The sequence below is a fragment of the Bufo bufo genome, chromosome 2, assembly GCF_905171765.1.
Source record: "Bufo bufo chromosome 2, aBufBuf1.1, whole genome shotgun sequence".
NCBI lineage: Eukaryota > Metazoa > Chordata > Amphibia > Anura > Bufonidae > Bufo > Bufo bufo.
Window position 1 is genome coordinate 119,529,283 of NC_053390.1, and position 68,871 is coordinate 119,598,153.

The window sequence follows — 68,871 nt, forward strand, 5'->3', positions numbered from 1 at the left end:
GTTATTAATCGAAATTGACCGAAATTTTTGCTAAAAATATGACATTTTTCACTTTCTGTTGTAAAATTTTTCAAACAAAACTACATTTCTATATCAATTTTTCTCTAAATTTATTGTTCTACATGTCTTTGATAAAAAAGAATGCAATAAGTGTATATTTATTGGTTTGCGCAAATATTATAGCGTTTACAAACTATGGTACAAAAAGTGAATTTCCGCATTTTGAAGCAGCTCTGACTTTCTGAGCACCTGTCATGTTTCCTGAGGTTCTACAATGCCCAGACAGTAGAAACACCCCACAAATGACCCCATTTCGGAAAGTAGACACCCTAAGGTATTCGCTGATGGGCATAGTGAGTTCATGGAAGTTTTTATTTTTTGTCACAAGTTAGCGGAAAATGATTTCTTTTCTTTTTTTTTTTTTTACAGTCTCAGATTCCACTAACTTGTGACAAAAAATAAATTTTTACATGAACTCACCATACCCCTCACGGAATACCTTGTGGTGTCTTCTTTCCAAAATGGGGTCACTTGTGGGGTATTTATACTGCCCTGGCATTTTTGGGGACCTAAAGCGTGAGAAGTAGTTTGGAATCCAAATGTGTAAAAAATGCCCTGTGAAATCGTAAAGATACTCTTTGGAATTTGGGCCCCTTTGCGCACCTAGGCTGCAAAAAAGTGTCACACATGTGGTATCGACGTACTCAGGAGAAGTAGGGCAATGTGTTTTGAGGTGTCTTTTTACATATACCCATGCTGGGTGAGATAAATATCTCTGTAAAAGACAACTTTTCCCATTTTTTTTATACAAAGTTGTCATTTTACAGAGATATTTTTCTCACCCAGCATGGGTATATGTAAAAAGACACCCCAAAACACATTGCCCTACTTCTCCTGAGTATGGCGATACCACATGTGTGACACTTTTTTGCAGCCTAGGTGCGCAAAAGGGGCCCAAATTCCAATGAGAATCTTTACGATTTCACAGGGCATTTTTTACGCATTTGGATTCCAAACTACTTCTCACGCTTTAGGTCCCCTAAAATGCCAGGGCAGTATAAATACCACAAGTGATCCCATTTTGGAAAGAAGACACCCCAAGGTATTCCATGAGGGGAATGGCGAGTTCCTAGAATATTTCTTTTTTGGCACAAGTTAGCGGAAAATGTTTTTTTTTTTTTTTTCTTACAAAGTCTCATATTCCACTAACTTGTGACAAAAAATAAAATTTTACATGAACTCACCATGCCCCTCACGAAATACCTTGGGGTGTCTTCTTTCCAAAATGGGGTCACATGTGGGGTATTTATACTGCCCTGGCATTTTAGGGGGCCTAAAGCGTGAGAAGTCGTCTGGAATATAAATGTCTAAAAATGTTTACGCATTTGGATTCCGTGAGGGGTATGGTGAGTTCATGTGAGATTTTATTTTTTGTCACAAGTTAGTGGAATATGAGACTTTGTAAGAAAAAAAATAAAAATAATTTCCGCTAACTTGTGCCAAAAAAAATAAATATCTTCTATGAACTCGCCATGCCCCTCAAAAGTGATCTTTATAGCGCCGCAGCGATTTTGCGATGTTTTTGCAGTGATCAGAAAAAAAAATTCTGTCACTGCGGTAGGGCGGACTGAACGCAAGTGTGCGCACAAGATCAGGCCTGATTGGGCAAACACTGCGTTTTTTGTAGAGCCTATAGACCATGTCCTATTCTTGTCCGCAATTGCGGACAAGAAAAGGCATTTTCTATATAGTTCTGGCAATGTGCGGATCCGTAAAATGCGGAAAGCACATTGCCGGTGTCAGTGTTTTGCGGATCCGCAGTGTCCGTGTTTTGCGGATGCGCAAAACACATACGGTCGTCTGAATGGAGCCTTACAGGGGGGTGATCAATGACAGGGGGGTGATCAGGGAGCCTATATGGGGTGATCACCCCCCTGTAAGGCTCCATTCAGACGTCCGTATGTGTTTTGCGGATCCAGATCCGCAAAACACATACGGACGTCTGAATGGAGCCTTACAGGGGGGTGATCAGGGAGTCTATATGGGGTGATCAGGGGTTAATAAGTGACGGGGGGGGGTGTAGTGTAGTGGTGTTTGGTGCTACTTACAGAGCTGCCCGTGTCCTCTGGTGGTCGATCCAAGAAAAAGGGACCACCAGAGGACCAGGTATATTCGACGCTGTTAACAAAACAGCGTCTAATATACCTTTTTGGGGTTAAAAAAAATCGCATCTACAGCCTGCCAGCGAATGATCGCCGCTGGCAGGCTGTAGATCCACTCATTTACCTCCCGATCCTGTGAACGCGCGCTCCTGTGTGCGCGCGTTTACAGGAAATCTCGCGTCTCGCGAGATGACCGCCGCCAGAACGGCGATCCGGAGGCAGTTAAGGGGTTAAATATGGGGTAAGTCAGTCTAATAATAACTGATTCTGGAATATCATGTTATTAGTAACTACATATATGAAAATTGAAATTAGGGTCTAAATGTGACAGTTATCCTTTAAAGAGTTTTTTGATATTGTTAGCCTGTAAATCACCCGCAGAGTGGAGGTTTGCTCTGGTTTCGGGGGTGGGGAACAGGGAATATAGAAACTGTTTTGTTTAGTTTGGTTTTCCTATTGCTGGATATTGTAGATACTATCTTGTCTTCCTTTGTGTGAAGGCCATGTGGTTTTGTCGGCCATTTTATTTTCCTTTGTGTGTGTCAGGCCATGTGGTTTTGTCGGACATCTTTAATTTCCTTTGTGTGGTGTAAAGACCATGTGCTTTGGCAGACATCTTGGCGAGTTTGGTGCTGCAGGTTTTAACAAGGATTTCATTTAGTTTTAGTGTCTATGGAAAGCGATTTGGTTGTTTTTGCCTCAAATGTCAGTTTTGTCCAGAATAGTAACTTTGTCTTTCTGTAACCTTTGTATTTACAGTTTGATTTTGTGTTGGTAAGTTTTGTGCTGGATATCAGTTGAGCGTTTGGTTATGTTATAGCTCAGTGACCAGTCTGATACAGGAATCATTGTGTGAGCATTAGGGGCAGTTTAGCAGTGAAATTGTCCTATAGTTGATGATTCTGCTTAATGTTTGTATATCTGTGGCTGTTACACTGAATTGTAGAATTGTTTGGCATAATTAATACGGGTACTACAGTGTAGAAAGGAGGTGCTTGTAGTTCTGTGCCAAAAGTTTTGGGACAACTCCTAGAGATCGATAGCAGTGTATTTTTGTAGCAACCATTGTGGTGTTTGTATTGCTGTGCAATGGAAAGTATTTTTAAAGTAGTAGCAAAGTTGAAGGACACGGCGGCAATTCTTCAGGCTGTGCAGGGATCTACTGATCCATGGCTGCAGGCTCAGAATTGTGTAGCAAACCTGATCGGTACCAAAAAAATGGCACAAAAGGAAAGGCAAGTATTCTCTGATTTTTGCTGCTGGGTGGATAGCAGATAAATATCAGGAGTCTTGAGTTTGGAAGGAGAAGTGGAAAATTTTAAAGTGGAAATTGATAAATTGAGAACTCTTGTCCGGCAGGCAGATGAAGCTAGCGCTAATTATGAATGTACTGTGAGGTGTAATACTGAGCTGCGCAAAGAGAATGAATGATTATCTGAAAGCCTGACGCACGCACAGAATTGTCTGCTCTCTGCAGGAGGACAGGAGATGAACATTCTCAGTGCTTAGTGCAGCCAGAGTCATTAAAGCAACCGTTAGAGAGTAATGTGTCTAGGGTTAGAGGCAATGTATGGGCTGTAAGTATGGAGAAGTCGGAGGACTGTGGGTCACATAGTGGATCCGACTCAGGGATGGAGCTGGACAATGTGTCTGACCCTGGAGTTGGAAGTGTTAACACAATGCCAGAAGATTTCTCAAATGAGTCAGTGGTAAGTGGACTCAATACAGATAGTAGTGTGGGATCTAGTCATGCTGGGATGACTAATGTTGTGCACCAAGTCAGATCACCATGTGCCCAGAGAAGATATTGTGCAGGGAGACAAGCTATTCGTTGTTTTGCATGCAGGAAATCTGGGCACATTGCACGATATTGTGACGTTGCTAATGGTAACAGACACAGGTATGTTAAGTACCCCAGAACCACACCTAGAAGTAAAGTGGTTTATTCAGAAAGGTGGGGTAATGGTCCCTGGTTCTTTGCAAAGGTTCTTTGCAAAGGCAGAGAACCCAGGGACAGCCAAGGTCATTGATCAATGAAGCAGATTTTAATTCCCAATATGAACGGTTAATATTTGAAAATGTGAAGGTCAGGAAAAAGATCGGTTCCTGGAATTCAGTAAAGTTTCTAATTTGTGTGTGCCAGAGAAGGGTAAATTAAGGTCTTTATAAACAATTTTAACTCTAAGACCCAATTTAAATAGATTTTTCCCTTCCCCTAAAAAAACTGTTTGGGGACCTTGTAATGTTAAATCCTGTTTCTTTGGTGAAATGAATCTGAAGCTGGTTTGCGGCTGGGCAAATTAACATTTCAATGACTGGGTGGGTAGAAATTCTCCTGCTCACGGTTTCAGGTGAACCCTCCAAGACATTGATTTGTTAATTCAGTCCTATACAGTTGTATGTTTTCTAAAGGGTTTTTATTTTTTTGTTTTTTGTATGTGAGGTTTGGTTTTAAGTTAACATTTACTGAATCTCAATGTAAATAGCAAGACTTCCTGTAACTGAAGTTTTCTAAGTTTTCTTTTACTAACCCATTTTTAATTTTTTAGGTTTTTATTGATGTAATCCAGTTTTTTTTCAGTTTTTCCTTTTTACTAACCCATTTTTATTTTTGGTCTATTATTCAGTTTTTCCTTTTTCATATTTTGGAGCTTTTATCTTTCTTTTTCTCTCCCTCTCTCTTCTCTGTAGATTTGGTTGGGAGTACTGGGGGTCTCATGATATTGTGTGGGAACTACTGTCTGAATTCAAGCGTTGCCGCTGAGCGAGAGGTTTTTGATCAGTCACTGCAAAAAGGGCTTCGTGTGCTGTTCACCTTGACTATATAGAATCATATAGGCAAAGGAAAGTGAGTTGATGATCTTTTTGTAAGAAGACAAGGTGGTATATAATCACCCGGGCATACTAATAGCTGTGTGAGTAACCCCTTTCCCCACAGGAGTACTGTGTGTTTGTTTCCTGTGTGCCCCTCGTCCCCACAGAAGGTACTGTGTGTTCTCTGTGCACCCCCTTTTCCACTCCATGTCAATTTGAAGCCCTATCCTGTGGTCAGGTCACTATTCAGAGCAAAAACCGAGGCTGGTATATCTCATTAGGAGACTCAGAGGGCCGCTGTGTGTCGGCGAGAGCCCTTTTCCTCACGCTGCTACTCCTTTTTCCTGAGGTCTAACTAGGGTGAATGGAGTCCGTGTGTCGGTGGCAGAAATCCTAGAGCAACTCAGAGGCGAACAAAGGGGAGTAGCAGCCGTCCAGGCGTGTGTCATGGGACAGTCCAGGCGTGTGTCGCGGGACACTGTAGGTGAACGCACCTACTTTTAGAAGGCTCGAGCATTGGTGTAGGGAAATCTAGGGAACAGAAGGGTACCACTTTTGAGTATAGGACAGCCAAGCAGTACATGAAATCCATCTATGGAGGAGGAGTTGTTAAGCCCCTCAAAGATTGGCACCAATGAACTGTAGGTACAGAGTGGACCATCCCCAAAGAAGGGACCTTTGAGGTCTGGATTGGGAAAAAGTTTGTCCGTGAATTCCCCACTAGACTCCAAAGCCATGGTTCCCCCCAGAAAGCATAACTGTGGCTGCACGAATCCATCGATCTCCAGCAACAGGGCATTCAAAAGTCCCAGACACTGCGAACTAACACTGTCATGTTCTCCCGTCCAACTAAAACTACGGAGTCCAATAGAAACGCTTTTCTCTTTCTCTCTCTCTCATCCCTCCCTCATCTCTCCATCTAACCTTGAGACGATGCACCATGTTGAAACCAGCTTCTCTTCGTCCTGGCTTTAAGGACGATGAGAAGGGGGAAAGTGGTGCAGAAAACAATCTTCAAACTTTTTACTAACCATTCTAACCTCTCAACTGTCAATCAATTTTCTAACCTAGTCGGGAATTACGTTGAAAACCATCACGACTGCCTTTTATTTGACGGTACTAGGGTCAGATTTTTGGAAAGGTGGTAAAAATCACGGCCGATCCATGGCCTGAATGTTCCGCTGTAACCCTTGTATTCCATCAGGTATGCCCCCAGGCAGCCCCACGGGTTATCACCCGATGTCCACCACCGGGTTCAGGAGTTTCTCCCAGACCCAGACTCTATAACCAGCGTTCATTCTAGTCAACCAGGTGATTGGGTCATGCTAAAGAAACATCCGATGACGGGACTAGAGCAGAGATATCTTGGACCATTCCAGGTGCTGCTGCTGACGCCAATCTCTCTGAAGTTCGAGGGACGAGACAACTGGATCCACACCAGTCATTGCAAGAAGCTTCTCAACTAAGTCAAAGAATGAAGAGTATCACTTTTGTTTATTTGTTTAGTTTTATTTTTAGGGAGGGAAACGCACCTCAAACTAGCCAGGGCCACAAGGAGACATTTGTTGATAGCACATAACGATACATTCCTAGAGGGTAATATCAGCTATAGGTTTAATATTAGCTCTGGCTCCTGCTCCTCACTTGTTAATCCTGTATGGGTGTCCAGGCAACTAGGCGACCAGTAGATGTGGTATGGTTATGCCTGGCTAGCAGACACCATTGACAAGGGTCAGGCCCATACTGACAGCTCCGCCTCTGCCTTGCTCCTATGACTAGTAAGGGTCGGAATCCTTTTTAAAGCTTTAGGAGGTCTTGGGGGGTCACTGGTTTTCCATTGGATCGGGGCGAAAGGAAATAGGACATGTACTTATGTTTTTTTGTTTCCATTCCTTCTATACGCCGGAGTGAGATGTTCCTGATGTCTAATCAACAGAGTTACCGAAGCCCGAACAGACAAGACGCCCTGGAGACCAAACTATGGACCAGATGCAGAGGATTCCAAACCAGCCGGCGACCAACGCGAAACGCCACCTCCTGAGACACCTCCCGAAGCTACGTGGCTTGGAGACGTGTTCTCAGTGTGTAGGGGGGCGTTTGCCGGTTTGTGAGCACTAAGTGCAATGCACTGGGCTTCTTCCCTTCAAATGTCTATACACATTAAAGAAGTGAAGTCTGCATAACGAGAGATACATATTATACCTCTGCTGCGGCTTCGCTATCCCTTTCTGGATACATATCTGCTTTTAAGACATGCATATCCGCCTTGTCGGTATACTCGTACCGTATACTGACAATAGCCGTAGCAATGTCTCGCAGATAATCTCAAACCTATAAGAGCCAGTAGAATGATCTTCACTAGATACTGGTCACTTTGAGCAGTATTGAATGAGGTCCATGCTGACAGTGATGGGCGGCCACCTGGCTGATCAGACAATGGACATGACTCATCCTTCCTTATACAGGGATGGGGTGTGTGCATTGCACTGTTCGGCCATGTTGATGCCTTCCCCTGTCCTTTGACATGTACCTGAACTTTCTCATCTTCCTGTGTCATCACTTCCTGTATCCCTAATACATAAAGTAAGTGGTCGGGTGACCGACCAGCCCCTTTTCTATTGTTACTGTGACTAAATAAAAGGTGAGCAGACTGTGGAGGAGAGGGAGTGCTCAGCAAGAATTCAAGATGGTAACACCTTTGACTGCGGTTGAGGGATTAACCTCTCCTTACACAAAGTTTGATGCGAGCGGATTTCAACTACAAATATTTCTCACTGGACATGAAGACCTTTAAGTCCCGGTCAGCACACTCTGGGCTATTGCGGACCGCTCTCCCCCTTCTGTGATCGTCCCCTTTATGGAGATTTGAGTCAGATGCCGGGCTGAACTCCAATACAGGCTAATTGGAGAACTCCGTGTCTCAGTCAGCGATACTTGTCAACAGGGTCTTCACAACTTATAGGCACAACACAGTACATCAAGACTTTAAAAAACATATGGGGTTCTTACTTTCATGCCCTCGAGGACGTCCCAGACTGCTGCCGCACCCCTCTCTCAGACGAACTTCAAGAGGCTACACCAGGGGACACTTTATAGGCAAGATGACTCAGCTTTCCTACCTCGTATTACGGGTCTCGATCCCGGTGTCCATTAGTGCGCCTCTCCTCGTCTAGTCTCCGGAGGTACGGGAACAGAGGGTCCAATCCTCAAGCCCCACGATGGGCGCTAAAATTGTTCTGGTTAAGCTGCCAGTTCGGTTGATGTACTGCTCCAAATTAATTAATGTTAAAGTATACGTATACTGAGAGATCAATACTGAGACAACACACAGCTGGGGGTCATAACAGGATCTCTGGTTTATTGCAGTATCGCAGACAGTATATGGGACGGAAAGGAGTGGGGGGTGTAAGGTGGCGTGTATCTTTTCTATTGGCTATAAACTCTGTATTTTCTGTCAGATTGATGACAAGAGGAAGTTCCCCCCTCCCCCCCTTGCTGGTGGGTGAAGCCATTACTACTGCTTTCTTTGAAACTGCTTGCTTGAGCTGAACGGAAACCACAAAGAAGCACATAATAAAAACACAAAGTAAGATTCTAGTTTATAGGCGTTGGCTGAATGCCTGGCCGCCATCTTAGCTAAGCATAGTTCTCAACAAGCAAGTATCCCTTTTGTCTTAATGGTCCATAACATAAGTAGCAGCGCATGCATTAATGTATTTCATTACTGGGTTCATATATAGCAGGATAAATCCTGTTCGCTCACCACTAGAGCAGATGTATATTCTTCTGTTCGATAGTCTTTACGCATTGGAGTCTTTGGGGGAGGTTCAAGAATAGAGGATGGAGATTCAACCTTTGTGGAGAACAATGTGGTGGCTATTTCTGGAAGCGGAACCATCATGTGAGTATGAAGCAATAGCGATCAGATACGAACTATCATAAATTACTATGATAGTCAGTTCAGCTCATGGGAGCCACAGTCAGCCCGGGAGATGCAGCTGAAACCCGGACTGAATTTCCCAGGCCATTCATGGTCGTGTGAATCCTCCTTTACGTCATAATCTAGATACACTCACGTTAGAAAATGTGAGCCACTATACCCAATGTCTAAAGGGAGATTTGTTACTATGGCTAACTCAGTCATAGATGTAGTATATAGTTGTAATTTATCTGTTCATATGGAGAACTGTGACGGCACATGTCATGATTCATGGAGACAAATTATAAACTCAAAAACTCAAGTAGTGACAACCTCTTTAATTAGCTATAATAATTAAGTGTTCTTGCATGGCAAGACCACTTACAGTATATTCTTATTATAGCCAAATTTACCACCCTAACTCCTCCCACAGTTTTTACACTACATAGACAGTAATATACCGATGGTTCACGAAATATCAGCGTTTTTGTTGTGAAATTGGTCCTATAGGAATGAAGGGCGGAATGTTCAAAGCTAGAGTGTGAGCTGAAAAATCCGGACATTTCTAAACTGCCACCACTCCCTTATTTTCAAGCCCACCTACACAAATCTTATCAAAACGTTCAGCTATCCCTGCCGCCCATTGAAACTCCAGTCTAGCCACCTCAAATTTAAAGAGCAATTTCTAAATTGCGACTGTGCCTTCATTTTTAATATTTCAGAGACATACTATGCATCAAAATGTAGGTCTTGGTCTTGTGATTCTCACAATATAAAGCTCTTTGCTGTAGGATTTATAACTGTCCAACTACAACCGTTTGAAGATGGCAACCGCCAGTGAAGTGAGCAGTTTGTTTTTAACTGCTATTCTCTGCCCTTGCTGTAGAGTGAGTTGCCATAGGAACCCAGGTGTGTGAGCAGCCAGCAGTGACAAAAGCTAGAGTGTGAGCTGAAAAATCAGGACATGATTTCTAAACTGCCACCACTCCCTCATTTTCAAGCCCCCCTACACAAATCGTCTGCCAATGTTTTTATAAATGTTTTAATGTAACTGTGAAGCACTTTGGGCAACATTGCAATTAAATGTGCTATATAAAATAAATAAAAGCTGAAATGCATTTCTCACTATCAAGCTTGCCATGTGCACTTTTTAAATTTGATCTTAATGTTTACTATCTTTACTCACTCCAGTTACTCTGCCCACTCCATAAAGTTACTCTGCCCAGTCCAACCTTTCCACAGTTACTCCAGCCACACAACAGTTACTCAAGACACTCCACCCAGTTACTCCGCCCACTCCAGTTGTAGACTACTGGTGGAGGCAAGAACGCTTCACACAATTTCCCCAGAAATTGTAGCTTTTCTAGTTTTATAACTGTTTTGGCAAGAAGTATGAAAAACCACACATGTTCCTATGCAAGAGATTAGAAAACCATTTATTAACAATGAGTCACAGTACAAGTACAATATTGCATCTATAAAATTTCTCCAATAACCCTTAAAAGGGAGTTACCAATCTTTAGATGTTGATAACCTGATAGGACATCAATATCTAAAAAGGGCAGGGAAACGCCTTTAAAATAAAATAAAAAAAAGTGCTAAATGATCCACTATTGTAAGTTAACAAGAAGAAAAAAAAAAAAAAAAAAAAAAAAAAAAAATATCAACTTTGTCTACTTATAGGCTCGCTATACTTTTTACAAACTGAAACATTACATAAAAAAAATATATACAGTTAAATTCACAGGAAACATTGTAAAATCTTAAGAATAATGACACGTAAATATAAAAATATGCAGCAAAGTGTTTTATTTTTTGTAGTTTACATATATTGATTTAAAACTACTTGAAAAACACAAACACTTCTCCCCCCAAAAAAACTACAAGGCTACTTTTTGGGTTATGGGAGATTAGAAAAAGTCTGCTTATTTTTCTCCAGAAACGGTGTCCCTCTTCGCATTCGACCTTTGGTTTTGCAGTTCAGTCTTTCTCACTTGAAATCGTACTGAGCTGTAACACCAGGTGTTTTTTGGGAAAGAAGCAGGTCTGTTTTTCTAATCTCACAAACCATTTAAAGAAACACTCCAGAAATTTTTTGGGACCTAGAATGCTAATTCACCAACAAGATTCTAGTAGTGTGACTTGTTTCATGCCAAATCAGTTACAGCCATACATGCTAAGTACTTTCAATATGGTCGGCTGTGTCATGTGATCCCAGTTGACCACCACACCAGAACTGCTTTCCTGTCAGTCTCCCCTTTGTGAAAAACCTTCTGTGAATTACTGGATGGCATCCGTCCTGGCAGCTCTCAGACCCCTCTCGTCGTCCCCATCAAGTTCTGTTCACTTTGTCCCTATGCCTCCCCATACAGAATGCTGCTGAACCCATCATTCCTGCTGTATCCAAAGGAGCAGGGGTGCAGTGATCGAGTAGGAAAGTCCCTACAATGATGAGCTGCAAAGTTATACAACTCACTCAACTCATACCGCCCATCTATACCATCTGTGTCTGCACAATCTCCAGTGTAGGTCTATGAAATGCAAGTTAACACTGCTCTTCCTGCCTCCTGCTTGTATGGGGGCAGCAGATGAGACTCATGCAGCCATGCAAGCCACGGCAGTATTCGACTAAATAATTACAAACTTATTGTTTTTTTATCTTTTACTGTCCATTGCTAATAGTCATGAGAATCAAGCTGCACCACAGCCATGCCTCAGCAGTGCCGTGCCACCATACCTCATGTGCTCGTAAAGAAATACATATCACAAGCAGGAGGCTAGGGGAAACAGCCTAAGGCCTCTTTCACACTACAGTATGTCCATTTCAGTGTTTTGCGTTCCGTTTTTAACGGATCCGTTGTTCCGTTTTTTGGTTCCGTTGTGTTTCCGTTTCGTTGTTCCGTTTTTCCGTATGGCATATACAGTATACAGTAATTACATTGGAAAAATTGGGCTGGCCATAACATTTTCAATAGATGGTTCAGAAAAAACGGAACGGAAACGGAAGACATACGGATGCATTTCCGTATGTAATCCGTTTTTTTTGCGGACCCATTGACTTGAATGGAGCCACGGACCGTGATTTGCGGACAAACATAGGACATGTTCTATCTTTCCACGGAACGGAAAAACGGAATGCATACGGAACACATTCCGTTTTTTTGCGGACCCATTGAAATGAATGGTTCCGTATACGGACCACAAAAAACGGACCGCAAAACGGAAAAAAAAAAACGGTAGTGTGAAAGAGGCCTAAAGCTGCATCACACAGGAATGCACTAAGACTCTGCAGTGCAAGGGAACAGAGGTTCTATGTAACTTAGCTATTACTTACTGCGCAAAGATAGCACTCAGAAGAGCAGCGTAGTGTGAGGGAACAAATGGCATAGCAGGAAACGTAACCTGCATTAAATCTAAGTCAGAGGTGGCATAGTATTTTTTATAGCCTACAATGCACTTTATACACAACCCCCCCCCCCCCCAAAAAAAAAATAAAGATAAAAAAATAAAAATAAACGCTGAAGTGTTTCTTTAAGATAACAAGAACAGCAATGTGTGTATTTACCAAGTAAGCAGCCATAGTCTTGCCAATGAATGAACAGGTTTAATACTCCAGTGGTTTATTTCACAATATAAAAGAAAATATAAAATCAGTTTTGCCTTTTCTCTTTAAAGGGCATCTGTCAGCAGATTTGTACCTATGAACCTGGCTGACCTGTTACATGTGCGCTTGGCAGCTGAAGGCTCATTTGTATATATTAAATCAGCATTTTTCTCAGCAATGTGGGCACATATGAACATGGGACCAACACAGAGACCTTCAGCTGCCAAGTGCACATGTCACAGGTCAGCCAGTGTCATAGGTACAAACCTGCTGACAGATGCCCTCTAATGGGAGCCAACCAACTGGATAACTGATGTGCTCTTACACACAAGGTGGCTGAACATACAATCTGGAGTGGAGCACAAAAGCTTGTTCACATGCCTTTATCTCCTCTTAGAATTTTTATTACATTTTAAGAGAATATACAACATAATAAGATATGAATATTCATTCATTGAAATTTTGTACAAACAAAAAGCAAGGCAAAAAGCAAAACACGTGGCTGTATTTGAGGAGTCCATAACATTTTTTAGGTTAAAAAAAAAAAAAATACATAGTGTCGCAACATATCCTACGATTAAACATTCACAATGCCAACAATGGTCTTTAGGGATATTAAAATAAAGATAAGGCTGGATAGCACAGTAACTTGCACACACTTTTACAAAACTGGTAGAATGAGTTTTATTTAAGTCATACGCTACTCATGTCTAAAACTGGCTTACCGGGGTGTAAAGATGGCCATCAGATCAGGCCAGAAACTAGACTGTTCAGAAGCACTCTGTGTCCTGCTATGATGACCAGAGTCTATTATGGCCAAAAGATCCTCCAACATGCAGAAGATCTTCTTGCCATTACGGATGCCTACTTTTCTTACAGTAAAAAGAAAAAGTGTTAAGCAGCATTTGGGGGGGAAGGGGGTCTAGTGCCCATGGACAAGACAGATCTTAAAAGAAAAAAAAAGTCAATTGTCGTTTACGTCGGGAAGACTTCTTGTGTTTGGTCACAGTTACTGGGTTAGTAGAATTAGATATAAAAAGGACTTGGATTAGAAATAGAAACTAGTAGATCTATAAACTCCTTATAAATATAAGCTTATGTACATTTTAAAACCTTTGAAAAAAAAAAAAAAAAAAAAATCAGTGTGGGAGTGGGAATGCATATCCATCCTTTTGGAGAAATAAGAAAACATGACTACAGGAACAAAATTGTGGCCAGTGACCTCAATTTGTGGAACAGAGAAGAAAGTGGAACAGAGAAGAAAAAAAAATGTCTTCCCAAATCTTGAAAATCAGTTGCTTTTATCTGCCCCGGTCATAGTCGCTGACCATACCCTTGATGTGGTTCAGCTTGGCTTTGAGTTGCTTGCAATGTTTCCTCTTGTTCTTGTAATCAGAAGACTGCATTAAGAGAACAGATTTTTAAAATCACAGTACAGCAAGAATACTACAATACCAGGCATTTAATCCCATATACAAATCATTAGAACCCAAGCTTGCCTTACAATCGTTCAGCAGGGTTGCCTCAAATGACATTGGTGACATATGCCAACGATGTGCAACTGGCAGAGGTCATAACATCGACTGGCAGGGGTCATATAGGTCAAGTGGCAGACAGTCCTGCCACTTTGTTTCCTGTCGGCTATTTTTCGGCTTGTGTCTAATCATTGACTGTCATGGCCATGCAGGAAAAATACAAAGTGACAGTATCTTCCCAGGTCTTCAGTATTGTGATCACAAAGGTTAAACATCCCAAATCACAATCACTATTCCACCAGTGTCTTGTGAAATATCCTAATGTAGCAAAACTTATTTTGAAACGTATGACTTGTTCTTAATGGGTTTTTTTTCAATGTTTGTGTTGCGATTTCACAATCAAATTAGAAACTGCTCCAACTGTATACTAACATAAGAGCTGCACCTTTAAACCTACTTTTTTTTTTTTTTCTATTAATCCAAAATTATTAGAGTTGTCCAGGACATTTAAAAATATGGCAGAATGTAAGCAATGTGTTGTAATAATTAAGTATTATGCACCTGGAAACGACACCACCATTTTGTTATTTTATAACACCCCTGCTTTCTGCCACATTTTTAAATGTCTTGTACCACCTTTCCCTTTACAAAAAGCCCCAAGACTTAGGCTACTTTCACACTTGCGTTCGGGGTTCCGCTTGTGAGCTCCATTTGAAGGCTCTCACAAGCGTCCCCGAACGGATCCGTACTGCCCCAAAGCATTCTGAGTGGATGCGGATCCGCTCAGAATGCATCAGTCTGGCTCCGCTTGGCCTCAATTCCGCTCAGCAGGCGAACACCCGAACGCAGCTTGCAGCATTCGGGTGTCCGCCTGGCCGTGTGGAGCCAAACAGATCCGTCCAGACTTACAATGTAAGTCAATGGGGACGGATCCGTTTGAAGTTGACACAATATGGTGCAATTTCAAACGGATCCGTCCCCCATTGACTTTCAATGCAAAGTCAGGACGGATCCGTCTGACTAACTTTTAGACTTAGATTTTTTTACTGAAATATAATGCAGACGGATCCGTTCTGAACAGATACCATCGTTTGCATTATAGGAGCGGATCCGTCTGTGCAGACACCAGACGGATCCGCTCCGAACGCAAACGTGAAAGTAGCCTTATACATAAAAGGTTTGTTAACTTTTTGCAAAAGCCTGAATTCCCAGCCTGACTTGATTCATGATAAAACCATAAAACTGCAAAAGAATGAAACCTAGAAAAGAAAAAATTAGCAGGAATACACTTTTTAATGAACATGTCTGCATAAACCCCAATGCACAAAGCCATATTAAAACCTTTGTACAGGGGCATAATATGGCTCCCTGTTTAGGTACACAATGCTAACTGTACCTCTGTATGCCTAAGATTTCATATGGAGGTCTTTTCTGCCTTCCCCTCACGAAAATAAATAAATAAAATATAAAAATTGTGCAAGCTCCAGAGGGTTCTCCCAGAGGGTTTGGGGGGGGGGGGGGGGCGGCGGGGACTGTACCCTCAGAGCGCGAAACTTTCGCGCACATATCTTCGGCCCACTGAGCTCCGCCCCCAACCTACTTAACCCCTTCCTTGCCTCAGTGCTTCTGTGGCTGGGGGAAAAATAATTACCTATCACTCTTAAAAGGGTCGATAGGGTTGGGGCTGAATGTAATTCCCAAAGCTATTATCGCTAGCTGCTTACGACTAGGATACTGTACATCCTATAGCATTACCCCCCTTGCATAGGCAAGAGTACTTGCACCATCACTGGATACTGTACAGCCTGTAGCATTACACCCTTCCATAGGCTGAGTAATTGCACTACCACTGGATACTGTACAGCCTGTAGCAATGTAGCATTATCCTCCTTCCTTAGGCGGAGTACTTCCACTTCTACAGCATTCTGTACAGCTTGTGGCATTACCCTCCTTTCTTAGGCGAGTATTTGCACTACCACTGGATCCTATTCATTCTGTATCATTGCTCTTTTTTCATAGGCAGGGTATTTGCACATGGGACCCTATACATCCGGTACCAAGGCCTCTTTCCATAGACTGAGTATTTAGTTCACCTCTGGATACTGTACAGCCTGTCACATTACTCTCCTTTTATAAGCGAAGTACTAGCAATACCACTGGATACTGTACATCCCGTACCATTTCCCTACTTCCATAGGCGGAGTATTGGCACTACCACTGAATCATATATTCCCGGTAGCATTGCCCTCCTTCTTTAGTGGGTGTATTTACACTTCCACTGGGTACTGTAAATTCTGTGACCCATTCCCTGCAGTAATTGTGCTACCACTGGGTCCTATACAGACTGTAGCATTACTCTCCTTCCTAAGGGTCCATTCATACGTCCGTATCAGTTCCGCAAATTGTGGAATAGGTGCGGGCCCATTCATTCTCTATGGGGCAGGAATGGATGCGGAAAGCACACAGTGTGCTATCTGCATTTCCGAAAAAAAAAAAAAAAAAAAACAAACAAAAAAAAACGAACATGTCGTATTCTTGTCCGCAATTGCAGACAAGAATAGGCAGTTCTATCGGGGTGCCGGCCGGGTGTATTGCCAATCCGCAATTTGAGGAGCCGCAATACACTACTGACGTGTTAATTGTCCCTTAGGCGGAGTAATTGCACTAATCCTGTCCGGTTGGATTTCCACCTTCATTAGGTGGACTAGTTGCACCACAATTGCATACTGTAGATCCTGTTGCATTACCCTCCTACTGACGGAGTAGTTGCACAACCAGTAGTGCCATCCACTACCAGTGGACCCTGTACATCTGTCGGGTTTCCCTTTTTTTTGTAAGCGGAGTAACTATATACACACACACACACACACACACACACACACACTAAAATAAAATATAAGAAAATAAATAAGATATTTATGCAACATTCTCTCTCGAGTGCCGTGGTCTTGCTATCAACATTGCTATTATATATACACACACACACACACATACCACTGAGCACCGTCCATACTAAATGAGGAGTGCCGTTCAACTCTTACCTTCAATCCCTCTTTCCATAGGCGGAGTATTCCCACTACCTCTCGAATCTTCCACCCTATCGCATTATCCCCTTATCGCATTCCATCCCGTTCCAAGGGTGGTCTCCTCGCTAGACACAGACAATTGCCTTATCCCCCGTCATAGGCGGTATTTTGGCACTACCATGGGATACTGTGACTACTTGCACACTATCATTTTCCTCAGGTAGTCGTTGTACGGATTGGAGGTTGGGCGGCTATGTGGAAATCTGTCTTTCCAGGGGGGGTTAACCCACAACATGCCTCTCGTCGTGCCTTGAGTCCCCATGCGGAGCATTCTAATTTTGTTGCTTTTCCTTGGCACGCTCTGCGTCCAAACTCCTTTAGTAGGAGGAACATCTGCACGGGTTGCCAGTTTTCTTCCTTCCCTGGTGGAGTATTGCGCTACCAACAGTTCATGTTCGCTACTGCGGTTTGACCTCATTTTCAGGTAGAGTCTCCCCTCTGGAGAGGCCATAGGTGATGGTATGGCCTCCCCTATGAGGCAGTCTTTGCGCTGGCCGTAGATTTTTGGGCTACTCCTGTTCCGTGGGTACTACTGTGTGACCCCTTTCCCAAGGGGAGTTTTTGCGTTCTTCCTTCAAATGCCAACAGTCACTGTTTCTGGCTTACAGGAGGCATTGTCAGTGGGCACGGCACCGGGGGTTCCTGCCGCATCCCCTTCCTCCATGTGGGGTATCGACCCTGGCATTTCGTGCGGTTTTCTGCAACACATTTACCAGGCATGGTATGTATAGTGTTCCTGAGGCGGTGGCTGATCGGTTCACTTATTCCTTATGGCGCTGGTCAAATGCCCATACCAAGCCATGCTACTGGTGATGGGTTTGCTCACTTCTGGTAGGCACTAGTGCGGTTTTCTGTACCTGGTATAACCTACCAATGGTTTAGTGCCTTGTTCCCTTCACATGTCGTGCATTGCCTCTACCATCTGCTACAGTGACAGCATCAGCTTTCTCTACTTGTGGAAGTTTGGGTATGCACTTATCCAGTTTGCTTCTGTGAGTTGTCTGCACTTCTTCCCGCACCGGGTACGGCGGTCATACTGTCCTTGTCACCACTTACACTAGTTCTCTACTGAACCGTATCAGCCTCTTCTACTTCTCCCCTTCCACAAGGAGAGTAGTTCCACTTCCCCAGATGCTGTTTCTGCTTGCTTGGCCAGTTTCCATAGACGTCGGGTTCTTGTAGGCCCCCTTTCTGCTGTGGAGTATCTGAGCGGGTAGTATAGTTCCGTTAGCGATTTTTTCTGGGACTTTGTGGCGTTCGATGTCCGCACACCCTTCCTGGTGCAGTATTTATCCCATATCTGGTTCCGGTCTGGCCGTTTTGTACACTCCTCTCATAGCCGCCTCCTCTTCTTTAGGCGGAGTTGGTCCGCAGCGGCGGTCGATAATGTCTGATGGGTTTACGCAACTTTTATGTTTTTAGACATGTACTTTGCTTCTACCTGTTCCCTTGGCCTCGGTACTTTTTCTTTAGCTTCCAGTTAGGTCTGCCAGTTCAGGCAGCCTTCCATATGTATCAGACGGCTTCTCTCTTCTCTTGTTATGAAGCTTAAGGTCCTCCTCTCCATGTCTCTGCTTACCACATTATCATTCTCCTTGGGGAACATTCTTATGAGACAAACCCCTTGGCTGTTGGTCTAAAGGGGACTTTTTTTTTTTTTATCCCGGTGGAAACTCTTTTCCTACCAGGTTACTCCCCAATTATTTTGCAGTTTTTTGGGTCGGTTCCACTGCCTTGTTCCCATTGTGTCTCTTCTCTCCCTCGATATTCTTTTCTTATGGGCCATGGTCATGCCTGACATCCAGGTTCTCTAGCCCTGATCTGTTAATGGTTCTGCTGGAGTGCTCTTCTTTGACAGCCTGGTATGGAGTTGGGGGTTGTCGCCTTCTGACACCTCTACTACTTCTTTCCCCATGAGGGGGGGGGGGGGGGGGGGGGGGGTAAGATTTGTGACGCCCGCAGTTCTCTGGCCCCTGGTATCCAGACACCATTTTCTGTTTGTTTTCTTCTCTTACCATGTCGTGTCTGTTGGTCCTTGGGCATCACCTTCCTTAGAAGTCTTCTGGGCCCAGGTTATGTTTTCTCTCTCCGGTATTGTCCTGTAGTCGCTCCGTTGGTCTGGCGCCTGACTTGTTTTCATTCTTGTCCATCTCGTGAATATTCAGTGTGCTCTCCACTTCTTCCGAAGTCTCCTAAGCCATGGCTTATGTCCCCGGGGCAGTTCTTCTGTCCAGCCAGGGCATCTGGGTATTCAGACGATCTCCGGCTGGCCTTCCTGGGACTGGCTCTTCCGGTCCTTTTTTCAGGGGTCCGGTTGTGTCCTCCCCCCGCAATTCTGTGCGGGGGGCCTTATGACAGGGCTTGGATTCATTCTGGTCTTGTTCCCTCCACATGGTACTGCTCTTTAACCTCCCATGGTGTCCCCCAATGATACGAGCAAGACTGTAGGATTTTTGTCTTCCCTTTAAAATCCTTTTCTCGCCGAGTTCATTGGGGGACACAGCTCCCACCCCGTAAGCACATTACTGGCTCTCCTTGATGGGTCCCTCCGGTTCTTGATTCTGACTCATCTTCGCCTTTCTTAAATTTTATTGTGTTCTGTTGGCTTCTCCTGGCTGCTTTCATAGAAACTGATTAGCTCAGTGTCTGCGGGAGGGATATAGCTGAGAGAAGAAGGAGCTAACACTTTTGTTTAGTGTCGCCTCTGAGTGGCAGCAGCTATACCCATGGTCTTCTGTGTCCCCCAATTAACTCAGCGAGAAAAGGATTTTACAGGTAAGACAAAAATCCTACTATTTGTTGAATGGTAAATGTATTTCAGGACCACATCGGTCCGTTCATCAGTTCATCACCTGAAGATTGACCTGACGAAGGGATGCGTTGCCATATAACTAATGAAACCTTCATCATTGCTTTCGATGGGGAGTTTTGCCTCTTAGCAGCGATGCCATCAAGTCCTGCTTCTGTGCATTCTTCCCAATGAACATAGTAGGCATAGAGTTTCTTTCCTAGAAGCATTGCCGTTTATCTACCAAGCAGCTTATTTGTGGTATCACTGACATGCACATCATTATTAAAGCTAGAAAAAATTCTTACCGATTTAATATCCTTTAAACGATTATATTCATCCGCAACGGCCTAAGAGGAATAAGAAGAAACATTAGTGCTAAAGTTCTTACAGCAGTATACCTAGTAATTACGTTTGTTATCAAACCTATTAAAGGGGGGGTTGTCTGATGAAGACCGTCCCTATTTTAAACAATGCTGGACCATGTGGAGAAAAGTCACACCCCCGCAAGAGAAATATAGTATTAGGCTCCATTCCCACGTCCGTGGTGTGTTGCGGACCCGCAACACACCCGCCCGGCACCCCTATAGAAATGCCTATTCTTGTCGTCAGCAAGCTGCGGACAAGAATAGGACATGTTCTATCTTTTGCGGAGCTGCGGACCTGAAGATCGGGGTCGCGCTCCGCAAATGCGGATGCTGACAGCACACTGTGTGCTGTCCGCATCCATTCCGTCCCCATAGAAAATGAATGGGTCCGCACCCGTTCCGCAAAATTGCGGAACGAATGCGGACCCATTTGCGGACGTGTGAATGGAGCCTTACATGGATGAGATGTCTACTTAGAGGTTCTCCACTCTGGCTCATAGAAAGAGAGCCTCAAATCAGGAAACCCCACTCTTATCGGGTCCATATGCATCAATAGGGCATAAGCTGTCTTTGCCAATTTAACCCTCTTCAGAGGGGTTATCCTACTATAACTACTGAATATATAAAACTAAAACAGACTGCAACAAAAATTATTAGACAGGTAGACATTCATGATAAGGGTCAGCACTGGTTTATCATGAAAATCCCAGATTGAAAGAATTTGTGACCACTTTTTGAGAGACTGCAGATCCACCAGAAGGTCACTTTAATAAAATACTAAAGGCAACTTTAGTAAATTGAGCTTTGCTGTAAGTCACACATGCTCCAAAAACTGAAGGAAAAAGATTGCAAGACAAAGGGCAGGCAGTGAACCTGAAAAGTAAATTACTCCCATCAACACCTATTATAAACAGACCTTGTATGACTGGCTTCCTTCTGGGTGCTGATCCAATTCTTCATCTAGCTGAAGCATGGATTTTGAAACTTCCTCCAGCTCTGCTTGTAACCTCTTGTATTCATGGAGATCGGCATCAAACTCTCGCTTGTAGTCTTGTCTCTGTTGGTCTGAAGTGATGCGAGGGTATTCACTGCATGAAAAAACAGATAAGTTTGTGTTTGCAAAAAAACAGGACAAGACCATAAAACTGGCCATGAAATGTCTGTACACCGGCCTAACTGGTTCTGCTCCATTTTACCTATGTAAGCACCTGTATAGTCATGTCAATGCTGGATTATGGAAATGTTAGGTCTCCACCAAATTTACCTTTCCCAATCATCATCATCATCCAGTTCGTCACCAGACTCTCCTCCTGTTATGTAGTCTGCATCATAGTCATTGGGAGATCTCATTGGTCTGCCTGACCGTTTTTTCGGTGGCGCTTTCTTGCTTGTATCAGAGCTGCTGCTGTAAGCATTTGGTGCAAAGCCAGATTCATTTTTCTGTGGGTATACCTCTTCCAGAATTCTGAGAAAAAAATAAAATAATATACATTTGTAACGTGTGTATATCAAAAACACAATATAGGATAGAGGTCATTATAAATCACTTCATGGGTTCTTTAGATATTAGATTTTTAAGTATATTTCCTACACTGGATACATCATCTACCCATGGTCTCCCAATGTGAACTGTCATCTATGGTTCTGCCATGCCATACTATAAAGTTGGCCATACACATTAGATAAGTGTCAGCCAAACCGGATTTCAGCAGGACCGGCCACCCACTTGATATACATGGGGACATCCCAACTCTCCCCCGATAGAAGATGGATTTCAACTGCCCAATCCCCTTGTTCTTGAGCTGCTGACAGAAGTCTGGCAGCAGGTTTCTCACCTTTCCCCCCTTTAGGACACCTGCACATTCAGCTGAGCACATGTGTATTGGGGAGGAGGGAAGTAGGGACTAGACAGTGGTCAGCTGAAAGAGTGTTCAACCAACAGCTATCTAATCAATGTGTGCGGCCAGACTACAATTGGTGTATTCATTGGTGTATTATGGCCCGCACGCGAGGGGGAGTTCCCGACAGACGATATTGGGGAGAGAGACTGGGCAAAATGAATATTTTCTCCTGATGATTTTGTTCTCCCAGGAGATATGCCACTGACAGAATTATCTGGCAGCGGCTTTCTCCATTTTTCCCATGGGAAAAACAAAAAACAAAACACATTCAGCCGAACCGTATGTGTATGAGGGAGTTGGGAGATTGTTCGGCCAGCAGCTATTGAATGTGTAAGAGAAGTGTGCACTGTACGTTAACTAATCTGTCTCTCGCAGCGCAAGGCCATAAGAGCATTTGAAAAGCTCTAGCCTTGTTTGTTAGGAAATGCTGTTAAGGGTAGTTCAATGGGTGCAGTAGTGCCATTCATGCCAACTGTCCCAATTTTGGCAAGGAAACCCCTGGAATCTAACCACAAAATGGCAAGGTTTATGCAAATTTACTTCAAAAGTGACTCTTGGAGGCTTACCCAGGCAGAGCTTTAATGTCCCAATTTTGGGAATTTAAAGGGCATCTATCAGAGGCAGGCGTTATGATGTTTTTATTACCTGGACCTTTTAAAGTGCAGAGGGCACAGCAGTTAGAGAGAGCTGAGCCTCTAGGTGTAATGGCAATGCCCCCATTGCTCCTAAAGCCTCATTTGCATGTATTAAAACTTAATTTTTCTCAGCAATGCAGGCACTTATGAACATGGGACCAACACAGATGCCTTCAGCTGTCAAGTGCACATGTAACAGGTCAGCCAGGTTCACTGGTACAAATCAGCTGACAGATTGTAAACTTAAGTACAGAACTGTTTCTACCTTTATTAATTTTCTAGTTCTCCCAAAGGTCACCATCAGAAGGTGAGTAAACTGCTTAGTCTTGGTAGACATTTTAGAAATCTATTCAGAGAATACAATGTCATTGCTCACTGATTATACAAATCAGTACTTCCGATACAAAATACTGCATAATTGTTAATTTCTACATCCATTCCTGCTGCAATCCACTCTCACAGATCTGTGTACATAACACACACACACAAAAAGGTTTACAGAGTTGATGGTTGTGTGCAGTTATCTCTGAATACTGTAATGCAAGATCTACAGCAAGCCCTTTACAGACCACCCTCTCCGACTGCAGAACGGTGACAGACACGTAGCACAATGTGAAATTAGCACATAAATGACTGACTGCTACACGGCCTATAGCAGGAACAGCACACAATGTAGAAGTAAACTCACGGTTGTGATCTGAAGCTGTGTTCAGAATAAGCTTGAAGACCATTCACACTCCTGTGCTCCATAACAGATCCATTGACCTTCTCGTTGTATTCTGACATGGCCGGAACCCGCTCAGGATTTGATGGCACATTCTTCACCTGTTGTCAGGGGAATAAATTGCAGAAGAATACAGTCAAGGACGCTGAAATCACTTAAGACGGATCAAATTGATTATTATGAACCTAGAAGAATATTAACGCCAATATAGTTAAATCATTATTTTAATAATAGGTCAGTGGACCATAAAAACAGTCACATTGGTCCCTGAAAGCTGCAGGATTTTGTCCAGGATATTTAACGGAATCTTATAATGTGACAACTTCCACTGCCCAATTTGACGCTAGCTCACCGGTTCAACAAAAAGCTGGTCAAGTTATCAGTAGCACCTATATCAGTACAGGATCCCTGCTTACAGAAGAATAGGTTCCTGAGCATGATAGCCCCTAGCTAGTTAACCTTGAATGGTCCGCTCGGGTGGTAAGGAAGTCTACCTTAGGTTTAGCGGGTAGCTGCTGGCAGGTGGAGCAGACAGGTCGAATAGTTGTACCAGCCGAAATCAGAAAATAGGGTAGTCAAATGTCAAAGCCAAAACAGTATCCAATAGAAACAGAAACAAGCAGAGTCAGAACCAAGAGAGTAAAAAGGTACAGAGACAAAAAGGCAGGAGATGGTCACTAAACAGTTTGAGGTCATGCACACTAGCAAGCAAGAAGTAGGCAAAGGGTAATCCGGTAAACAAGGCGGCACAAGAATAAGCAGAATATGCACAGAGTAATCCAACATACACAAGAACCAGGCTGAAAATTCAATATCTGATATTCAACAATAGCACACCAATTAGCACACAAAAACAAAAGTTTTAGATTTTAGAAAAACAGACTTTTCAAAAATGAAATTAGTCATAAATGAGTCCTTATCAGACTGGAACGGATTACATGGAGTCCAGGAGAAATGGGACTACTTAAAAGGTGCATTATTGAAGGCAACAGAAAATTGCATTAGACTTGTCAGTAAAAGCAAAAAAAGGAGGAGACCAATGTGGTACTCAGCAGAAGTGGCCCAAATCATTAAAAATAAAAAGCTAGCATTTTGTAATTATAAAAAAACCCAGAGCAATGAAGATAAGGAAATCTACAAGATTAGGCAGAGAGAGGCCAAGCAAGTTATAAGAACTTCTAAAGCGCAGGCAGAAGAAAAACTAGCTCAGTCTATGAAAAAAGGGGATAAGACATTCTTCAGATATATAAATGAAAAAAGGAAATTAAAACAAGGAATAACTAAATTAAAAACAAAGGACGGAAGGTATGTAGAAGAGAATAAAGGGCTAGCCGACTGCCTTAATGAATACTTCTGTTCAGTTTTTACAAAAGAAAAAGGAGAAGGACCTCCACTAGAAAGAATGACTATTAAATCGTTTGATGCATGTATCTTTACAGAGGAAGATGTTCTAAGTTTGCTGTCTAAGGTGAAGACAGATAAGTCACAGGGGCCTGATGAGATACACCCAAAATTATTAAAAGAGCTTAGTGGTGAGCTGGCAAAACCGTTAACAGATTTATTTAACCAATCATTAGTAACAGGAGTCGTCCCGGAAGATTGGAAATTGGCAAATGTCGTGCCCATTCACAAGAAAGGTAGTAGGGAGGAATCGAGCAACTATAGACCAGTGAGTCTGACATCAATAGTAGGCAAATTAATGGAAACCCTATTAAAGGATAGGATTGTGGAACATCTAAAATCCCATGGATTGCAAGATGAAAAACAACATGGGTTTACTTCAGGGAGATCATGTCAAACAAATCTTATAGATTTTTTTGACTGGGTGAATAAAATAATAGACGGTGGAGGTGCAGTAGACATCGCATATCTAGATTTTAGTAAGGCTTTTGACACTGTCCCACATAGAAGACTTATCAATAAACTGCAGTCATTGAGCATGGACTCCCATATTGTTGAGTGGATTAGGCAGTGGCTGAGTGACAGACAACAGAGGGTTGTAGTCAATGGAGAACATTCAAAACAAGGTAATGTTACCAGTGGGGTTCCACAGGGATCTGTACTGGGACCGATTTTGTTTAATATCTTCATAAGTGATATTGCAAAAGGCCTCGATGGTAAGGTTTGTCTTTTTGCTGATGACACAAAGATATGTAACAGGGTTGATGTTCCTGGAGGGAAACGCCAAATGGAAAAGGATTTAGGAAAACTAGAAGAATGGTCAGAACTCTGGAAACTGAAATTTAATGTGGATAAGTGCAAGATAATGCACCTGGGGCGTAAAAACCCAAGGGCAGAATATAGAATATTTGACACAGTCCTGACCTCAGTATCTGAGGAAAGGGATTTAGGAGTAATTATTTCAGAAGACTTAAAGGTGGGAAGACAATGTAATAGAGCAGCACGAAATGCCAGCAGAATGCTTGGATGTATAGGGAGAGGTATAAGCAGTAGAAAGAGTGAAGTGCTTATGCCGCTGTACAGAACACTGGTGAGACCTCACTTGGAGTATTGTGCGCAGTACTGGAGGCCATATCTCCAGAAGGATATAGATACTCTAGAGAGAGTTCAGAGAAGAGCTACTAAACTAGTACATGGATTGCAGGATAAAACTTACCAGGAAAGGTTAAAGGACCTTAATATGTATAGCTTGGAAGAAAGAAGAGACAGAGGGGATATGATAGAAACTTTTAAATACATAAAGGGAATCAACTCGGTAAAGGAAGAGAGCATATTTAAAAGAAGAAAAACTACCACAAGAGGACACAGTTTTAAATTAGAGGGGCAAAGGTTTAAAAGTAATATAAGGAAGTATTACTTTACTGAGAGAGTAGTGGATGCATGGAATAGCCTTCCTGCAGAAGTGGTAGCTGCAAATACAGTGAAGGGGTTTAAGCATGCATGGGATAGGCATAAGGCCATCCTTCATATAAGATAGGGCCGGGGGCTATCCATAGTACTCAGTATATTGGGCAGACTAGATGGGCCAAATGGTTCTTATCTGCCGACACATTCTATGTTTCTATGTTTCTATGTTAATTAAGTAGAGCACACCAAGTGGCCCCCTCCATCTTTATTCCATGTCAGAAGCAGAAACAGTTGAGCTTGTCACAGCTCTAAGGGTCTCCGGCCTCTTTGCCTTGCTTCTGGAGCAGAGACTGTTACTATAAATCTAGAGGAACACTTTACATCTGTAAGTACAGCTTCAGCTGTAAAAACCTGTAATGGGCTGTACGTCTCACTGCTGCAATGTGTGAACCCAGCTGAAAAGAAATTTTACTGCATAAAAAAAAATATGTTCACACATGCATGGTGTAAACACTCTGTATTTGTGTACAGAAAATATGCAATCTTTTACAGTAACGGCAAAGTGGATGAGATTTAAAAAAAAAAAGTCACCCTTGCACTGCAAAAAAAGAAATCCAGTGTCAATTGGCCGGGGGGGGGGGGGCACATAATTTAAATCCACAACATGTCAATTTATGCTGCCGATATCAACTGTGGATCTCACCGTTTGCCATGCATAGGGTAAAATCCACAGAAAAAAAAAAAACACAACAAAACAATTCCAAGGATTTAGATTTGTACAAAAGTGAGGTGGAGATTAGAATTATAATGCACATGTACACAATAAACACAGCTGCAAACACACACTTTGCAAAGCAAGATAAACCTGTCTTTGTTCCACCAAGTAATAAATCGTAGAACTGGAGCAAAAAATTAAAATAAAATAAAAAGGGTAAAAAGGAGCAAAGTACAACAATGGCATATGTGACAAACCGTAGCATAGTAACAATTTAAAGGGAACCCGTCATCAACTTTATGCTGCCCAGACTAACAGCAGCATAGAGTAGAGACAGGAGAGTTGATTTCAGCGGTCTGTCTTTTAAAGAGTGTGGGAGGAAACCGACGCAAACACGGGGAGAACATACAAACTCCATGCAGATGTTGCCCTTGGTCGGATTCGAACCACCTATAAATATGTGGTTTTGTACGCTGCAAAGCACCAGTGCTAACCACTGAGCCACCGTGCTGCCCATATCAATAATAATATAGCATTAAAAATGCTTCAGAGCTAGCAGTCAGCGCCTGTAATGGGAATTATCGAGCAGAAACATGCTGCTAGTTATCTGCTGCACTGAAGGAAACTTCCCTATGGTTGGGTTTATACCGCAATTATACCACTTATTTTCCTATGAAGATATACTGATTTCTGGGAATTCTACAGACCAGCTGAGAACCTTGGCACCAAGTGTTTGCCTAGACCGAGATCTGTCCTACAGAGCAAAAGACACCAAGGCCATGGTCACACGTGCAGATTGCAAATCCAACACATACACAAGATCACAATCATGCAATGGTCTTCTGGCTATTATATCCCATTATATATATATATATATATATATATATACATATACATATACATACATACACACACACTGCTCAAAAAAATAAAGGGAACACTTAAACAACACAATGTAACTCCAAGTCAATCACACTTCTGTGAAATCAAACTGTCCACTTAGGAAGCAACACTGAGTGACAATCAATTTCACATGCTGTTGTGCAAATGGGATAGACAACAGGTGGAAATTATAGGCAATTAGCAAGACACCCCCAATAAAGAAGTGGTTCTGCAGGTGGTGATCACAGACCACTTCTCAGTTCCTATGCTTCCTGGCTGATGTTTTGGTCACTTTTGAATGCTGGTGGTGCTTTCACTCTAGTGGTAGCATGAGACGGAGTCTACAACCCACACAAGTGGCTCAGGTAGTGCAGTTTATTCAGGATGGCACATCAATGCGAGCTGTGGCAAGAAGGTTTGCTGTGTCTGTCAGCGTAGTGTCCAGAGCATGGAGGCGCTACCAGGAGACAGGCCAGTACATCAGGAGACGTGGAGGAGGCCGTAGGAGGGCAACAACCCAGCAGCAGGACCGCTACCTCCACCTTTGTGCAAGGAGGAACAGGAGGAGCACTGCCAGAGCCCTGCAAAATGACCTCCAGCAGGCCACAAATGTGCATGTGTCTGCTCAAACGGTCAGGAACAGACTCCATGAGGGTGATATGAGGGCCCGACGTCCACAGGTGGGGGTTGTGCTTACAGCCCAACACCGTGCAGGACGTTTGGCATTTGCCAGAGAACACCAAGATTGGCAAATTCGCCACTGGCGCCCTGTGCTCTTCACAGATGAAAGCAGGTTCACACTGAGCACATGTGACAGACGTGACAGAGTCTGGAGACGCCGTGGAGAACGTTCTGCTGCCTGCAACATCCTCCAGCATGACCGGTTTGGCATTGGGTCAGTAATGGTATGGGATGGCATTTCTTTGGAGGGCCGCAAAGCCCTCCATGTGCTCGCCAGAGGTAGCCCGACTGCCATTAGGTACCGAGATGAGATCCTCAGACCCCTTGTGAGACCATATGCTGGTGCGGTTGGCCCTGGGTTCCTCCTAATGCAAGACAATGCTAGACCTCATGTGGCTCAAGTGTGTCAGCAGTTCCTGCAAGACGAAGGCATTGATGTAATGGACTGGCCCGCCCGTTCCCCAGACCTGAATCCAATTGAGCACATTTGGGACATCATGTCTCGCTCTATCCACCAACGTCACGTTGCACCACAGACTGTCCAGGAGTTGGCAGATGCTTTAGTCCAGGTCTGGGAGGAGATCCCTCAGGAGACCATCCGCCACCTCATCAGGAGCATGCACAGGCGTTGTAGGGAGGTCATACAGGCACGTGGAGGCCACACACTACTGAGCCACATTTTGACTTGTTTTAAGGACATTACATCAAAGTTGGATCAGCCTGTAGTGTGTTTTTCCACTTTAATTTTGAGTGTGACTCCAAATCCAGACCTCCATGGGTTGAAAAATTTGATTTCCATTTTTAATTTTTGTGTGATTTTGTTTTCAGCACATTCAACTATGTAAAGAACAAAGTATTTCAGAAGAATATTTAATTAATCCAGATCTAGGATTTGTTATTTTTGTGTTCCCTTTATTTTTTTGAGCAGTGTAAATTATATATTATATAATATTATATATATATATATATATATATATATATATATATATATATATATATATATATATATATATAAAAAATAGAAAATTCTACACACCTATATCGTTTTCTGATGGAAGTGTCCCTTTAACTTGACCAACAATTCCCATACTCTAAGTTACTGTTAACTGAACAAGAACATTATTCACAAACGCATTTCAGTTCCTGGTAAAAAGGTGGCTAATCATACCAGATATTACTTGACATTATGAGACTAAACTTCCTTGGCAACACAGTCTAAGCAGAAACACAAGTTTATCTGCAGATTTCAAGGCCCCTTGCTGACGTGCTTGTCCGGATTAAGACCGGATGCGTTGCGTCTGCGATCAGGGAAAATCGCGCGAGTGCATACGCAATTTCAGTCAGTTTTGACTGCCATTGCATTGATCATTTTTTTCCGTGCGAGTGCAATGCGTTTTGTACGCGCGTGAGACAAAAACTGATTGTGGTACCCAGACCCGAACCTGGACTTCTTCACTGAAGTTCAGGTTTGGGTTCGGTGTTCTGTAGATTTTATTATTTTCCATTATATCATGTTTATAAGGGAAAATAATAGCATTCTTTATACAGAATGCTTACTAAAATGTGGCATGAGGGGTTAAAAAATATAATTTACTCACCTCATCCACTTGATCGTGTAGCCTATATCATCTTCTTTCAGGACCTGCAAAAGGACCTTTGATGACGTAATTGCGCTCACCACGTGGTGAGCGTGATTACGTCAAAGGTCTTTTGGCAGGTCCTGAAAGAAGATGGGGGGCCTGCATTGCGTGAAAAAAAAAAGCAGAATATAGAACATGCTGCGATTTTCACTCAACGCACAAGTGATGCGTGAAAAATCAACGCTCATCTGAACAGCCCTATTGAAGTGAATGGGTCCGGATTCAGTGTGGGTGCAATGCGTTCACCTCACGCATTGCACCCGCACGGAATTCTCGCCCGTGTGAAAGGGGCTTAAACCTATTGGATGCATTTTGCAAACAGAAACCATTGGAATTGGATACTTTGAGGGGCATTTTTGAAGTCTGCAACGTTTTAATGTTACACGATATTTGATAAATTCAGTGCATCTTTAAAATGAATCCAGCCAGCAAAGGAATCAATATGGACAATCACAATACATTAGTAAGAGCCTTGTTTTAACTTTCTCTATATAATAAATGCTATTTGCTGAAGTGATACAACCCCTTTAAGTCTTACACTTGTGTCTTGAGAAGTTAGTCCACTTTCTATACTACCCCTATTGAGACTTTTATTTTTTTATCTGGCTTAACCCCTTAGGGACGCATGACGTATCGGTACGGCATGTTTCCCGAGTCCTTAAGGACCCATGACGTACCGTGCGGCTGGCAGTGATCGGAACCCGGTGCCTGCTCAAATCATTGAGCAGGCACCTCGGCTAAATGCGCGGGGGGGTCCCGTGACCCCCCCCATGTCGGCGCACCTCTGAACGATTTTAGCCCGGTGGGGAGGTGCAGGGGGGGGGGTTGCGGGCGGTGGGGGCGGTGCGGCAGGCGGGATCGCGATCCCCCGCCCGCCTCCCATTGAATAATCGTTGGTGTACAGTGGATATACCAGGGTGCCAGCAAGTGCTGGCACCCTGGTATAAACGGCTGACATCGGTGATGCGATGTCAGCCGTTTAACCCTTTCCATACAGCGGTCCGTACGGACCGCTGTATGGAAAAGGTTAACAGCTCAGGGAGCTCCCTCCCTCTCCGATCGGGGGGCTGCTGTGCCTTTGCAGCCCCCCGATGTAGAGAGCCCCCAGACAGCCCCCCTCAGCCCTGTGCTCACCCTTCCCCGTCTGCGAAGTTCTGAGCAGACGGGGAAGGTTCCCATGGCAACAGGATGCCTGCTCAGGCGTCCTGCTGTCCATGGTGCTGAACAGATCTGTGCTGAAGGCAGAGATCTGTTCAGTGTAAGTAAAATACAGTGCAGTACCCTATATAGAGTACAGTACTGTATTATACAGACATCAGACCCACTGGATCTTCAAAAAAGTAAAAAAAGTGAAAAAAAAAGTAAAAATCAAAAAACACATTTATCACTGATTAAAAATGAAAAAAATTAAATTCCCTACACATGTTTGGTATCGCCGCGTCCGTAACGACCTGATCTATAAAACGGTCATGTTACTTTACCCGAACGGTGAACGCCATAAAAATAAAAAACTATGATGAAATTGAAATTTTGCCCACCTTACTTCCCAAAAAAAGGTAATAAAAGTGATCAAAAAAGTTGCATGTACGCCAAAATTGTAACAATCAAATAGTCATCTCATCCCGCAAAAAATGAGACCCTACTTAAGATAATCGCCCAAAAACTGAAAAAATGATGGCTCTTAGACTATGGAAACACTAAAACATGATTTTTTTGGTTTCAAAAATGAAATCATTGTGTAGAACTTACATAAATTAAAAAAAAAGTATACATATTAGGTATCGCCGCGTCCGTATCGACCGGCTCTATAAAAATATCACATGACCTAACCCCTCAGGTGACCACCGTAAAAAAATAAAAACGGTGTAAAAAAAGCAATTTTTTGTCATCTTACATCACAAAAAGTGTAATAGCAAGCGATCAAAAAGTCATATGCACCCCAAAATAGTGCAAATCAAACCATCATCTCATCCCGCAAAAAATGAGACCCTACTTAAGATAATCGCCCAAAAACTGAAAAAACTATGGCTCTTAGACTATGGAGACACAAAAACTTTTTTTGGGTTTTAAAAATGAAATCATTGGGTAAAACTTACATAAATTAAAAAAATTGTATACATATTAGGTATCGCCGCGTCCGTGACAACCTGCTCTATGAAATTACCACATGATCTAACCTGTCAGATGAATGTTGTAAATAACAAAAAAAAAAAAAAAGATGCCAAAAAAGCTAATTCTTGTTACCTTGCCGCACAAAAAGTGTAATATAGAGCGACCAAAAATCATATGTACCCTAAACTAGTAGTACTGCCACCCTATCCCGTAGTTTCTAAAATGGGGTCACTTTTCTGGAGTTTCTACTCTAGGGGTGCATCAGGGGGGCTTCAAATGGGACAAAAACAGTCCAGCAAAACCTGCCTTCCAAAAACCGTATGGCATTCCTTTCCTTCTGCGCCCTGCCGTGTGCCCGTACAGCGGTTTACGACCACATATGGGGTGTTCCTGTAAACTACAGAATCAGGGCCATAAATAATGAGTTTTGTTTGGCTGTTAACCCTTGCTTTGTAACTGGAAAAAAAAAAAATATTAAAATGGTAAATCTGCCAAAAAAGTGAAATTTTGAAATTGTATCTCTATTTTCCATTAAATCTTGTGCAACACCTAAAGGGTTAACAAAGTTTGTAAAATCAGTTTTGAATACCTTGAGGGGTGTAGTTTCTTAGATGGGGTCACTTTTATGGAGTTTCTACTCTAGGGGTGCATCAGGGGGGCTTCAAATGGGACATGGTGTCAAAAAAACAGTCCAGCAAAATCTGTCTTCCAAAAACCAAACGGCGCACCTTTCACTGTACGCCCCGCTGTGTGGCCGTACAGTAGTTTACGGCCACATATGGGGTGTTTCTGTAAACGGCAGAGTCAGGGCATTAAAGATACAGTCTTGTTTGGCTGTTAACCCTTGCTTTGTTAGTGGAAAAAATGGGTTAAAATGGAAAATTAGGCAAAAAAATGAAATTCTCAAATTTCATCCCCATTTGCCAATAACTCTTGTGCAACACCTAAAGGGTTAACGAAGTTTGTAAAATCAGTTTTGAATACCTTGAGGGGTGTAGTTTCTTAGATGGGGTAATTTTTGGGTGGTTTCTATTATGTAAGCCTCGCAAAGTGACTTCAGACCTGAACTGGTCCCTAAAAATTGAGTTTTTGTAAATTTCAGAAAAATTTCAAGATTTGCTTCTAAACTTCTAAGCCTTATAACATCCCCAAAAAATAAAATATCATTCCCAAAACAATTCAAACATGAAGTAGACATATGGGGAATGTAAAGTCATCACAATTTTTGGGGGTATTACTATGTAATACAGAAGTAGAGAAACTGAAACTTTGAAATTTGCAAATTTTTGGGTAAATTAGGTATTATTTTGAGCAAAAAAAAAAATTTTACCAGTGTCATGAAGTACAATATGTGACGAAAAAACAATCTCAGAACGGCCTGGATAAGTCAAAGCGTTTTAAAGTTATCAGCACTTAAAGTGACACTGGTCAGATTTGCAAAAAATGGCCAAGTCCTTAAGGTGAAATAGGGCTGAGTCCTTAAGGGGTTAAAGGGATGCTTCCATCAGAAAGAGGTAATCTTAAACTCCATGTTCATAGAAAACTTTTTTTTTTCTTTGCTTAAAGGGGTTGTGCAGTGATTTACAGGATAGGTCATCAATATCTGATCGGTGGTGGTCCGACACCCGCGATCAGCTGTTTGATGTAGAGTCGGCACCGCTTCCTGTTCATTAAACTGCAATTCATCTCGAAAGTGTAGTAATACAAGTACTCCTTCCATTCATTTGAATGGAGCGAGTACTTGTAATTACACTACGCCACTGCTCCACAGGAAACAACGTGCAGTGTAAATACCAGAAAGCTGCACTTGCATGAAGCGCCACCTCCTTGTCGATAGGTCATCGATATAAATCGCTGCACAACGCCTTTAAGTTTTGAGTAAAGAAGCTCAAAAAGTCTCAAAGCCCTATTATTGTGAGACTATCAAGCCGGAATCCTTTAATGTGCGTCTTGCCAAAATTCTCCCCTATATGTCCAGAAAGGAGCACCAAAGAAAAGAGTGGACTTAGGACTACCACCCAATCGCCTATACGGTAAACTGCTATAATGGCTCTCTATACAATATATAAAAATGTATTTTTCATAGTGAGAGAAAATGGTCTAGCATGGTTACCAATATCGTGCACATCACTAACTAGACACAGCAAAAGCAAACTTATTGCACAATGTTTTTTTTAAACCGCCCCCCCCCCCCCTCTATTGCGACACCACCAATAACCACGCCATCAGATTCATAATACTCTTCTCTGTGTCTAAAATCCACATTTTAGACCTTGCTGATATAGTGCAGCTTGAGAAGTTTATGAATCCTGGATTCATCCAAAAAGATTAGTTCTCTATGACCAGCTTCAGACGTGCGTGTTCACTGCGCGTAGGAGCGTTTATTCCCATAGTGGACTCTGCTTGGTTGACCAGACGGCATTACAATGATTTATAATGCTGTGAGTCTCTGCCCGACCTTAAGGGCTCATTCAGACGGCAGTATGCATTCTGTTTTTTAGCAGACCCATAGACTTCAATAGGTCCATGTCCTGATTTTCACTGACAAGTATAGGACAGGTTTCATTTGTTTTACTGAGCTGTGCAATGGAAGAAAAGGGTCCCATAGAAGTGAATAGGACAGCATCTAATCCGTAAAAAAACGGATCCGCATTTTTGCAGACAGCATACGGTCGTCTGAATGAGCCCTAACTAATGATTTGTACTGACAATGCAGTCCGTACAAATCATTACAGTTGAGGTTGGGCAGAGACGCACAGCATTATTAATCATCGTAATGCCGTCTGATCAAAGGATCAGAGTAAACGCTCCCACACACAGTGAACACGCTCGTCTGAAAGTGGCCTATATCTTTATGATCCTCTACTGCCCATGGACAACCTACGTTAAAACCATTTGACTAGCACAAATAACTAGGCCGTGTTCACATCTCCATTTTGGAGATCTGGCAAAATGCCAGCTGTGGGACAGACAAAAACTCTGCATTTATGCCAGAAATCAGACGGATCACTGCAGTCAATGGGGGTATGGCGGTGAAGTAGAGGACCAGGCTGGCTGCTCTGTGCCGAAACAGGCTGACGGATCTCCTGACTGAGATGTGAATGAGGCCTGTATAACACCGAATAGTTGTTGTGTATAACAAAAGATCTGTCTTTAATTAGCCATCTGACCAATTTTTGGTCAGAAAATCTGTCGATGTAATACAGGCCTTGGTGATTTGAACATGATATTGTCCTAAAGATCGGATGGACATTTCCACCTGAATGACCCTCACGGCTGAAGAGCAGGAGTCTCCCAGTATAGTTAGTAAAACTGGGTTTTCCTGAAGGATCAAAGTTCTTTATGAAGCTAGAAAATCTTGAAGAAGAATGTCACATTCAAAAGACGCATTTAAATGACTGGAACAGAGACCTAAAGCCGTAGTCCGCCAGAATAAACAAGCTGAGAATATAATGAAACTCCAGGCCCCGCCCAGAAACTGCAGGCTCTCATTACAAACACGTCTCTGTCATGAGATATCACATTACATCACTAGCAGAGAGCAACTCAAACACGCTTATCTGCCAGCACATCTCTATACGTGGAATGTTCACCTCTGCCCCAGGATATTCTTACCTGCACGCAAATATAGACCTTCCACTAGTCTCAAGAACAAACTGTGGCCGCAGTTACCCATCCCACTTGTATAAACATGTAATGTAACCATGCGGTCCAATCGAAGGTGAAAACACTGCACGCTTCCATAAACCAGGCAGACAAGCCGGTTCAGAGAGCAAACTGATAAGCCACATCCGTCTCATCAGCCAGAGTTCTACACTATGCAAGCGCAGAGGCTGTGTTTCCAGAGCAGCGACTGTTCATGCGCCACTACTTGGAAGCGTAGAGCCAAATGCACAGTTGCTGCTCAAGGAGAAACTACTCGGAGCAAAGACTTAGGCGCTAGATTGTCTGGGCCGGCATACATGTCTAGCCCTGTCAATCAAGTGGCAGGCAGAACATCTTCAGGGACAACCCCCCTCGTACCTTGAGGAGACAAATAGATTCCCCCATCTCTAAATATTTAAATCAATAGGACAGGGCTCGACAAATCCCAGGCGCCAGGTCGCCATGGCGACCAGGAATTTAGTCCTGGCGCTTGGGTATTTGTCAGCCCGTTTTCAAAGGTGCCTGGGCGATGGGTGCGGAGCTGCCGTTCTGTCCGGAGGCAGCACCGTGTGAAACATCTCCGTCACAGCACACAATAGCAGAGACGCCAACAGCAGGGAGGGGAGGGGCTCGGGAGGAGTGTAATCTGATCCTAGAGTGGAAGCTGCTTCTGCCAGCCCCTCCCCTCCCCGCCCACCAACCAATCAGAGCTGAGGCAAGGCAAGCACTAGCAGCTCTGAGCCGTCTGTACAGGGAGTTAGAATAGAAATGAATTGAGTGAGTCACAAGTTAAAAGAATCTAAAGATCCGACTCAGTGACTCATTCGATTCATTGAGTTAAAAGAACAGTCAGTCAGACTCTAGAACAGGTTACACTGAGGCTGTGCTGATGGTTTTGCAGCAGTGATGTGACAGGACACAGTTCAGATTACAGTGTGAATTAACCCTTTAGGATCAAATTGGCTTCTCAAGGAGATCTATATGTTAAAGGCATCCCTTCTTCTGTCTCATTCAGTAGCTATAGAACTAAGGGTACTTTCACACTTGCGGCAGGATGGATCCGGCAGGCTGTTCACCCTGTCGGACCCGTCCTTCCGCTGTTTCGCCGGACCGCCGCTCTGTCCCCATTGACTATAATGGGGGCAGAGCTCTGGCGCAGCACGGCAGTGCATGGTAAAAGTACTGCATGTCCAACTTTTTAGTCCGGCGGCCTCTCACCGCGAACTGCCATGCTGCACCGGAGCTCCACCCCCGTCCCCATTATAGTCAATAGGGTCCGGGGACGGAGCGGCGGTATATGTAACATGGTATACAGCATTATTGGGGGGGCTCTATGGAGAAGTGGGGGGGGCACTATGCGGGCACCTACTGGGGGCTTTATGACGCAGCTCCGCCTGGCTCCTAACTTTTTTAGCTGGCTCCTAGATTCCAAGGAAATTTGTCAAGCCCTGCAATAGGACTTATACACAGATTACTTATGCTCAGAATAGATAATCAATATCAGACTGGTGGGGGTCCAACTCCTTGCATGACAAGCGCTGTGGCCTCATCATTGTATACCAAGCCAATGCCGTACATTGCATAGCAGGTGTACTTAGCACTGCAGCGCAATACTATACGCTTCAATGGGACCAAATCATGGATGTGGCTGCAGTGATCACCTGATGGCTGTGGCCCCTCGAGAATCAGACCTCCATTAATCCGATAGTGCTGATATTTTCTAAGAAAAAAGTACTAATCCACCATTCTAGTTTTCCAGCTGGTGCCGGACTAAGATGTCACCCACTGCAACAAAAATCCATGACAGATAGGGCACCACACAGATTTTTTTTCTTCCTAAAATCTTCTGCTGATAGACTAAGGCCACATGCACACGAAAAAAAAAACAAAAAAAAACACACACAACACATTTTTATCTGACTCTCTCTCTTCCCCCCCCCCCCCCCGATGCCTTTCTGAGAAACAGACATTAAAAAAAGAAACTGACCCATTCAATTGTATGGGGACAGGTCGGTCAGTGAAAAACTGACAAGACAGAACATGTTCTATTTTTTGACGTCCATTTTTCCCTGACTGTCAAAAAAAACTGCCATATGAATAACCTTAGACTACCATTGGTCTTAAAACGGACGTGTGAAAAAAAACAAAAAAAAAAAAAACACGTCCATCACATGTCCGTTGTGCATGTAGCATAAATCTTGTAAAGATTGTACTGTACATCCCCAGAATTTCAGAGCAAATCTTACAAATGCACAATCTAAAAGGGAATTTAACTTTTTTTACAAATAACCTTTTTATGTGCATTGTGGAAGCAAAAAGATTCCCCAGAAAAACCAATAGACGTTCCTCTGCTGTAAACTCTCCCCATCCATCCTATGTAGACACAGAGCCGCTTCTAAAGATCATGTCAAGAAACGACAGGCCGCCCACATTCTACTGAAAGACTGGTATAACGGCCATCTCCTACAGGGCGACCACACGGCAGTAGATATTCTCTCCGGCGTGAATATAATCACTAAAGAGGGTCCAGAGATGAGCTCATTACCATTATATTATCTGCTTCCACTAAAAGGATCTCTGAAAATTCAAGACCAGCACTGCTCTGCTCTTACCCACTCCTCCACGTTTGGATCTCCCTGTTCATCAAAATGATTTTTCTTCCATAAAATGTTCGACTTCCCAAACTCGTTGATCTTCCTCCTCGTTTTTACGGCAAAGAATATGATAATGGCAAATGCCACAACGATCAGGAACCCCATGACAATGGCAATAGCCTAGAAAGAGAAAAAAAATTTTTTTAGACTTTGCCTTTTCTTGTAGTTTTCACATTTCCGGTAATAAGATGCAGGCTACACAGGGACGCAGGCATTGTAAATCACAGGTCACATTTATCTATATTAAAGGAGTTCGCCGTTTTAATCTTGTTCTGCGACGTGCATGACAAAAAAGTGAAAACACTCATGATGGTTGTTGCAAGTTTAGCATGAATTAGCTGGTGCAAACTAATGGCGTATGTGTACGATAGCCATGGGGTTGGGATTCTTAAAGAGAACCTGACACCTCTACTGACATGTCTGTTTTAGCAACAACTTGCATCCTCCGTGTAATAATTCAGGAGTTTCTATTCTTATGACTATGTGGTGCCATTCCTTTAGTATTCCTGCTAGAAGTTATGAGAGAACCGCCAGCAATTTCCAATGTAGGTCCAACTGGGAGTGTGTCCCTGCAAGTGTCAGACTGAAGCACCAAAAGAATCGGACAGGATGAGTAAACCTGCCCTACTCAGTCAATGGGTGCAAAACAGTGCCTGAAATCTGGATAGGCAGGAAAGTAACAAAAAAAAAAAAATATATAAAGTTCCTAAATTTCTACAGAACAAAATTAGCCTTGCTTGAATATCGTTTCAATCAGCGCGTACATCACTGAGTAATTAGACAGAACATCCTGGGAATGCAGAACAATTGGAAGATCTGCTGTATCATCAGTCACTCACCAGCTCTGTAGTACAAACGCTGTAATCAGAAGTAAAAAGAAAACTGCAAAAGGAAGATCTCCGTCTACAATAGTACGAAGTGGATATTACAACGGTACTAAAAACTGTGTGTGTGTGCGCATTTCCAGTGCAAGTTGGTTGAATAGTTGCTGCCATAGAAAATAATCTTTAATGTACGGCACTAGGGTTGCACTAGGGGAAAGCATTGTGGGGGTGAGAGCCGGGAGACCGCACTTAGTCATCCTGTGATGGTTGTAGAGAACAGTATAAAAACAGATCTTAGACTGAAATGGCTCTGACGGATCAGAAGAATGGAAAAATAACGGCGATGTGAACTCTCCTTTATACCGTGTACAAGTTGGTGCAGGGGCCATGGAGCCAGGAGTATGGTGCAGTTACTTTTGCGGAAGCAAGTGACAACCTGTTACGAGCAACACTGGTCTTAATGACACCAGGTAAATGCCAATAAATACTTATATGTATTTAGTATGACATCCACTATAGATGGTAAAGATAAAGAGCTGCCTGTTGTCCTAGTACTCGTCTAGCTGGGAGTTGTAGAAGCAGACAGCAGAGAAGACTGGAGGGAGGGAAATGATGCTGTTTTACATGGGACTGTATATTACAGAAGACTGGAGTGATGTTGTGGCCATGACATGGGTGTCATGGCCACACGTCGTATAAAGGCACAGATTCTTACCTCTTGTGGTTCCACGACACAGTAGTGGTAGAGATACTGGTTAACAAACATTCCAGTTGTGGCAGGGGCGTAAAACTGGTTGCAGATGGATACGATCTGTGTGTAGAAGGCTGATCCAGATGCTTGGGCTACAGGATTTACTCCAATGGTATAGACAATTGATGCAATAAAGACCAATCCCCCCATGATTCCGCTGACGATGATGACAATCAAGTAGAATTTTCTAGTGGTAGCAGTGCCTGACCTGGTTACAGTCATTACGAAGATTACCATACCACATATAAAGCAAAACGCAGCCATGGCAAGGATGAACCCTTTGGCAGCACGGGGATCGGTGTAGTTCCCTCCATAAGCAAAGCCCATGCCCATCTGAGATCCTCCAAAACCATAGCCATTGTATGCACCGGAACCAGAATACCCCCCTCCTCCAAAACCATATCCCATAGACTGTCCAGTGATATCCAAGTCCCATGGTAATGTGGAAGCTACACATGCAAAGATTCCCACACACATGACAACAATGAGGATGGACATGAGCTTGATGACTCCTGGTGGAGAACTCCATTTGTAGAAGTGCTGGACTTCATCCTCTGGATAATACGAGTAGGCAGGCTGTGAGGGCGGCCTCCCTCCGTACACGTCTTGACTGGGGGCATAAATGGATGGTTTGCTGCAAGAATATGAACACTGGGTTAGAACAAGAGAACACTGAATCATTAGCTTCTTCCCTCATCTGTGACATCTGGAGCACAATGCTCCTCTATATGAATGCATCGCTTGACAACATTTTTCCTTTACTTCTCTACATCATTTTGATCACTACATGCTGGAATCATTTACTAACGGTCACAGAAAACATCTCAATCCCCGTATAAACCTCTGCTGGCTAATAAATAAGTCATCAGTGGACCAAAAACCATTGTGTTCTCCAGTGCACCATGGCTGACATGGCAAATGAGACAAAAGGACCGCTGAAAGAAACCCGAGAACGTCATGAGCTGAGGAGGTTTAAAAACGAAACCGTATCTTGTTGAGGTGCAATGGATCTACAAACTACAAAAGGTAAAAATGGCTGACAATCATCTGGTGAACGTTCATTTCACAGACACTGCCATACTGGCCGTTACAGACCTTCAAACTGACCATACATGTTCAATGAAACCAGGCGATGGAGGAAATATCTTTCTGAGAATGTCATTTCAAAGAAAGATCTTTCAAACTTTTGAAAGTAAATCCTATCCAATGAAAATATTGAACACGACTTTTTAAACAACAATGGTCTGTCATCGGTCGGCTAAAACGATGGATCGTTAAATGTGTGCATGAGCCCTTAGACCAGGCATCCTCAAACTGCGGCCCTCCAGCTGTTGCAAAACTACAACTCCCAGCATGCCCGAACAGCCTACAGGTATCAGCCTATAGCAGGGCATTGTATGAGTTGTAGTTTTACAACGGCTGGAGGGCCGCAGTTTGAGGATGCCTGCATTAGACTAAGGCCTCATGCACACGACCGTATGCATTTTGCGGTCCGTAAAAAACGGATCCACAAAAAAATACGGATGACGTCTGTGTGCAATTCCATATTTTGCGGAACGGAACAGCTGTCCCCTAATAGAACAGTAGTATCCATGTCTGTAATGCGGACAATAATAGGACATGTTCTATTTTTTTGCAGAATGGAAATACGGAAACGGAATGCACACTGAGTACCTTCCTTTTTTTTGCGGACATTGAAATTAATGGTTCCATATACGGTCCCAAAAAACAAACAAAAAACACAAGAACGGACACAGAAAGAAAATAAGTTTGTTGATGCGGTTTTGCCGCAGATCTCACGCTTCCATTGAAAAGGGTGAAATCCGCAGCTAAAAACGCAAGCATAGACATTCTGAAGATTTTGAAATCCGCAATGCAGGTCAATTACCGCATGGAAAAAATCTGCAAAGTGTATATCAGATTTTGTGTAATCTCATACACTTTGCTGGTACTGTAACATGCTGCGGTTTTTCTGCATGGGAATCCACAAGGAAAAACCACACATATTCTGCTACAACGTGCAGGTGGCCTAATAGCAGCATAAACTAGTAATAGCACCTTTTTCTAAAATCTTGTAATGAACAGCTCCGGAAATATGTAAGTCAGTTATGATGCGGAAAGCAGAGAGCTCATGAATGTCAGGACTTATTGGCTCATGCGGTATATTGAGCGGACTCCAGTGCTGGACGAATTAAAGAAAGTGACCCAGCATTTTGCTAAGGGGGATCCATCACTAGTTTATGCTGCCCTTAGTTTGAGCAGAAAAATAAAAAATAAAAAATACCCCAAGCACTGCACTCCCAGACCTACTAATACAAGGGCAAGATCTAGGACTAAAGACAACTACATTTGCATGGCCGCACTCTTATCACTTACTCACTGAACAATAGGCCGTTTCCCAGATTCAATTTGTATTACTTATCAAATGTTTACTTGGTGCAAAAAAGCAAAGTTGATACATACTACTCATCTGGCCGATAAGGTGGCGGACTTTCAAACGGTCTGGAAGACATTTCGGCAAGCAGGGAGGTTGGTCACAGATGGAACCTGAGTTCAGAAAGAATTAATAACAATAGTAAGTGACAACGTATAACCAAATGATCAGGAAGATACATAGAGGTCATCTCAAATCCCTAAATGCAAGAGGTTTATATCTTACCCCAGGATAGGGGGTAGAACAATGTAAATCATTCCTTTTTTTGTGGCCTTCTATGCGTCTAGAACCAATAAGGCAAAGATTCAACCAAAAATGACAACTAGTTTTCCCTCCTTTGCATACTGTGGTTTCAGGGCTAATCTGTGCAATGGAAATCGCTCACTCGATGGATGGACCCCACAAGCCATTCTGGAGGCATAGATAGCCACATGAAGAAAAATACATGGTTTGGCTGTTGTAATGCGATTTTACAAAAACATTTATATTACAGTGGTAATGCTGCGCTACAGTCTAAGTAGAGAGATTACTGCTCATCCCAACCTACCATAAACTCACCGAGTAACCATACAGGTTGTACTCAACCTACAGGATATTATGCATACACTCTTTTTATGAGGCTCAATGATCTAAAACAGCAAAAATGCAATAGATTATTATCTGAACCAAGATCTGAAGAGGTCTAATGACATTCAGTATATGGCCAACAATAGACTTACTATACAGAGTCATTGCAGCATACTATTTAGAAATAAATCACCCCCCGAACCAGTCAAAAGTCGAACAATTGTCGTGAGCACACAGCACTGCCATTGTGCCAAGTACCGTAATAAGTATAAGCTCCTCGTGACTTGGAAATGACTACCTCTCCAAAATTACACTGTACATTCAGATTCCGGTCGGAACAATAACCTATTTTAAATTTTCCAAATTAAAGTTAGTTTCACGAGGTTTAACAACTAACAAAAAACACTAAAATTACCAGCAAGCCCCAGGATATGTAGAACATACAATACAAATAATATACCGGTAGATCTCTACGTTCAACAAACATAAAGTTTGCAGGTGTTCTGCTGTACCTGGCAGGAGACACTAAGGTTTCGTTCACATCACCGTTCAGCCTTTCCGTTCTCCTGCTCCGTTTAGGAGCAGGAGAACGGAAATGAGGGAGAAGGCACATAACTGAACCAAACGGAGCCCTTAGGACCCCATAGACTATAATGGGGTCCGTTATGTTTCCGCTCAGAAGATGATTTTGAAGCGGAGACAAAAGTCCTGCATGCAGAACTTTTGTCTCCGCTCCAAAATCATCTTCTGAGCGGAAACATAACGGACCCTATTATAGTCTATGGGGTCCTTAGGCTCTGTTCGGCTCAGTTATGTGCCTTCTCCATACTTTCCGTTCTCCTGCTCCTAAATGGAGCAGAAGAACGGAAAGGCTGAACGGTGATGTGAACGAAGCCTAAGCCGTCTAAGTTGCCAGGAGGATCCTCCATGGATCAGACTTGTTTTTCCAGCACATCAAACAGATCATATTGAGATTAGGGGGATCTGGAGACCAAGTCAACTCCTTGAACTTTTTTGTCACGTTCCTCAAAATACTCCTGAAAGATTTTTGTAGTGTGACAGGACACATTATTCTGCAGAAAGACACCCCCACCCATTAGGGAATACTGCTGCCATGAAGGGGGGTAACTTGGCTAGTGCAATGCTTGGGTAGGTGGTACATGTCCTGCCAGGACCCAATGTTTCCTAAAGCATCCCACCACCTCCACCAATGTGCCTTCTTCTCATAATGCATCCTGGTGGAATCTCTTCCCCAGGTAAACACACTCCTCCCACTATCTATGTGATTTAAAAGAATGCGATTCAGACCAGGCCACCTTCTTCTATGGCTCCCTTGCTTACATACCCATTGTATGCAATTTCAGTGGTTGACAAGGGCACCATGACAGATCTGTAACTTCATGAACAAACTGCTCACTTGCTGACCACCCTTTGATGTGTACCACTTTAATGGGACATTCACCGTCAGTGGTTTTAAATAATAAATCTACATTGAATGGCACCACCGCCAAAGAGGAATTGAATCCAAATAGAGGTGCTCAGCGAAGGGGCCGTCAAGCCAGTATATAGGAAAAATTATATCCACGGCACACTCAAAAATTTGCACAATAGTATATATTTAATTATTATTTGCCAACACCAACTTTGTAACTCAGTCAATACATGAATTCAGGGCCAACGTTTCGGTCCACCCGGGACCTTGGTCACGGCCTTGTATTAAGGAAATAATGTATATTCGTTGGTTTTAAATAGACACTGTGAAAAGTGCCTCTTTCGCCATTTTGTGGATCCGTACATCCTGCCCTCTGTTAAAAATACCTATTCTATTAACTCCGTATTAGACCCATCCCTTGACTCTACATCCCCAACACATAAATCTGACAGGGGAATTGCTTTATTCTTACATTGAAAAAGCCTTATTAATGTCTGGAGAGCTCAACACAGTCAGGAGAGGGATTATACCTCCTTCTCACCGCCTCATTTATCGTATTCCCGTATAGATATGTTTTTGGTTGACCACACTACTCTGCTACACACCCTCTCTTCAAATATCGGACTCGTTCAGCGCTCTGATCATGCCCCCGTTACCATTACCTTGAACAAACTTTACCAATCCCAAAGAGCTCCTATATGGAGGAACAATACGCTCCGATTCAATAACTCCAAGTATGTTGAGGAACTCCGTATAGGCCTGAAAGAGTACTTCCAGTTCAACGAAGGGTCCGTTATGGACACATTTGTCTTATGGCAAGCTCATAAAGCATATATCAGAGGGTCCCTAATTAAATTGGGCCATAGAGCGAAAAAAACTCAGAAAAATAAATCACCCAAACGCTTGGAAAAATCGCCTACCTAGAACGAGTTAAAAATGCCTATTCTAGATATGTTCTGTTTTGCGGGGCAGCGGAACAGACAAACTGATGCGGAAAGCACACGGTGTGCTGCCTGCATCTTATCCGACCCCATTAAAATGAATGGGTCCACATCAGAGCCACAAAGAAATGAGACAGAAACTGCGGTCGTGTGCATGAGGACTAAACCAGAGATGGCTGTCAACCCAATTTCTACTATACTGGCTCCATTAACATTTTCACGCAGATTGCGCGTGTCCTTACAGACGCGACATGAATCAAGGGTCAATCCTACTTTTCCACAACAGCATTAGAACCACTGGGCCAGAACTGTGGAAATTGTATTTTCCGTGGGACAAACAACAAACACTTTCCAGTTTAACAGGATAAGAAAGACAATTCCCTGGTACAAGTCATATTAACAGTCTCCAGCTGCGTCCTGTGAGGCCGATTCCAGGTGCTGACATGTGTATCCACGGAATGCGTTCGCTCAGCCATAAGCTCATGCATGCGCCGTGGATACACATGTCAGTGCCTGGAATCGGCCTCACAGGACGCACTGCACATGCGCCAGCCGGCAATGAGGAGTGAATAAATTAGCAGTGGGGCGGTGCTGGGCTCCAGGAGAAGGGGCACGTCTGGGCACCAATGGCCTGAGGGACAGCCCTTTGGGCATCTTACTCAGGTAATTACCATATTAATAAAAGCAATTTTCTAGACAAAGGACATCACTTTGGGTAGTAATACTAGTATATTTTAATACAAAACGAGCAGACTGATGTGATGATGTTAAAAGCTCTGTCACTAAAATCCAAAAGACAGAATCCCTTTAACAACCTCTCTGAATTGGCAGGACGTCTGTATACGCACTGGGCTAAGTACATACGAGTCTGCACAGCTTTATTGGTGCGTGAAAGGTGCTCAATGAGGGCCGGATGTAAAGAGGACCAAGCATGTACAGCAAACATTCTTCTCCTCAAATAGTCAGATCTAACAACATAACTATGTAGAAAACCTTAAAGGGGTTTTGCCATCTCAGACAATGGGGGCATATCGCTAGCATATGCCCCCATTGTCTGATAGGTGCGAGTCCAACCTCTGGGACCCGCACCTACAACGAGAACGGAGCGGGGGAAATGAATGGAGGCTGCACTGCGCATGCGCAGCCGCCCTCTATTCATTTCTATGGGGGCCGCTGAAAAATAGCCAAGCACTGGCTCAGCTATTTCCGTCTGCCCTATAGAATTTAATGGGAGCAGGGGCCGCGCGTGAGCGGTGAGCTCCCATTCATTTGCATGGGAGCAGCGCTTGGTGGTGGAAGGACCCCGGGAAAACTGGGGTCCTCCAGCTACAGCTCTCCCCGCTCTGTTCTCCTTGTAGGTGCGGGTCCCACTTCTATCAGACAATGGGGGCATATCCTAGCAATATGCCCCCATTGTATGTGAAGGGCATACACCTTTAATACAGATTAATATGAAACATGGCCGTTATGGTTGGAACACATACAGGTGTTTAGAAACCTCCTCCTGGTCATCTCTTAGACAATAGACCTATAAATAGTTTCATGGAGAAGCAAATGTGAAATTCTTCTACCCTGTTTTGCTAAAGGAACACACCAAGAATCCTGCTGTGATCAGAGTCATGACCGTACAAGCCAAGAGAGCATTATACTTGGAGGAAGACGGAGAGGCCTCCTTGCAGGGAGCTTCCTGACATCAAATGCTTTTCAGGCCGACACATTGTTCATGTAAGTTAACATTAGCCAAGAAAAAGCAAAAAAGTTAAAATAATTTATTAGTACATTTTTAATCATGTACCAGGCTGTATTAAGTCAACCAGCTCACCGTGATAAGCCCTCATCTCTTCCATACACAACCATGAGATCAAGGTGATTACTAACCAAAGGAATTTATATACTTGGCTGCCAACTATGGAATTTTACATGGACAGCCTTATTGTAAGATCTCAAACTGGAGAAACGCAGAATCTCTGTATGGGGCGGACGGTGAACTTAAAGTGGACCTTGAAAAAATAATAAAAGTGGCCCCGTTTTGCAGTCTGGTCCAAATTGAGGGCAGGCAGGGCCAGCAATACCATATTGTCGCACATTATACCACCCCAACAGAGCCAAATACTACAGTCAATCACAAAATACACCCCCAAAAGCTTCTATTGGCTGGTTGTGAGAAGGGCTCAGGCAGCCCCCTGGGCACCGGCCCACCGGGAAATTTCCCCGTAAGGCTACTTTCACACTAGCAGCACGGACCTCCAGCAGGCTGTTCCGTCGGGTGAACAGCCTGTCGGATCCATCCTGCCGCTAGCAACCGTGTGCACTGCCGCTCCGTCCCAATTGACTATAATGGGGGCGGTGTGGATTTCCGGCGGAGGCATGGCAGCGCACGGCGAGAGGCTGCTGGAATAAATGTCGGACATGTCGTAGTTTTATTCGGACAGCCTCTCTCTCCCCTTTTGGCAAGTGTTTGCAAGTTTTTCTAAACTTTGCAAGTTGAAAATAAAACCCAGTAGCTACACATGACAAACTTTCATGGGGCCATAAAATCTCCTATTTACTTATTGCAAGTTGGGAACAGTTTCTACAGAGATTTAGTTGTTTTGTCACCAAGGGACATTAAGTTCAAGGTCCAGTCTGAGCCACTGTGTATTGAGCAATCCAGGTGATAACAGTGATCATCTGAACAGCAATGGCTACTGGCAGAGGAGCAGGACCGCCTGGGCCATAGACAGTGCGTCCCACTAGATGATCACTAGGTCAGTGGTAACAAAACAATTGAGGAAAATCTGCTTTAATCAGCTCATCAGGGAAGACGGGGAAATGCAGCATTACAAGGCGCCTATTTAAATCAATAGACATCCATTTAACGGCATTCTACATTTTGCGGAAGGGAAAGGCCGGCCCCTAATAGAACAGTCCTATCCTTGTCCGTAATGCAGACAATAATAGGACAGGCTTTACTTTTCTGTGGAACGGCCATATGGACACAGTGATTTCCGTTTTTTTGCGGTCCCATTGAAGTAAATGGTTTGATATACGGGCCACAAAAATATGGAACGGACACAGACAGAAAATAAGATTGCGTGCATAAGCCTTACATCTAAAGACAGACAAGATATAGAACAATGAAAGACCCCAAACAAGTCTTATTTGTCATTATAGCAAAATAACTAACATTCCATGCAAGAGAAGACACGAACAGAAAACGCAGAAGACCACCTACCACCAGGCCTGTTGAAATCCATATGGGACAGCGTTCTTATACCCCTCCCCCAAGCTTGAAAACAATTGGAAAATGACTATCTGCAGAAAAAGTAAGCTGTCTCAAGATAGATGGTGACCAGGTATGATGTGGTCACGGCTTTTAGACAAGAGGTCCTAAGACCTATAACATAAAAAGACATCCAGTTGCTTTACACAAAGTAATGTAGCCAGAACCTGCAGAGATACGGAGACAACCGTGCTGGTGTTACATATGGAGTAAGACTGAGGGTAGACTTTCCTTCCCATAATGCCAAGGACCCACGGACCACGCTAAAACACTGATGTGTGAATACACACATTAAAATGAATAGGGACGTGTTCTAACCGTGGAGAACACGAACAGCACACGTCCGTGAAACACTGACGTGTGAATGAGGCTTTACCATGAGAGAGCCTTCGAAAACAGATATAGCCCCCAAGGAACATCTCTTTCAGTTCCTACACACAGTCTCGGGATTAGGAAAGCAGCATATAATTCTTGCCCAGCACGGTAAGCCACCCGAGATATCTTCACCTGTCCTGATGCCAAGTATCTTTAGGCAGGCTGACAGGAGATTGTTACTATCTACTGTAAAAGTTTGCCTGGTTGGCAAACTTTTCCAAGGACAGTATCTGGCCCATCCTCACCCCTTCAGTGTTGCCAAGGAAAGCTTACAAGAGCATGGAGCTCAATGAAGAGCTTGTGCTCAATCGCTGGTTGATTACGCAATTTGTGGTCAACTTGAATGGGTCCGTGATCCGTCCGCACCGCAAAAACAAAACATGTTCTATTTTTTTGCGGTGCAGAGGCACGGACAGAAACACCACGGAAGCACTTCATAGTGCATCCGTGCCTCCGTTCTGGAGCGACTGGCCGGGCAACCGCCGTGTGCATGAGGCCTTAGGTTGGGTTCACATCTGCGTTAAAGGATTTGTCCCATCTGGACACTGTGGCATATCCACATGTAATGTCCAAAATGCGCGGGTACCACCTCCATCTCCAGAACAGGATCCCGTCTCTTGCTCCTGGGAATGGATAGGTGACCACGAATGCCAGGTCCTCCCCATTCAATTCTATAGGACTTCCGAAAATAGGTAAATGCTCTTCTCAGAGAATGGAAAGCACCTGTTCCATCAAAAGAACCGAAGAAAAATAAAAAATGTATTCAAGCTTTGGCTCTGTTCACATGGGCGCTAGTTATTTCCTTTAGAGGAACAGGACAGCGAAAATCTAGGATTACACTTACCAGTAATCCGTTTTCCCTGAGCCCATGACAGCACCAGGCGAGAAATAAGCGGGTGCTGACAGGGCGGACGATTGATGTTCTGTAAGCCCAAGACAGTACCCGCATGCTTCTCTCAGGATGCCGTCATGGGCGTAAAGATAGCAACAGAAGTGGTGGCCCCAGCACATAAACCAACAACGACTATAATGGGGTCCAATTGGTTTAAATTCAGGTGTCAGCTTTTAGTGGAGAAAAATAAAATAAATCATCAGGCAGGACTTTTTGGTCCACTATTTTTGGGGGAGCCTTGAGGTCCGATGTGAACATGCCCCAAGATGGATCTGTCAAGTGATGATGCCAACCTGATAAACCCCCCTGACTTGGGGACTGTGGGATTTCCATCATTTTACCAGAAATATATAGTGTTGTATGCCGGGATATCTTCTCCAGCATTTATGATTAAATTTGGACAGGGTGGTGGTGACGCGTGTCCTCTGTTGTCAGGACTTTATGTCCTCGCTGCTGAGGACAGCGCTGTGGCTCCCCCTCGGTGACGGGCAGATCGGCCACCACTCTGGCAGGGGCAGCCTCGAATGGCAAGAGACAAATATCTCAGGAAACGACAGATCATCAAAGAATAAAGAGGCTGCCATCATGATACAGATACTGTTACACCCTGCCGTGACAAAACAACTACTCCCATTGTACGCCGAGGCGATTTACCCCATGAGAATCTGCTTGGAAGAAAAAAAATAATAACATAAGCCATCGCCTTTTGCTTTAGTGTAAATTCACACACACAATTTTTGCGGCGCTGTTCCATATGACATGAGGACTGCATCTACAGGTCCCTGATATAGAACCAGGGGGACGTCATGTGCCGCCATATAGGGTGCATGTAATAGGCAGAGAACTGCTACATGTGAACAGTAACTAATACGCACCTGCTGAGTGCCACACGCATCAATAACCGTATGAAATACGTTTTATTTATGGATCTATGGCCGTCTGTACCACTCCAAAACTAAGAAAAGCTAAGGACGCGTCCCCAAAAGAAAGGTCTCCTCGGCTGGTTCACACTATGGTAAGAGGTTTATTTAAAAAAAAAAAAATAAATACTGCCCTAAAAAATACTACAATGTGAATAAGTGCCGAACAGGAAAATATATAATGTAACAAAGCAAACAGGGACAGACATTGGGCTCTTTCCTCCAGTCCTTCAGCCTGGGACTCTATATGAGCAGGAGAAATGCTGGTACCTGTGGTTCCACAAGCAAACCGTAGCTACAGGTGTTTGTAAAGCACAGATAGAAGAAGACTTCTCACCTCTATCAGCAGCTGAAGGTCTCCACAATGGCCGCACAACACCAGAGCCTGGGGAACTTTCCACAGCAGGAGCAGCGCTGCGTCTTCTAGTCCTGCCCGGGCACAGGGACTGCGGGAGCCTCGCCGCAAGCCCCGCCCCCGCCCCTCCCCCGCACCCCGGGGAGCAGGGCGTGGCAGCCCAGTAGTTTACGCACCTGAAACTCGGAGGAACAGGTTTCGCCCGCTGCTCCCTCAGTCTCGGCGGGGACGGCTTCCCGCCGTGTACTTCCTGCTCTGTGTGACTGGAGCCTTGTAGTGAGGCGACTTCTGAGCGGCACTGTGCTCAGTGAGTGTACAGCGGGAACTGTGGCAAAAAGAGAGTCACGTTTTATGCCAGAAACGGTATGGATATGAGGGTTTCTTCAGGCCTGACCTTTCCCTAATATCCAGCTGCAGGCACATATGCCACAGGTATCCAGAGGACTCACACCTGACATATGCTGCCAGGTGAAGGTCTGAGAAAAATAATGTAAGGATGGACACCAATGTCCTTAGTGCATTGCGGCAAAAATAATATTTTTTAACAATAAGCAGCGCCTTTAGGCTAGGTCTACACGACGACATTTGTCGCGCGACAATTTTTATAATGATAGTCTATGGTGTCACGCTGCGACGCGATAGTCGCAAAAAATCCATTCGAGATGGATTTTTCTGCGACTGTCGCAGCATGTCGCATTGCGGCACCATAGACTACCATTATAAAAATTGTCGTGCGACAAATGTTGCAGTGTAGTTGTGCCCTATCTGTCGCGTGACACATGTCGTCGTGTAGACCCAGCCTTAATCCTACCCAGTCCCCTTACAATAGTGATGCCCCTCAGACAGTATAATGCCCCTTTAGTTGCCCCCACCGAGTATGATGCTTCTACGTGGCCCGCTCACAGAAGGATGCTCCCTAAGTGCCCAAACACAGAATGAGGCCCCCACGCAAAGTGATGCCTGCCCCCCCTCAGAGAGTGACATAGTTTGTACGGCTGAAAAAAACACATCCGTCCATCCAGTTCAGCCTGTTATCCTGCAAAGTTGAGGCCTCATGCACACGGCCGTTCCGTGCATTGGGAACCGCAATTTGCGGTCCCCAATGCATGGGCAACATCCGTGCGGCCGCCGGGACGGATCAAGACGCATTCAACTTGAATAGGTCCGTGATCTGTCCGCACTGTAAAAAACTATAGAACATGTTCTATTATTTTGCTGTGTGGAGGCACGGCCAGAAACACCACGGAAGCACTCCATATGCTTCCGTGGGGTTCTGTGCCTCAGTTCCGCACCGCGGCTCCGTCTGCCAATCATAGAAAATGTCTAGTCTTGTCCGCAATGGCGGACAGGAATAGGACATGCTTTATATTTGTTACGGGGCCGCGGAACGGAACTTCGGATCTGGACAGCACAAGGTGTTTTCCAGGCTTTTAATATTGATGACCTATCCTCCGCTGATCAGCTGTATGAGGAGACGGCACGCGCCGTCTCCCGTCTCTCTTCCTGTTCACTGCTACTTTGCCATAGACATACAGCAGAGAGCAGGAAGAGAAACGAGAGACCGCACCTGTGCACTGCGCGTGCCGTCTCCTCATACAGCTGATTGGTGGGGGTGCCGGGTCTCGGACCCCCGCCAATCTGATTATTAATATTATTTATTATTAAAGCGACATTCATTCCATAGCACTGTACATATGAAAAGGGGTATACATACATAATACAGACAAACTGGTAGAGAGGGAGAGAAGGTACTGCCCGTGAGGGCTTACAATCTACATGGAATGGGAGAAGGACACAGTAGGTGCGGGTTAAGTTGGTCATGGCGGTATAGAGGCAGCAGGGTCACTGGTTGTAGGCTTGTCTGAAGAAGTGGGTTTTCAGGTTTCTTTTGAAGGATTCCACTGTAGGTGAGAGTCTGATATGTTGGGGTAGCGAGTTCCAGAATGTGGGGGATGCACAGGAGAAATCTTGGAGACGATTGTGGGAAGAGGTGATAAGAGGAGAGCAGGAGGTCTTGTGAGGATCGGAGAGTGCGTGTGGGGATGTAGGGAGGGGACAGGTTATGGACGACCTTGTATGTATTTGTTAGTATTTTGAACTGAATTCGATGGGCAATGGGGAGCCAGTGAAGGGAGAGGCAGAGGAGTAACAGGGTGAGATGTGGATTAGTCGGGCAGCAGAGTTGAGGATAGATTGGAGGGGTGAGAGTGCTAGATGGAAGGCCACAGAGAAGGATGTTGCAGTAGTCTAGGCGGGAGATGATGAGGGCATGTATAAGCATTTTCATAGACTCAAAGTTGAGGAAAGCGCGGATGCGGGAGATGTATTTGAGTTGGAGGCGGCAGGTGATGGAAAGGGCTTGGATGTGTGTTCAGAAGGAGAGGGCAGAATCTAAGGTCACTCCAAGGCAGCAGACTTGGTTGAACAGGGAGAGTGTGCAGCCATTGATCATAATAGATAGGTCTGTTGGGGGGGGTTGAGCAAGATGGGGGAAAGATGATGAATTCTGTTTTATCCATGTTAAGTTTTAGAAAGAGAGAGAAGAAGAATGAGGATATGGAAGATAGTCATTGTGGGATTCTGGATAGTAAGGTGGTGATGTCTGGACCAGAGAGGTAGATTTGTGTGTTGTCAGCATAAGGGCTCATTCAGACGGCCGTATGCTGTCCGCAAAAATACTGAATGCTATCCGTTTTTTTGCGGATCCGCAAAAAAACGGATCTGCAAAAAAACGGATAGCATTCAGTATTTTTGCGGACCCATAGACTTCAATGGGGCCATGTCCTGATTTTCACGGACAAGTATAGGACATGTTTCATTTTTTTTGCGGATCCGCAAAAAAACGGATAGCATTCAGTATTTTTGCGGACAGCATACGGCCGTCTGAATGAGCCCTAAGAGTGATACTGAAAGCCATGGGACTCTATGAGCTGTCCCAGGCCAAAAGTGTAAATAGAGAAGAGCATGGGTCCTAGGACAGATCCTTGTGGGACACCAACAGAGAGAGAATGAGACGAGGATGTGGTGCGGGAGTGGGAGACGCTAAATGTCCGGTCTGTGAGGTATGATGTGATCCAGGAGAGGTTAGAGCCTACAATAACCCAAAAACCGAACCTCACTCACCAACTTACTGCAACTTGTACAAAAAAAGAGCAAGGATTTAACAAGGTAAAAAAATCTCATTTTATTTGTTATAAATCACATGAACATTACAGGTGAGACTCAAAAGGGACAGAACATGGAGACTGGGCCACAAAAGGGCTCTGCAATGTGGAGAATCACAATGGGGGATAATGTGACCATATACAGCAGGTAACAGACAATAAACAGAAGCTGTGAACATTGGAGTAGTTGCGGGTGCAATTGCTGTCCCCTAGTGTTGAACAACTACCTAGCTCTTATTCACAGCGTCCAAGCAATGGATGCTGTAGGGTATAATTGGACGGTGCAATACTACTCATAAAGATGGCATATAACAATAACTGTAAGTCACTAGTCCCACCCTAATACAGATACCATGTTACCTACCCATGTTGCTGCTGAAAAATGGTGACACAGTTCCCCCACTGCTTCGACCTCAACACGTGTTTCGCCACGTAGGCTTCGTCAGGAGGTACAAACACACTAAGACAGATTTGGGCATATAAAGGCTAAAGAGGAGGGATTAATTATCACTAACCATGATCATCTGTACCAAGGGTATTCATGTTGTGAGACAGCCTCCTTCAGTGCTTCCTGGTCATTAAAATGCAACCTGATTCCAGCACTTCCGGATGGCAATCACACAGCACATATGTCAGCCAATCACATAATCGCTACCTGGTCACATGGTCCTGATGTCATGGACATGTGACCATCTCCCAGGTCCTTCAACCATAGTTAAAAATACTCCCAGGTCCTGTATACAGCTAAAGTTACTTATCTATAACTCAAAACACCTCTCAATTATCTTCATATCAGCTCATAGATCAATTTATAAAATACAAATATAATAACAGAATCATCCGGTCTGTGAGGTATGATGTGATCCAGGAGAGGGCCAGGTCCGTGATGCCAAGAGATGAGAGTTTGTAACAGAAGGGAGTGGTCGACAGTGTCGAAGGCAGAGGACAGATCAAGGAGAAAGACGACAGAGCAATGTTTTTTGGTTTTGGCTGTTAGAAGGTCATTGGTGACTTTGGTAAGGGCAGTCTCAGTCGAGTGGTGGGGTCGGAAGCCAGATTGTAGCTGGTCAACGAGGGAGCAGGAGGAGAGGTGAGAGGACAGTTCCGAATAGACTTGTTGTTCAAGAAGCTTTGAGGCATACGCTAGAAGTGATATGGGGCGATAACTGGACAAAGAAGATGGGTCATGTGAAGACTTTGAGGATGGGTGTAATGGTAGCATGTTTAAAAGCAGAGGGGGAGACACCAGAGGTTACTGATAGGTTGAAGAGATGAGTTAGGGTTGGGATAAACACTAGTGAGGTTAGGGATGAGGTGGGATGGGATTGGGTCAAGTACACAGGTGGTGAGATGTGATCTGGAGAGTAGAGTGGATAGATCATCAATATTAAAAGCACGGACAACCCCTTTAATATGAGCAATGATGTCACAATCATAATTTTTGGTTGTGTTATTTTATTTAATGTTCTCTACATGAGATGCTTCATATTTCTGGATGGATTGTGCCACAGTTGCCACAGTTATCTGTTATTTTATTATATATGACACGCACACTTACAACATTTTTATCGCCTGCATAATTATTTGTACATCCTATTACTAGATAATTTTATATGTATCTCCGAGATGTTATCTCACCTTCTGAACAGCAGTGCAGTGTACATAACTTATCAAAGGTAAATTTATTATGCAGTAGAGTTAATGCTTAGTATTTGCCTTCCTGATAAACATAGAATCAGCACCTTGGCCCGTCGTGTAGAGTATTCAACCAGCTCCAAACCTTAGGAGACAGTACTGACATGTTGTAGGGCTGAGTTCACACAACTCGATTTTTTTTTTATGTTTAAGAAATGTTCTGCATTTGGGGATGTCATCACTTAAAGTTATGTTATCCTTCACAGGAATGGGGGCCCCATATCCCAAAATGACTGAAGAAGCTGGTCCATGCACCCTGCCACTCCATTAATTCTGTATGGGACTACTGGAAATAGCCAAGCCCTATACTCAGATATCTCTGGCAGTCCCATAGAGAATAGGCACAACACCAGTACTGTTTTCTTCACTGGAACTAAGAGGCTGTAACAGCGGCTACTCACTGACGATGTCTCCGTGTTCGGCAGTGATCAGCTGCCAGTGTTTCCCCATTCATCAAAGCACTCCTGGGCTCTGTCCTTGTGGGCATCGTCCTTCCTGGAATCCGCTCCACGGTTTTGTTCCAGCCCTGGGCACAGCATGCTTTCTGTCTGTTCCCTGTAGCACTTCCTTAGGCTAGGGCTACACGACGACATGTGTTGCGCGACAATTTTTATAATGATAGTCTATAGTGTCGCGCTGCGACACGACAGTAGAAAAAAATCCATCCAAGATGGATTTTTGTGCGACTGTCGCAGTCCGACACAATAGACTATCATTATAAAAATAGTCGCGCAACACATGTCGTTGAGTAGCCCTAGCCTTAGGGCCGGCCCACGTCACTTCATGTGACCGTGCTGACTAATCCTAGCCCTCTTGCACCTATATAAGTGGTCCAGCCCCCTTCCCAGGTGCCTGAGTGTCAATGGTCCTTGTGTCTTGCAAAGATTGTTATCTGTGCTGATGTTTCTGGACTCTGCTACCTGTTTGATCCTTACCTGCTCTGTCTTGACTCTCCAGTTGCTGACTCGGATTGCCTGACCTGTGCCACCTGCCGTCACCTATTGCTTGTTTGACTTTGCCTCATCCTTCGGTCCTGCACTGTACCTCTGGTACTGAACCTTGCACCACTGGTATCCTCAGTCTGGACCAGCTGTCTTATGTGCCAATCATCTTCAAGAGGTAGCGACCTGGTGTTCCCCTCACAAAGTCTCTCCTCACCATGAGTGGTACTGTGAAGAATGTGGGGTTCACTTAGACAACACCCTCAGAGAAGGTTGGTCATATGGCACAGTGGGTTCACACCTGCTGATTTGTGACAAGGGCCTAGGTCAACCCCTAAAAAAACAACCCCATAGCATTATCCCTCTTCACCAAACTTTACAGTTGGCACAATGCAGTCAGACAGGGGTATGGGGCCCCCATTCTCATGATCATTGGGGGTCCCAGCAGTAGGGCCTCCATTAATCTAACAGTTATCTCCTATCCTGTGGATAACTTTAAATAAGTGAAATACCCCTTTTAAATGGTGTGTTCCAATATTTTTGTCTATATACTGTATGTTACTAGCTAACTTACTATCACCCCATCAATCCTTGTAGTCCTTTGACACAATTATTGCTGGTGCACTAATGGGAAGTTATGTGAAGACTTGTTAGTAATCAGTCCCAGTCTAATAGTTACACTGGTTCAGTATTAATAAGTGAGGTGTAGTTTAAAATTGTAACAATTGATTTAGTGATCTCCAGTAGTCTCTGACTTTTCCTTCGAGATGGATAATAAGGTGTAGAATGACACGATTTGCAGGTTCACAGAATCTAGCAGTAGCTATGGAGATAGAAAACAGAAGGGCTGCAAACAAAGGTACTTTAGTCAGGAACCAGCATGATGCAACAGTTCATCTATGGTAGAAAGATAAGGTACATTTCTTGAATGTTTCAGTTGATAAACTGGATGGAGTGGGGTCAGTACAGGCAATTCCATTTGACTTTATGGATCACAGAATCTCTCCGTATTAAAAGCAGCTGACTGACCAGCCTTTGCAAAACTCCACCACTGCCACCAACAATAATTACTACACAATACAATTAACAGTGGTAGGCGAAAAACCAAAAGTGAGTAGCTTCTGTCCATAATCGGCATCCAATCTGGAAATCAACACACAAGAAAACCCCCATTAACACTTTTTATTAATTTGTTCTTCATAAGTTAAAAGTCACTCAAGAACCTTCTGAAGGGGGGCTTTCAGTCTTAACTGAGACTTCTCGGAGGAGTTAGACAGTGCCTGAATTATAGGTGAAGCAGTGATGGCGAGCGGTATTTCATCAGGAAGCAGTCCGCATACCCTGTAGTGATTTCTCCTTTTCTGCAAGGACTGTGGAACCTTTCGGCACCTAATCTGCACTCAACTCACTCCTGGCTCACCCTGGTGTTCTTTGGGGTCCTCCACCAGCCCAGCTGGGCCTGTGGTAGTTGGACTTTAGGTGTAAGTCTCTCCTGGACCTCCTTCTCCTTGGCTTTATCTTGGCTCTTTGACCACCCGTCTGGGGCAGCCCTTGCTGTCTATGCTGCCTATACTACCTCTTGGGACAGTCCGATCACAAATGCCCAGTTTTTTGGGGGTCTGTAAACTTGGTGTACTATGCCAGCTCCCCTTATCTTAATTTATGCAAATATTCAGGCAGGTCAGTTTACTTAATCCCCCCCCTCACAAATAGATCTTCTCTGGAATATTTATCCTCTATGACACAAATGTTTCTGCTGCAGGTAAACTATCTGCCTGTACCCCTCCTCTGAAAGGGTCACATGCAATCTCCCAAGGGCCCATCCAACATGTCCATCATTGCCTCGGCTCAATGGTCCATCCAGTCACCCCATCGAGCTGGAATACTTCTTCAGGACAAGTTAGGAGGATCCACCAGCCTCTCTGCCAACACCACCATTTAGGCCTGGACTTCAGGCTCGCCTTGTGGTCCAATTTACTTGCCACTTCCTACCAACTATCTCCAAAAGAAATTACAAGATTTGCAGGTGACAGAAGCTGGCAGCTGAGATGGAGACAAGACATAGACTTTACCAGGGGTGGACTGGTCATAGACCGTACAGGGAAATTTCCCAGTGGGCCGATGCCCAGGGGGGTCACCTGAGCCCTCCTCATGGCTGCTGGCCAGGTACATAACGATCTGATGGTCTCAGAATTAATTAATACTAGAAGCGCCAGTTGATTAAGACTCATTAGTGATGATCTGCCAGTGGAAAAGTGCTGCGGATTACCTAACGAATGAGCAGCAGGCAATCACAATTTTTAAGCAGGTTAAAAATATCATCCTTTGCAGGCAGGAAATAGTGATGGCATTAGATCTGTCCTGTGAGGAGATCACTGCATGCGATAGCATGTTTCTTGAAATGGTGATAATAAAAAGAAAATAAAATTCATACTCGCCTCATCCATTTGTTCGTGGAGAGGCCATTGCGGCCATCTTGATTGAAGAAAATATCAGAAATTTCACGATTTCTTCAATCAAGATGGCCGCGACGGCCTCTTGGCGAGCAAATGGATGAGCTATGTATTTTTTTGTTTTTAACCCCTGAAAGGCCTTAAAGGGGTTGCCCAATGAAAAATAGTCGTTTTCAAACTAGCACCTGGATCTGAATTCTTTTGTAATTGCATGTAATAAAAGATTTAGCATAGCTGAGTTATTCAATAAAATGTATCTGTATAGCGCCACCTGCTTAGTTTTTTCTTATTTCTCTGACCTGCTCACTGAGATGGCCGCACATGCTCAGTTTCATCCTTCAACTACCTCCTGAGCTTTGATAGTGAGAGCATGGACACGCCCCCTTAGCTGCAGCAGAAAGGACACTCCCCCTGAGCTGTCAGCTTGACATAAATCTAGCAGAGTAATGAGTGGGGAGATCTTTGGACCTATGTGAGGTACAGGACTGGTTCTAGCTTTGTTACAAAGAGATTGTCATGTACTATGTGATGTCTGATTTAAATTTTTTACATCTGCTGGTCTAATACAGGCCTTAGAATAGAAAGCTGATCTGGTGGCCTTGACTGGTAAATGGATCACATAATCAGTGATTCAATTGAAGTGATGGCTAGGGCTGAGCACCACATAAGGGTCCTCAGCCCAAAGTGTGTCTAATTTACATTATACACTGCTCAAAAAAATAAAGAGAACACTTAAACAACACAATGTAACTCCAAGTCAATCACACTTCTGTGAAATCAAACTGTCCACTTAGGAAGCAACACTGAGTGACAATCAATTTCACATGCTGTTGTGCAAATGGGATAGACAACAGGTGGAAATTATAGGCAATTAGAAAGACACCCCCAATAAAGGAGTGGTTCTGCAGGTGGTGACTACAGACACTTCTCAGTTCCTATGCTTCCTGGCTGAAGTTTTGGTCACTTTTGAATGCTGGCGGTGCTTTCACTCTAGTGGTAGCATGAGACGGAGTCTACAACCCACACAAGTGGCTCAGGTAGTGCAGCTTATCCAGGATGGCACATCAATGCGAGCTGTGGCAAGAAGGTTTGCTGTGTCTGTCAGCGTAGTGTCCAGAGCATGGAGGCGCTATCAGGAGACAGGCCAGTACATCAGGAGACGTGGAGGAGGCCGTAGGAGGGCAACAACCCAGCAGCAGGACCGCTATCTCCGCCTTTGTGCAAGGAGGAGCACTGCCAGAGCCCTGCAAAATGACCTCCAGCAGGCCACAAATGTGCATGTGTCTGCTCAAACGGTCAGAAACAGACTCCATGAGGGTGATATGAGGGCCCGACGTCCACAGGTGGGGGTTGTGCTTACAGCCCAACACCGTGCAGGACGTTTGGCATTTGCCAGAGAACACCAAGATTGGCGCCCTGTGCTCTTCACAGATGAAAGCAGGTTCACACTGAGCACATGTGACAGACGTGACAGAGTCTGGAGACGCTGTGGAGAACGTTCTGCTGCCTGCAACATCCTCCAGCATGACCGGTTTGGCATTGGGTCAGTAATGGTGTGGGGTGGCATTTCTTTGGAGGGCCGCACAGCCCTCCATGTGCTCGCCAGAGGTAGCCTGACTGCCATTAGGTACCGAGATGAGATCCTCAGACCCCTTGTGAGACCATATGCTGGTGCGGTTGGCCCTGGGTTCCTCCTAATGCAAGACAATGCTAGACCTCATGTGGCTGGAGTGTGTCAGCAGTTCCTGCAAGACGAACTCATTGATGCTATGGACTGGCCTGCCCGTTCCCCAGACCTGAATCCAATTGAGCACATCTGGGACATCATGTCTCGCTCTATTCACCAACGTCACGTTGCACCACAGACTGTCCAGGAGTTGGCAGATGCTTTAATCCAGGTCTGGGAGGAGATCCCTCAGGAGACCGTACGCCACCTCATCAGGAGCATGCACAGGCGTTGTAGGGAGGTCAAACAGGCACGTGGAGGCCACACACACTACTGAGCTTCATTTTGACTTGTTTTAAGGACATTACATCAAAGTTGGATCAGCCTGTAGTGTGTTTTTCCACTTTAATTTTGAATGTGACTCCAAATCCAGACCTCCATGGGTTGAAAAATTTGATTTCCATTTTTTTATTTTTGTGTGATTTTGTTGTCAGCACATTCAACTATGTAAAGAACAAAGTATTTCAGAAGAATATTTAATTAATTCAGATCTAGGATGTGTTATTTTTGTGTTCCCTTTATTTTTTTGAGCAGTGTATATATATACAGGCTGATCCAACTTTGATGTAATGTCCTTAAAACAAGTCAAAATCAGGCTCAGTAGTGTGTGTGGCCTCCACATGCCTGTTTGACCTACCTACAACGCCTGTGCATGCTCCTGATGAGGTGGCGGACGGTCTCCTGAGGGATCTCCTCCCAGACCTGGACTAAAGCATCTGCCAACTCCTGGACAGTCTGTGGTGCAACGTGACGTTGGTGGATAGAGCGAGACATGATGTCCCAGATGTGCTCAATTGGATTCAGGTCTGGGGAACGGGTGGGCCAGTCCATAGCATCAATGCCTTCGTCTTGCAGGAACTGCTGACACACTCCAGCCACATGAGGTCTAGCATTGTCTTGCATTAGGAGGAACCCAGGGCCCACACCATTACTGACCCAATGCCAAACCGGTCATGCTGGAGGATGTTGCAGGCAGCAGAACATTCTCCACGGCATCTCCAGACTCTGTCACGTCTGTCACATGTGCTCAGTGTGAACCTGCTTTCATCTGTGAAGAGCACAGGGCGCCAGTGGCGAATTTGCCAATCTTGGTGTTCTCTGGCAAATGCCAAACGTCCTGCACGGTGTTGGGCTGTAAGCACAACCCCCACCTGTGGACGTCGGGCCCTCATATCACCCTCATGGAGTCTGTTTCTGACCGTTTGAGCAGACACATGCACATTTGTGGCCTGCTGGAGGTCATTTTGCAGGGCTCTGGCAGTGCTCCTCCTTGCACAAAGGCGGAGGTAGCGGTCCTGCTGCTGGGTTGTAGCCCTCCTACGGCCTCCTCCACGTCTCCTGGTGTACTGGCCTGTCTCCTGGTAGCGCCTCCATGCTCTGGACACTACGCTGACAGACACAGCAAACCTTCTTGCCACAGCTCGCATTGATGTGCCATCCTGGATAAGCTGCACTACCTGAGCCACTTGTGTGGGTTGTAGACTCTGTCTCATGCTACCACTAGAGTGAAAGCACCGCCAGCATTCAAAAGTGACCAAAACATCAGCCAGGAAGCATAGGAATTGAGAAGTGGTCTGTGGTCACCACCTGCAGAACCACTCCTTTATTGGGGGTGTCTTGCTAATTGCCTATAATTTCCACCTGTTGTCTATCCCATTTGCACAACAGCATGTGAAATTGATTGCCACTCAGTGTTGCTTCCTAAGTGGACAGTTTGATTTCACAGAAGTGTGATTGACTTGGAGTTACATTGTGTTGTTTAAAGGGCTTCTGTCACCCCACTAAACTCATTTTTTTTTTTGTGTGTGTACTTATAATCTCTATCCTGCCATACATTGTTATTAATAATTTTCGTTCAGTAGATTTAGCAAAAGACTTTCTTTTATGATATGCTAATTACCTTTCTACCAGCAAGTAGGGCGTCTACTTGCTGGTAGCAGCCGCAGAAAACCGCCCCCTCCTTCTGTTGATTGACAGGGCCAGCCGCAATCTCCTCCTCCGGCCAGTCCTGTCAGCATTTCAAAAATCGCGCGCCTGTGTTGATTCGGTGCAGGCGCTCTGAGATAAGGAGGCTCGCCTCCTCAGCACTCCCTCAGTGCGCCTGCGCCGATGACATCACCGAAAGAGAAGACGTCATCGGCGCAGGCGCACTGAGGGAGTGCTGAGGAGGCGAGCCTCCTTATCTCAGAGCGCCTGCGCAGAATCAACACAGGCACGCGATTTTTGAAATGCTGACAGGGCTGGCCGGAGGAGGAGATCGCGGCTGGCCCTGTCAATCAACAGAAGGAGGGGGCAGTTTTCTGCGGCTGCTACCAGCAAGTAGACGCCCTACTTGCTGGTAGAAAGGTAATTAGCATATCATAAAAGTACGTTTTTTGCTAAATCTACTGAACGAAAATTCATATAATTCGGATAAGACGACCCCCAATTCTTCCAGTTAAAATATAGGGTTTGGGCTATACTCGCCGTATAAGACTACCCCTCCAACGCAACCTACTTTGGCATTAAGATCTTCAGGTAATTGTTGTGCAATTTTCGTCTTTTGCCTCAGTACCATATTATGCCTTTCCAAGAATCTAGTACACCAGGATACAGTGGCCTTAAATCTGTTGCTGTGATCTGGGTTAGATTTGGCCCACTGAAATGCAAACAAATGTATTTTATTTCGTGTCACTACATAACCTTTTTGGCAATGCTCATTCACCATGTCTGCTACATGTTTTTAGAGTTCTGGCCAATGTGGGGTGCCTCTTCTTAATGCACACTTACCCCTTGGCATACTTTTTAATGATTTTTCATTTGCTTTCCAGTCCCGAACCATATTTCTGTTACTCCATATTGTCTTGCAGCAGCGCAGTTATTATGTTTCATGGCAAAGTTTACAACTTTAAGTTTGAAACTGGCTTGATATTTCTTTCTTCTTGCTGGTAGAGCCATGATGGGGGTCTTGACTTTTAGCCATTTGTATACTGTACTGTATGAACCGGTACAGATACTGGTGCTGTGCTGTATGAACAGATACTGGTGCTGTACTGTATGAACCGGTACAGATACTGGTGCTGTACTGTATGAACCGGTACAGATACTGGTGCTGTACTGTATGAACCGGTACAGATACTGGTGCTGTACTGTATGAACCGGTACAGATACTGGTGCTGTACTGTATGAACCGGTACAGATACTGGTGCTGTACTGTATTCACCACCACATGTATCTGCTCCCCAGATAGACTCTGTTTTTTCACCCCAGATAAGATGCACACCAAACTTTATTAGAAATCCGCCATTCCAAAATTAGAATTGGCTGAAGTGCAGATGCTCCTGCTTCCCCCTGCCTTCTCTCAGAATCGCCTATCCAACCCAGTATACAGCAACCAGCCAAGCGATGTACCGGTATTTTCTGTGCACACTGCATACAAAGCCTGCTTGGATTGGCTGGGTTAGCTCTCCCTGCCCAGCCGTCCCTGTCTTCAAGACGATCTGAGCGTTAGTACGCAATGTGATACTGCCGGCATGAGAAAACCACTGAGAGCAGAGAGAGGGGGCTGCTTCAGGAGCGGCTGGACGGGATGCAGCGCACAGTGGCTCAGCTAGCCTCCAGTCCGGCTAGGAAGTAAATTTCAGCACGCCGTATACTGGCATATAAGACGACACCCGGCGTATAAGACGAGTCCCAACTTTTGAGATTTTCATGTGTTAAAAAGTAGTCCTATACGCAGGAAAATACAGTATATTTAGCAGAATTGTATATGAACATAGGGTCTCTTAAGATACCCATCCACATTGAGTGAGTATGTGTTTTCAGTGCAGAGAGAGGAGAAAACCGCTGTCAGACACCTCTGACAGCTTATCTCCTGAGAGAAGTAAATGATAGGGTGTTGAAATTCAATCTTACTGTTCCTTCTGTCCCCTGATATCTGGCAGAGAGTCGGGAGCTCCCAGTACACCTTAGGTTGTTGGAGGGTTTAGCCAACAATTTTTTAATGTGTCTTTATTCAAGTAGCTCTCCTAAAATAAAAAAAATTCACATTAATTGTGAAACAAACAAAACACTTACCTAGTGACGTCCTTTTTATATTTTCATCTGCAAATCTTCCAGTTTTCAGGCACCTTTTCTGCTTTTTAAGATGGCTGCACCGCGTCTCAGACTACCTGCTGCCCTTCAGCTGGCCAGCACTGCTCATGTAAGCAGTGCTGACTAATCCAAGCAGGAAGTGTGTCTTGGACTACCAAAAGGACAATGTGCATCAGGTAGTCTGAGAAGAAGTCCGGCCATCTTGGATGACGGAGCAGGAACCTGAGCATTGGTGGATCTGCCCCTGAAAAAATTAAAAGAAGGTCACCCGATAAGTGTTCTTTTGGTTAATGTGAATTTTTTTTTTCCTGAACTAGATTTTTTTTTAAAGGCATGGATGATATTAGAATTTAAAAAAAGTGTATACTCATTGTCCAAAATCCCCTCCGTTCCAGGACCACTGCTGCAGCTATGACATGCCTGTATACCGCACCTTTTTTTCCTTTAAATTTTAACTTTGACAAAGCTGCCTGATGATCAGTGATCAACTATCCACATCCCCTTAAAAAGCAGGTTTTGGAGACGAGACCTAGATAAATAGCCTACAGGTACAACAGGTGTTCAGTGTACAAAACACGCAGCTGCTGAAAGAAGTCCAGCAATGATAAAAGAAACCCGCACTGTAAAAAGATCTGAGTGTGCAGAATTTGGTTTTCTGGGGCACAATTATTTTATTTGGAAAGTGTATATCCTTTCACTATTATTTCTGCCGAACTCCCTTGTGTCCTGGTAATACAAACTGCTCACACATGCTTTGCATCTCTTTATACATGTGACATACAGATGAAAGAGGGGAAACATGGTTGAAAAAAATCTTCCCTTGTTTATTGTGTTTATTGCAGTATATAGGGAAAATTGGATGAAATGTCAGTAGTGAGAGTGTTTACAATTAAACTTATCTATAGTGGAAGCAGGGGTAGCAGGTGCTACGGGGCCCGAACTCCGAGAAGGCCCACCTGGGAACAGGACTGAAATATTTTATTGTCAGGGTCAACAGTATTATACAATGACATTATACACAATGTATATGTAGGAAACGGATGAAGCGGCTGCCTGGCCTGGTCTGAGAGACTAGCCTCAGTAGTGAGGGTTGCACGGGAGGAGGGGGTTGCTGAGGATGGAGAGGTTCTGTTCAAAAGTTTTAGTTATGCCAATGGCTTGGGGAATATCTGTGGCAGGTTCCATTAGGAGTTTCCGTCACAGATTTCTACAAAAATGCCAAACAAGCTATTTTGCCATTTTGTCTGACAGAATGACTGGTATAATGGACACCCAAAGGACCACATTACGGTCATGGAGTCAGTTGGGTGCCTATGGTGTCCGTGCTTCCATTTTTTTTCTTCTAGTTCGTAGATCAGAATAGAAACATGGAACATATGCAATTGTTTACCATCATGCCATTTTTAGGTCAAAACTTATCTGGTCATAATTTTTTCTAAGTGGCCAGAACTCTGCAAATCCCTCCCATACACACAGATTTAAAAAAAAGGCACATTCTGACTGCCTGCTGTCACCACTAGAGGGAGCTTAGAAACATATAGCCTGACTCTTTTTGTCCTACATTTAGCCCACTAAAACATAGGCGTGTATTAAAGTATATTTTTTCCTATATATCCTGATGCAGCCTTGGATTTGGACTTTGAGTACAAAAGGACCAGAAATTATCTGGTCAAATAGTCAAGAAGTATTTAAAACTTTAAGGGTCAAACCAATACATGGCGGCAACGCTAATATTATATATATATATATATATACACATATACTCACACATTTTATTTCTAAGCAGAAGAATTCTACTTTAATGTAAATCTGCAAGAACCATTACGTTCCATTATTACAGTATATATTCCAGAAATATGTCATTGAAATGGCAAGTGTTGCGGCTTAGGACGTGCAAACTGTTTGTTACAAATAGTTTCTCCATAATGAAATAAGAAAAATACAAAAATATACATTTTTCTTCTGCATTGCCCACATTGCAAGGACTCCCTGTGCATGTACCGCTCTTCACATAACTAATATCTAACAAACTTCACAATAAAATATTTACAATATTTAAAATATGATGCAAAGTTTAAAGGGGTTATCCGGTAATTTATATTGATGCCTTTCCTGTGGATAGGTCATCAACATCAGATCAGCGGGGGTCTGACAGCCGCCAATCAGCTGTTAGGAGCGGCTGGCACTCCGTGAGCGCCACGGCCTCTTCCTAGACTATGTGACATCACCATACGTTGGTCACATGGCCAAGTTGCCATTCAGCCCCAGTAAAGACTTTGGGGCACATTTATTAAGACCGGCGTTTTAGACACTGGTCTTAATAAAGGCCTATAGCTGCCGGTGGTTCCGTTGAAGTTATAAAAAGACGCCAGCCTCTCCATAACTTTGGCGCATCCAGTGCCAGTTTTAAATGTTACATTTAGATGATTTTCTACTATTAAGACAGGAGAAGAAAATGATGAATTAGACCAAGTGTTGCGCCGCCATCTACCCCTGAAATCCGCCTAATTTAGGCATATTTAAGATTAGTAAATGACCCCTATGTGCTTGGAAAGCTGCCTAAAGCTCCGGTGAGCACAATGGGTCCCTGAAACAGCGGATGAGTGGGGATGCCTGGACTCGGACCCCCGAGGATAGGTCATCATTATCTGTTCCTGGATAACCGCCCGATTGTGAGAGTAAAGGTGGCTATACATATCAGATGAATGTTGGCCCATCCCGCCATGTTCAGCAGTACCGGCCAAATGTCTAAGTGTATGGGGGTGCCCAAACTCTCCCCTGATGGCAGCCATTTGGAGGGGGGGGGGGGAGAAGAAATGGGCATGTTGAGTTTCAATATGCCTGATCTCAAGAAAGATAAGACACCACCAGAATAATCTAGCTGCATCTTATTACCCTCATTCCCAAAGACAACACAAGAATGCACAGCTAAACTGTCCATGCATGTGAATGGGGATGGGGGGGTTGGGAGAAAATGCTGTCGTCTGAGTGTTCAGCTGATGGATATCTAAGGACAATGGACACCTTAAGGCACTGGTCATATCTGAGGCTGTCCATAGCCCCAAGTGCAAACTGCTTCAGATTAGACAGAAAAATAGTGGTGTATGCAGAACCTGATGGACCCCCATTATAAATCAACAGGGACTGTCGGGCACCTTTGTTATCAGCACTACATTATGGCTTTCATTATCAACAGAAGCCACAAGGTAGATGTGAACAGCGCCTATGAAATAGTACCACTAGTTACAGAAATAAATCCTCCAAGAACTAATTAAGTCCATCATTCCAGGTCATGACTTTGTCATACTCCTGAATTCTCTGCTTGATGTGAGAAAGCTTGTTCTTTAAGTACTCGCAGCGTTCCTTCTTCTCCAAAAATGTTGGATCCTATTAGAGGAAGAAAAAAACAAAAAGTTAATGAGCTTGAGTTTCACATAATTGGTTAGGAAAGG

General features: G+C 44.0%; 2 protein-coding genes and 1 long non-coding RNA gene across 3 annotated transcripts in view; 1 reads left to right on the plus strand and 2 right to left on the minus strand.

The window, feature by feature from the left end:
• The first annotated feature begins 10,311 nt into the window (after positions 1–10,311).
• Positions 10,312–10,749, plus strand: LOC120992475. Its single transcript, XR_005776983.1, has 2 exons — positions 10,312–10,490; positions 10,527–10,749. It is a non-coding gene; the product is annotated as an uncharacterized LOC120992475 (long non-coding RNA).
• A 2,288-nt stretch (positions 10,750–13,037) lies between these two features.
• On the minus strand, positions 13,038–51,504 carry OCLN (occludin). Its single transcript, XM_040421483.1, has 9 exons — positions 51,349–51,504; positions 42,652–42,735; positions 40,153–40,822; positions 38,572–38,733; positions 23,441–23,577; positions 21,481–21,681; positions 21,133–21,304; positions 20,157–20,198; positions 13,038–13,899 (listed from the first exon to the last, which is right to left on the minus strand). The coding sequence occupies exons 2-9, from the start codon at positions 42,699–42,701 to the stop codon at positions 13,801–13,803; spliced, it is 1,533 nt and encodes a 510-aa protein (XP_040277417.1). The 5' UTR covers positions 42,702–42,735; positions 51,349–51,504; the 3' UTR covers positions 13,038–13,800.
• A 16,550-nt stretch (positions 51,505–68,054) lies between these two features.
• LOC120990734 (occludin-like) overlaps positions 68,055–68,871 on the minus strand; it is a 22,554-nt gene continuing 21,737 nt past the window's right edge. The window contains exon 7 of the mRNA XM_040419641.1: positions 68,055–68,806. Within this exon, the coding sequence (XP_040275575.1) occupies positions 68,687–68,806 (120 nt within the window). The 3' untranslated portion in view covers positions 68,055–68,686. The remainder of the gene's footprint in view (positions 68,807–68,871) is intronic.

Excerpts from the sequence above, each read along its gene's own strand:
- OCLN (XM_040421483.1), bottom strand. The coding sequence starts at position 42,701 with ATGTCTTCCAGACCGTTTGAAAGTCCGCCACCTTATCGGCCAGATGAG. Across the intron at positions 40,823-42,651 it reads CCTTATCGGCCAGATGAGTA|CAAACCATCCATTTATGCCC; the intron begins GTATGTATCAAC and ends ATATTCTTGCAG. Across the intron at positions 21,305-21,480 it reads GATGATGATGATTGGGAAAG|TGAATACCCTCGCATCACTT; the intron begins GTAAATTTGGTG and ends TTTTTCATGCAG.